The following is a 72,089-nucleotide window of genomic DNA, read 5'->3' as shown; positions in this document are numbered from 1 at the left end:
CAGGTCAGAATTTTTATCAACAGTTTTTAGTTCACGTCTGTAATCCTGCCCAACCATATATTTTCCAGAACAAATCAATTGTGAGGAAAAAGTTACCTTTCATATTTAGGAAAGAAAATTTCTTTGGAGGGAGAAAAATATATAATAATTTTTGACAAACACAATTAAGAATAGCTTTTATACAGCACTCTTCCATTTCCAGTGATATTTAAATTAAGATATATCTCGAAAAAAAATTCAGCTATGTGTTAAGTATCTTTAACAATACCATTTAATATCTGACCTTTAGGTCAGGGCAGCTTATAGGATTTGTCAATTCAAGCACAATGGATTTTCTGAAAGCATGTCAAATAGTAATAGAGTTTATCTAGTTTATAAATCAGCTATCAGTTTTAAAAGCTATATTTAAACCTAAATAGTAGTCAATAAAAATCTAAGAATCGGTTGATAAATGATTTTCTGTGGATGCCATATCTGTATGACAATATTAAAAAAAAATGATAGTTAATATATCCTGAAATCCTATTGTCTCATCTCTGCCTCAGTTATATTAACATTTCCATCAGAATTATTCTTACATATTTCATTTCTCTTGCATCTCTAAGTAAAAAAATCTGCCTCTTTCCTCTGCTGGTAAATGATTTTAACAGTCTGTGACTTGACCCTTAGCATTCCTTTTGACATAATTAAGGATTCATAATTTCAAGTTAGCTCAATATACTATTTTTCATTCTAAGAAAACTGTAGTTTAGACTGGTTACTAACATGTTAGCCTTTTCTGTGATAATCTCTCTTTAAATCTTCCTTCGATTGACTCAGAAATAGAGAAGTGTTTTATACACACAGAAAGCGTGGGGTAGAGCGTGTAGTTTCACGTCAGGACGCCTGCGTAGAATCCTTGCTAAGCGTCGGTGCAGGACCTACTATCCTGTAGACTCATTTGTTACCTTTTTCCCTGTACTACTTTCACTCTGGGCTTCCTAGGTGACTCAGTGATAAAGAATCTGTCTGCCAGTGAAGGAGACAGGAGAGACGTGGATTCGATCCCTGGCTTGGGAAGATCGGCTGGAGGTGGAAACCGCAACCCACTCCAGCATTCTTGCCTGGGAAATCCCATGGACAGAGGAGCCTGGCAGTCTGCAGTCCACGGGATTGCTGAGTGGAACGCTTCTGAGCGACGGAGCACGTGCATCCACTTATCCCCTTTCATTATTTGCAGGGTTAGGACAGCCTTAAGGAAGTCAGCATATTCTAAACAACCCCTTAGGGCGCTGTGATTTCACCACCATCAAAATAAAAAACTGAAAGACATAGCAGATGGCAGATTTAATTTTTACTGTACCGTTAATACAAGCAATACAAAGTATCAGTCTGCAATTCCAGTTTTTCTTTGTAACCCTAAAAATGTGGTCATTGTGTGAGGCTTTAGCCATACCTCTAACAAGGTCATAACAATAACCTACTTCTTAAGGTTATTATGGTGTTGACTTTCAGAGTTCTCTCTGAGACTACTAAGTGAGCAATTTTCATATGCATTATTATGCTTTGTGTCCAGGGACCAGATGCCCTATGGGGTACCCTCTTCTTAATCTAGGGAGATTAAGATAGTGACAATCACATTGCTTGTTGCCCGTCTAGAATCCCTTAGACCCATCAATTATTTACAGCCAACAAATGTACAGAAAACACCCTGTGTGAGATCCTAAAACAAGTGCTTATCAACTTGAGTTAGCTTGCACAACCCTGTATGCGAGACAGCAAAAGAGACACAGATGTATAGAACAGTCTTTTGGACTCTGTGGGAGAGGGAGCCGGGGGATGATTTGGGAGAATGGCATTAAAACATGTATAATATCATATAAGAAACGAATCGCCAGTCCAGGTTTATGCAGGATACACGAAGCTTGGGGCTGGTGCACTGGGATGACCCAGAGGGATGGTATGGAGAGGGAGGAGGGAGAGGGGTTCAGGATGGGGAACAACTGTACCCCCGTGGCGGATGCATGTTGATGTATGGCAAAACCAATACAATATTGTAAAAAAAAAAAAAAAAATACTCCCTAAAGCTGAGATGGGAGAGCATGCACAGGGAAGGGAGAGCACGTTAGGCCTCTGGGAGGCGATGATAGCAGTTGTGAGGACATTTTAATTTAATTAGTTTTTAATACTTTCACAGTAATGTTTAAAAACCCAAGTTTTAAAAATAACCTCTAAGTCAAATTTCACAGCAAATAATCCTACCTCTAACACAACTGGCTGTCCAAAGAAAAGTGGGAATGCAAATTAAATTAAACATGCGTGCTCTTTTGCTCAGTCGTGTCCGACTCTTTGTGACGCCGTGGACTGTAGCTGCCAGGCTCCTCTGTCCATGGGATTCTCCAGGCAAGAACACTGGAGTGGGCTGCCATTTCCTTCTCCAAAATTAAACATATAGACTAGAATAATTGCCGTTGCAGTTGTACTTTAAACTAGGGTTAACTAACTGATAAATTATTTTTAATGCCTGCACTTGCTATTGGGGAATAATAACTCTGGTTTTAAATTTATAGAACATTCTCTGTTTCTTTATATAGATTCTTTTAAAACAAAATTGTTATGGTGTATAGTTCTTGATATTGCATTTTCCTTTTCAATAAATTGTTTCATGTTTGCCTATCATGAAAAAATACATATAATCATTACTTGTACCTTCATTATCTCCTTTAAGCAATAAAGTCAAAATACACCTGGAAATCTTAGCTACCAGAAAGAGATATAGTCAGTTTTTGGAATCAGTCCCACATTTTATGGCAGGAACATGTTGCTCACTGCAGACACATTGTATTCCTTAATTTATCTGATTATATCTTCCTGAATAATTAATATCCCCACACTATTTTGGGTATTTAAGTCTCTCTTAACTAATTATACTCTGTATATGTAGTTACACATTATTTTTGGAATTTTCTTCTGACTTGGAAAATATTATGATATCTGGTGCATAAATGTTCTATGAGCAGTCTGGGCTGATCTTCACATCTCTTGGGGCAATAGTGTTTGTTAAGTCAAAATCTCACATTTTCTTTAACCAATCTAAATCTGTATAAATGTGACTAGCCTTATTCAAAATATAAATCTCAAGCACTCTAAGCCATGTGATTTATTTGTTGTTTGGTCTACAGTGAACAAAGCGTCTCACAAAAGCTACATAATTAAATATTTTCAACCAATTTGTTGATATGGGTCTTATCTGTTTTTAAAACACAGACTTTACTTTGTAAAACTGTTACATTTCTGAAAACAGTGGTCATGCAAAAGGTGGGATGCACCACTATCAAAAATTGGTTATCTGACCACCTAGTGATTTTATCTAATCATTTATAAACCTATAATGTTTAATAATATTTAATATCTTTTGTTATTAAATAAAGCCACACTCTGGTAAGCATTCTGACAAAGAAAAAAATATACTTTCCATTTTAGAGAGCATAAGAGAGAAAAATTCTAAGATACAATTACATTTCCTTTTTTCTGTTGCTCAGTATCAAAGCATTAGACTAAGATCAGGAAAGTATAGAGTTACCTTTTTATCAGAATGTGTCTGTGTATAGTCTGAGCACAAATCACCTATAAAGCTAGTCTTTTTCTGTAGAAAAATGTATTTATTTGTTTCTCTGTTTCTTACACTATTTCATAAGTGTTAAATGTTAAATTTAAGGGCCCCCCAAAAGTGTTTTTCCTCATTTGGCCTGTTTTAATAAATCCGTTTGGGCCTTTCTAATTGAGAGGGAAAGAGAGTAAGCATGAGACTGGGAGCTAAAGTGAAAGTCAGAGGAAAAGAGAGAATAAGTAACTGTGCAGTTCATTTCTATTGAAACTGGGTATCATTATTTTTTGTGTGTAATAGAATATAAAAATTATTGTGGTGATATAATTACATATTCTTTATGGAAATATTTTTATGAGTAATACAGTTAAAATTATTTGTGGGCAAAAGACCAAGAATAACCAACACAATATTGAAGTAGAACAAAGTTGAGAGACTGCTGTGATGCAGCTCGCAGACTCACTATAAAGCTACAGTAATTAAGACGTGATGGTTGTGGTGAAGGAGTAGGCAGCTAGACCAGTGGGATAGAATAGAGAGCCCACATTTAGACCTCTATAAATACAATCCGCTGGTCTTTGTCAAAGAAGCAAAAACAGTGCAGTGGAGCAAAGATAGTCTCTTCAACAAATGATGCTGGGATAACTGAATTTCCATGTACAAGAAAAAAAAGAATCTAGACACTGACTTTACATCCTTCACAAAAATTAACTGAAAAGGAATTAGAGATCTAAATGGAAAACAAAAGTATAAACCTCCTACAAGATAGAGTGAAGTTGCTCAGTCGCGTCCAACTCTTTGTGACCCCATGTACTGTAGCCTACCAGGCTCCTCCGTCCATGGGATTTTTCAGGCAAGAGTACTGGAGTGGGTTGCCATTTCCTTCTCCAGGGGATCTTCCCAATGCAGGGATCGAACCCAGGTCTCCCACATTGCAGACAGGTGCTTTTACCGTCTGAGCCACCAGGGAAGTGTACAAGATAAGCCTACAAGATAAGAGAAAACCTAGATGACATTGAACACGCTGACAGATTTTTAGAAATAATGCCAAAGGCAGGATCTATGAAAGAAAGAAGTGATAGCTTGAATTTTACTAGAATTTTTAAAAACTTCTCTGAAAAAGGGAATGTCATTAGAATGAAATGACAAGCTACAAACTGGAAGAAATATTTGCAAAACACTTACCTGATAAAGCTCTGTTATCCAAAATACACAGAAAACTGTTAAAACTCAATGATGAGGAAAAAACATAATTGAAAAATGGGTCAAAGACCCAAAAACCACTACTATAGACTGGAGGGCTTCCTAGGTGGCTCAGTGATGAAGAATCTGCCTGCCAGTGCCGGAGCCTTGAGTTTAATCCCTGAGTGGGGAAGATGCCCTGGAGGAGGAAATGGCAACCCACTCCAGTATTCTTGGCACAGAGGATGGACAGAGGAGTCTGGCGGGCTGCGGTTCATGCGGTCACAAAGAGTCGGACTCAGTTTAGCAACTGAGCACGTGCGATAGGCTGAACGTGTCCTTTCCAGAATGATGTGTTGAAAGCTAACCCTCAATGTGGTGGTATTAGAAGGCGAGGCTTTTGGAAGCTGATTAGGCTTTGAGGGTGGAGTATTTATGAATGGAATTAGTGCCCTGTCAAGGGTCCCCAGAGAGCTCCCTCTCCCATTCCACCGTGTGAGGAGACAGTAAGAGAGGTATGAGCCAGCACATGGGCCCTCATTTGACACTGGGTTGTCCAGAACCTTGTTCTTAGACTTTCCAGTCTCCAGAATTATGAAAAATACATGCTGGTCATTTACACAACCTGTATTTTTTTCCCAGTAGCAGCCTGAACAGACTGAGAAACTTCCCCCCAAAAGATACACAGATGGCAGATGAACATATGAAAAGATGCCTCACACCATACTCATCAGGGAGATACACGTTAACAGAATGAAATGCCACTATGCAACAGTTAGAATCACCAAACCAGAGTCCCGGGAACACCCAAGGCTGATTTTGATGTGAACCAACAGGAACTCTCATCCACTATTACCAGGACGTATCAAGGGGTATAGCAACCTTGGAAGAGTTTTGTTGTTTCTTGAAAAACTAAAGGTACTGTTACTATAAGATACAATAATCACTCTCCTTTATATTTACCTAGTTTAAAACTTATGTCCATATAAAAATTTGCAGGTGAATATTTGTAGTAGCTTGATTCATAATGGCCAAATCCTCAGTTCAGTTCAGTTGCTCAGTCGTGTCCGACTCTTTGCGACCCCATGGAATGCAGCACACCAGGTTTCCCTGTCCATCATCAACTCCTGGAGTTTACTCAAACTTACATCCATCCCGTCAGTGAAAACATCCAACCATCTCATCCTCTGTCATCCCCTTCTTGTCCTGCAAGCCACCAAAATGTACTTCAGCATGTGAATAGATAAACTGTGGTACATCTAGATGGTGGAATATTAAATCCAAAAAATTAAGCTGTGAAACCATGAAAAGACATGGAAGAACCTTAAATATGTATTACTAAGTGAAAGAAACTAATCTCTTGAAAAGACTGCATACTGCATGACTCCAAATATATGGCATTCTGGAAAAGGCAAATTGTAGAGACTGACAAAAAAAAAAAGTCAGAGGTTGCTAGAGATTGTATAGGGGCAAAGAAGATAAATAGGCAGAATACAGAGGCAGGATTTTAAACTGTGAAAATACTCCTGTGGTGGTGGTTTAGCCCCTCAGTTGTGTCCGACTCTGCAACCCCATGGACTGCAGCCCACCAGGCTCCTCTGTCCATGGGGATTTTCCAGGCAAGAATACTGGAGTGGGTTGCCATGCCCTCCTCCAGGGGATCTTCCTGACCCAGAGATCGAAACTGCGTCTCTTGCATCTTTTGCATTGCAGGCAGATTCTTTACCACTGAGCCAGTGGGGGAGCTCCTAAAAAAAGTAATATAAATAGCTCCTATTTTGAAGATGAGAAAACTGAGTCACAGAAAGAATGTCACCCAGCTAGTACATGGCAAAACTTGGATTTGACCCTAAATATTGTGAACAGTCCATTCTCTTTACAAAAATGCCACACTGCTGCTCAGTGTCAATATGAGTGCCTCACTTGAGACATGTTTGGAATCATTTCTAAAATCCAACATATGTTTAGAGTCTCATGGTTTTTTTCTTGGGATAAAAGGCATGAGCAGCATCAAACATTATCTAACACTGCTTTTGTATTTACATCTGTGAATTCACAGTTACCTTAGTTCTTTAAGGAAACATTTTTCAGTCATCTAAGTGTTACAAAGGGGCTTCCCTAATAGCTCAGTTGGTAAAGAATCCTCCTGCAATGCAGGAGACCTTGGTTCAATTCCTATGTTGGGAAGATCTGTTGGAGAAGGGTTAGGCTACCCACTCCTGTATTCTTGGGCTTTCCTTGTGGCTCAGCTGGTAAAGAATCCTTCTGTAATGCAGGAGACCTGTTTTGATCCTGAGTTAGGCAGATCCCCTGGAGAATGGAAAAGCTACCCACTCCAGTATTCTGGCCTGGAGAATTCCATGGACTGTATAGTCCATAAGGTCGCAAAGAGTTGGATATGACTGAATGACTTCACTTCCTTCACTTTCATTTAGTCATACAAAAAGGTACTTCTAATCATTATTTGAGCATATATGTAAAAAGAGATTTGTAGTCATTAATTTTAACTAATTATACTAGAGTAGGATATACTACATATTTTCAAGTGAAAGTAATATCAAAATTATCACAATTTTATGATTATAATCCTCCTGAGTCATACTTATTTACATGTAGCATATTAATCATATTTTTTCTAGTTGCTATTAAATATTTTTTCTACATTTTCATTTCAAAGTAATTATGTAAACACTTTTCTAAAATGGTATCAAGACCATAAATACTATATAATGATATAGGAAAATATATACTGTTAATGGAAACATAAAGCACATACTGTATAAAATTTATACCCATTGAAAATAGATAATATTATGAATAGATGTCCAAAGTAAAAGTATAAAAATAAAATTTATGAGGTCCCACTTGTCAATATTTTTTGCCATGGATTGTGTTTTTGGTATTATATCTAAAACTCATCATCAAACCCAAGGTTAGGAAGACTTTTCTTTCAGAAGTTTTTGTTTTGGACTTTATGTACAAGTCTATAATCTATTCTGATTTAATTTTTGTGAAAAGTGTAAAATCATTGTGTCTTTTTGCATGCAGAAATTCAATTATTGCTTCACCATTTCTTGTAAAGATGATCATTTCTTCTTTGCACCTTTGTTGAAAATCTATTGACTTCATTTGTGTGTATCTTTTTTTGGGTTTTTGGTTATGCTCCATTGATCTGTATGTCTTTTCTTTAGACATATCACACCATCTTGATTACCTTAACAGTTACTCTTGAAATCAGATCAAGAACTCCAATTTTTTCTTCTTTTTCAGCGTTGTGTTGGCTATGTAAGCATGTCGCCTTTCCATATAGGCTTTAAATTTAATTGGTCATAGCTATAAAATAGCTTAATGAGACTTTGGAATTACATTGACTCAATAGATCAAGATTGAACATCCTAACAATACTGAGTCTTCCAATTCATGAACTGGTATCTTGAAGAATATATATTTGTATTTCATTAAATTTTGACATCAAAATGTGCATATACATGATAAAAATCAACATTTGTTGAAGAACTTTAATTTAAAAATAAACTATTGTTTGTATTTTTAAGGTAATAACTGAGTAGCTTAAATGTTACCAAAATTTTTCCCTTTTATTAATTTATTGATATTCATATAATTTTCAAGTTGATTTTTAGAGCTTTAAGATATTTTTATTCCTGACTCTTGCCTATTACCCAATAAATATTTAGAGTTAAAATGAAATTTTTTAAAAATAGATTTAGGTGGTTAGTTGTAAGATACTGTGTATCATGGAATATCTAATTGAAGTGTTATTCTAGAAAAGTGACATGAAAATCAGTCTGTTTCAGCCAGTGACTATTTTAGATCACACTTTGCTGATTCAAACCAATTGAATCAGAGTGAGACCATTGAATAAATTACTTCTATTAATAGCATCCATTACATGATTCAGGCCAAAAAGTGATTAAAGTATCTCCAGTAACACCATAATTTTCATATATAATTCTTGCTAAATGTCAAAATTATTTTTCTTCCTTAAACTAAGCAAAGCATGAGGCATCCTTAATCTTTAGAAACTAACATTACCAAAGAAACCTCTTTTCATAAAGAATCTCACTTTTAATATTCTCCAGATTATGATCTTAACCCATGGCTACAGTTAAACTTTCTTTTTCCATAATCAGAGTATTTGAAAATTCATTTTTAACTTAAATAGATCAATCTTAATGATTAGAACTTTGATCAATGATCTATGAAGTCTGTACCAGCTTGTAAAGTACAATTTATCTTAAATTAAAATGCTCCCTTATTTGACAAGACAATACAGTGTTCTGTGTCATGCCATGAATTATATGGGTATACTTGTCAGTATAAATTTTCTGGCAACGGTAATAAAGAATGCTATCATTCATTTTATTGCTGGAGAGAATCATCGTTTCTTATTCATACTAATGCAGCATTTCCATTACTTCTTACAAAAGCCTTGGCAGTACTTCAAAATGAGTATTATTACAAAATATTCTATTACAGCATGGTAAATATATGACTTTCTCTTCTATTATGTTCACAACTGTCCAAAGAGGACTTTACTCTGATTATACTGCTCTACCGTCAAGTGAGAAAAACTGGCTTTCAGATCTTTGCCTTACTGAAAGGATGGATAGCTTTATTCCTGGAAGTCCTCTGGTACGCCAGGGTACGTTGTCCCCTTGCAGGCTTCGTTACTGACTTCCTTTGCCTTACTGAAAGGATGGATAGCTTTATTCCTGGAAGTCCTCTGGTACGCCAGGGTACGTTGTCCCCTTGCAGGCTTCGTTACTGACTTCCTTTGCCTTACTGAAAGGATGGATAGCTTTATTCCTGGAAGTCCTCTGGTACGCCAGGGTACGTTGTCCCCTTGCAGGCTTCGTTACTGACTTCCTTTGCCTTACTGAAAGGATGGATAGCTTTATTCCTGGAAGTCCTCTGGTACGCCAGGGTACGTTGTCCCCTTGCAGGCTTCGTTACCGACTTCCTTGCTTTCACTCTAGCTCTTGAAGGTAAAACTTTTTTGGGGAAGGTATCCAAAGGAGACCTTGGCATACTGTGATACACTTAGAAATTTAAAGTAATGATTAACATAAGTATCACACATTTTAGTGAAAATAAGAATCTGAAGCTCATTAACTTTTACTGATTGTGGTGGATGTACAGTGTCATTTTGTCCGGTGTGTGCAGCGTAGTGAATCACTTAGTTTGCTTATTTTCCATACTACAGTAGCATGTGAGGATGTAGCTCTTAACCCATGCACCTATCTTGCCTACCCCTCTCACGCTCTCTCCACTGGTAATCACTAGTTTGTTCTCTGCCTGTGAGTCTGTTTTTTACCCTATTTATTATTTATATTGGAAGTATAGTAGATTTACAGTGTTGTGTTAGTTCCAGGTGTACAACAAAGTCGTTCAGTTAAATATACACAGATATCTGGTTTTTCCAGATTCTTTTTTCCATAGGTTATTATAAAATATTGAGTAGAGTTCCCTGTGCTATATAGTAGGTCCTTGTTGATTATTTAGCTTGTATGTAGTAGTGTGTGTATGGTAATCCCAAACACCTACTGTTTTCCCTCCCACTTTGCCTTTTGGTAACTATGTTTCTTCTCTATGTCTGTGGGTCTATTTCTGTTTTGTGTATTCATTCATTTTTTAAAATAATTCCCATAAAAGCAGGATCATATGTTTCTTGTGTTTCTCTGTTTGGCTTACTTCATTTAGTATGAGAATCTCTAGGTTCATCTACGTTGCTACGAAGAGCATTATTCCACTTTTTTATGGCTGAACAAGATTCCATTATTTTAAATGCCACATCTTTATCCATTCATCGGTTGATGCACACTTAGTTTGTTTTCATATCTTGACTATTATAAACAGTGTTGCTATGAACATTGGGGTGTATCTTTTCAATCAGTGTTTTCAAGTTCTTTTACATTCAAGAATGGAATTGCTGGATGATATGATAGTTCTGTTTTTAGCATTTTGAAAAGCCTCCATATGGTTTTCCATAGTGGTTGCAAAAATTTACAGTACCATCAACAGTAGTTCACTGTCTCCACATTCTTGCCATCATTTGTTAAGAACTTATTACTTTTTAATTACCAACAAGAATGAGTAATAAAAGTAGCTTTACTTATTGAAGTGTTTATGTTTTCTTGCTAACAGTAACGAGTATTGCTCAGCACATGCTTGACAGTGCTCACAAACGTATGCTATTCTATGAATGTTAGAATAATAGGTTCAAAGTTTTTCTTAAATCTCATTAAAACATTACTAATTATGAAAAATAAAGATCACAAAAAGGTCTCCGCTTATAGTAGCGTTACATATAACTGCTCTAAAGTACATATTTTTTGATAGACTAAAACTTTAAGATACTAATATATAATTTTTATCCATACTGAGTTTTTAAAGGATCTCTCAAAACTTTTATAACAGAAAACACAATTGTTTTGTGTATGTGTGTTAGAATATACAGTGACAAAGTGTAAACAGGGGTTAAGAAAGTATTTGAATATGTTTACTTTAAAAAATATTCCATTATATTGATCATCTACTTTGTAACATGCAGAAGGATAAAATGATAACTAAAAGATTCAATAGGGTCTTAGAGATCGTGATTTAGTTTTCTTATTTTAAGTTTTCATACTCAACCTTTCTTATTTCCAAGTTGTCCTGTTTATCACTCTGATAACATTTTCTTGATTTTTAAGAAAATAGTTATCTGACTCACCTCCCCCAGTAATTAATCCTTTAAAACTCTGTACACACTGCAGAATGTTTGCTTTCATTTTCTGAATGGGAGACATGAGTAGATATTCTTGGGGTTCCATTCAAATAACTCCAAAATTGTACAGTCCTTGCCAGTTTTACAATCCCCAATCTTGAGTTATTTCCATCATCAACTTTCTCCATTCTTCCTTTTAAATTATTAAATTTATACTTCTTTGCAAATGACTTTTTCCTCTTCCTTTTTTTTTTTTAATGGAATTAACAGTTTTGTTACATATACAGAAAAACAAGATCAGCATTTCTTCAGCTCCTCGCATCCCTAGTCCCACAGAATGAAACCAAACCGGATGGTCCAGAAGACAGGAGACATGAGCAGTGGGTCATTTTAACATTGACCAGTCAGTGTTAGATTATAGCCAAGCAACTTTACATCCAAAAGAGAGATGGGACATAAAGGGAAGCGAAGACACTGTGGCAGCTGTCTGCAAGACAGAGAACGTCTGCAAGATAGGGAGGTGGTCGGTACATTACTCCCACCATGTTCCAAGGACGATCCTGAAACCGTATGTCAAGACTTGGACCAATCTGTAATAAGAGTTGCCTATGTCTGGCTTATGTGGAAACGTGCAGATTGCCAGGGCTCCCCAGTGGATCTATTCTGCTATATTCACACAGACCGTCTACTCTTCATTTTTCATTTCAGTCCAAAGTTGGGCTTTCATTGTTTCCTGCTTATGCCCAGTACTGTTTCTCCAGCGATTCCTGTAACTAAAAGCACCCTCCAATCTCAAACCACTATTTATTTTGTTCCTAAAGATACACAGTGATCAAATCTAAGGATAAGATAAATTAATCTAACAAAAGTTTATTTAATGGCAGCCTACTCCCGTACTCTTGCCTGGAAAATCCCATGGACAGAGGAGCCTCGTAGGCTACAGTCCATGGGGTCACAAAGAGTCGGACACGACTGAGTGACTTCAATTCTTCACTTACTGTTTTTGGATTAAAGTAATGCAGCATCCATGTTTTTTGAGGATTTCACAATCTATCTCCAAATCTTTTCTAATCACTTCCAAACAACTGTGTTATTCCAGTTAATTTGATTTGAGTCACCAGTTCCTGAGGATTTGTTATAATTTGGCACTTCTATTTATACCATTCCCCCTGCATACAGCAATTTTGCATGTCAGTATTCTTTCCAGCAACAAAAATTTTTACAAATGATTCCTTCTTTACCATATTTTCTTTGAACATTAACTGAACTTTCCCAGTTTTGACTTCCAAGTGTCTAGTTATATCCTTTATGATATATTACTGCTAACTTGTCTTATTGATATTTTCACATACAGAATTTGTATCTCTACTGCATGAAATATAGGGATTATGTTACTTTTTATTTCTTTCTATTTCTTATAACAAAGGTTATACTTGATAAAAATATTTTCAGAGAATTCCAAATGATTTTCCATTGTTTCAAATTCAGGCAGTATTAGCTACATTTGCTATTTAAGCATATGATCATGATTAAGAGAACAGTTAATATTAGATAACTAACTTACAGAAAAATATTATATATGAACGCAATTGTATATTTTAACCATCCTTGCTTTATAATTGCTTATTTACCCTTAATTACATCTCTTTTCTTCATTCAAAATTGGTAAGAGATGAAGTATTAGCTTTATTACTTATTTGGATTCCTCATTTGTTATGGTTTTAAAGTAAAACATTCACAAACCAAGGACATCCTTATATGTGAAACTAGTATGTTACTGACTCTTTACCCCTAATGAGGAATTCTAACCCTCTTTTAGGTTCTCTGGAGCCTATATCATTTGTTACAGGATAATCTCAGAAAGTTTACATGAAGGAACATGGAGAGTTAGGTAGGGATCAAGGAATACATAGGGAATTAGATACACGATTGACTTATTACCCCTCTGGTGATTAGGAATCTGTTATGATGAGGAGCCTTTAGGAGCCACGTATACTGCACTTCAGAATGGTTCCTCTGAAAGCGGAGAGACTTGTACACTGAGGGGGTATTAACACTTTGAAAATTCTAGGAAGAGCTGGACAGGTTTTTACAAATTCCGTGGTCCAGAGGTAGAAAGTTGAGTGCACACAGGGTGTCTGCACTCACATAATTTATTCACGGTAGCTTTAGCTCAAATCGGTTGTGACCCAAGATAACGTGCAGTGGTTTCCGATCAGGGTACACCAACACAGCACTTCTGGGAGGTTTGGGAAGCTCCAAAACTGCCTTTAGCATGTGTTTCCAAGATGCATCAGTTATCTGGTAGTATCCGACTTCATGAAACTTCTACTTTATCTTCGCAGTCTGTTACCCATTCTGATTGATGGGCACTGCTGGGTTTATGAAACAAAAAGTCATTGCAATTCTGCTCTGTGGTGAAAATTCTCTTTGATAGGCACCTCTTCTGTAGTTTATTGCTAAATTCATGAAGAACATTTTCCTGGCATTCTCCATATTTTCACTAAGTGTAATAAGGTGAATGTGAAGTCGCTCAGTCGTGTCCGACTCTTTGCGACCCCATGGACTGTAGCCTATCAGGCTCCTCAGTTCATGGAATTTTCCAGGCAAGAGTACTGGAGTGGGGTGCCATTTACTTCTCCATGGGATCTTCCCGGCCCAGGGATCGAACCCAGGTCTCCCACGTTGTGGGCAGACACTTTACCGTCTGAGCCACCAAGGGAAGTGTAATAAAACTTGCAACAAATCACTGTGTCCAACAACAAGAGCAAAGGACATGTGCTTCCTGGTGTCTGCCAAAACACTGAACCGTGATGTGTCCCTATAGAGCTGAAAAAGCCCTGCCTTGTCTTCCTTAGTGTTGCTTTTTCATGTGGCTATCAAAAATGACTGTTTTTATGACGTTATGAATGTCAGCTCCAAGAGAGAAAGAATTCTTTTTGTTCACTGCTACATGAAAAACCCTAGGCTGGAAGAAGCACAAGCTGGAATCAAGATTGCCGGGAGAAATATCAATAACCTCAGATATGCGGATGATACCACCCTTATGGCAGAAAGTGAAGAACTAAAGAGCCTCTTGATGAAAGTGAAAGAGGAGAGTGAAAAAGTTGGCTTAAAGCTCAACATTCAGAAAACCAAGATCATGGCATCTGGTCCCATCACTTCATGGCAAATAGATGGGGAAACAGTGGAAACAGTGTCAGACTTTATTTTTCGGGGCTCCAAAATCACTGCAGATGGTGACTGCAGCCATGAAATTAAAAGACGCTTCCTCCTTGGAAGGAAAGTTATGACCAACCTAGATAGCATATTCAAAAGCAGAGACGTTACTTTGCCAACAAAGGCCCATCTAGTCAAGGCTATGGTTTTTCCAGTGTTCATTTATGGATGTGAGAGTTGGACTGTGGAGAAAGCTGAGCGCCAAAGAATTTATGCTTTTGAACTGTGGTGCTGGAGAAGACTCTTGAGAGTCCATTAGACTGCAAGGAGATCCAACCAATCCATTCTAAAGGAGATCAGTCATTGGAAGGACTAATGCTAAAGCTGAAACTCCAATACTTTGGCCACCTCACTCAAAGAGTTGACTCATTGGAAAAGACCATGATGCTGGGAGGGATTGGGGGCAGGAGGAGAAGGGGACGACAGAGGATGAGATGGCTGGATGGCATCACCGACTTGATGGACATGAGTTTGAGTGAACTCCAGGAGTTGGTGATGGACAGGGAGGCCTGGCGTGCTGGGATTCATGGGATTGCAAAGAGTCACACATGATTGAGCGACTGAACTGAACATTACCAACATGTAGAGAAGTACATGGTGTATATTAGGCACTATTTTTGAATGAATGAATAATTGTCTTACATAATTTTTAGTTAAATAGCTCCTTTATATTTTTTCCTTACAAGTGTATTTATCCTCTGAGATTCATATGGACAAGAATGAGGAGGCATGAAAGAAGGGTTATACCAAGACACAAGTATAAGTAATACATATCATAATATTTAAGCCCTGAAATTTACCATCTCTGGCATTAAAATGTAGAGATCCTTGCATAATAAAATTAATCATACATGGCTGTGACAATAATTGGCCAGATATGCCATGTCTGTTCAAATTCCAGTAGGCATGAACCAATTCTGCTGCATTTAAAACATGTTTATTTTTTGCCATGTTTGTGGTTCTGCTGCTGCTGCTGCTAAGTCACTTCAGTTCTGCTACTTTATATTTTAAAAAAAAAAAGAAAAGTAAACTACCTTTGAAGAGAAGATTCAAGTCCTTTCTGTGAAAATCATTTTATTATAAATGGAATCATACATTTTGTGAGTTTTAAGGATGATTGCAACCTCTGAAATTTTTAAATTAAAATACATACGGCACCAAAATTCTGTCTTCCAAAGACATATCACTAAGAAGTAACGTGATCCAGTACCTAAATTCCAATTTAATGTTTTGTACTTCATATTTTCACTTAAATTCTCATTGTTGTTGTCTCTAAGTCATGTCCAACGCCTTGTGATGCCATGAGTTGCAGCATGCCAGCATTTGCTGTGCTTAACTATCTCCCAGCATTTTCTCAAATTCATGTTCATTGAGTTGGTGATGCCATCCAGTCAGATTCTCTGATGCCATCCAATTGGATCCTCTGCCACTGGCTTATCTCCCTGCCTTCAATCTTTCCCAACATTAGGGTCTTTTCCATTGAGTAGGCCCTTCACAACATGTGGCCAAAGTATTGGAGCTTCAGCTTCCTCATCAGTCCTTCCAATGAATATTCAGGGTTGATTTCCTTTGGGATTAACCGCTTTGATTCCCTTGCTGCCCAAGGAACTCTAAGGAGTATTCTCTGCACCACAATTTGACAGCATCAATTCTTCAGCATTCATCCTTTTATGGTCCAACTCTTACATCTCTGCATGACTACTGGAAAAACTATACTTTGACTATACAGATCTTTGTTTGCAAAGTGATGTCTCTGCTTTTTAATATGCTAAGTTTGTCATAGTTTTTTTTTTTTTTCTCCCCCAAAGAGCAGGAATCTTAATTTTGTGACTGCAGTCACCATCCTCAGTGATTTTAGAGCCCAAGAAAATAAAATCTGTCAGTGTTTCCATTGTTTCCTCATCAATTTGCCAGGAAATGATGGGACCAGATGCCACAATCTTAATTTTTTGAATGTTGAGTGTTAAGCCAGCTTTTTCACTCTCCTCTTTGATCTTTCATCAACAGGCTCTTTAGTTCCCCTTCACTTTCTGCCATAAGGGTGGTGTCATCTGAAGTTGTTTATATTTCTCCCAGCAGTCATGATTCCAGCTTGTGCTTCATCCAGCCCAGTGTTTCTCATGATATACTTGGCATATAAGTTAACGGGATAAAAATGTACAGCCTTGATGTGCTCTCTTCCCTATTTGGAACCAGTCTGCTCTTCCATGTTCAGTACTAATTGTTGCTTCTTGACCCGAATACAGGTTTCTCAGGAAACAGGTAAGGTGGTCTGGTATTTCCATATCTTCAAGAATTTTCCCCAGCTTATTGTAATCCACACAGTCAAAAGCTTTAGCATAGTCAATAAAGCAGAAGTAGACTTAAAAAAAAAAAAATTCCTTACTCGTTTTATGATCCAACAGCTGTTGGCAGTTTGATCTCTAGTTCTCCTTTTCTAAACCCAGTTTGTACATCTAGAAGTTATTGGTTCACATACTGTTGAAGCCTAGTTTGAAGGATTTTGAGCATTATGATGGTAGGATGTGAAATAAGCACAATCGTATGGTAGTTTGAACATTCTTCATCATTGCCTTTCTTGGGGATTGGAATGAAAACTGACCTTTTCCAAAATGTAAACAATGGGGAAGTTTTATTAAATAAGGAATATCAGTTGATAAATCTATAGTGATAGATAATGTAAAAACTAACTTAACAATAAAATTTAGGAGAAAATGAATTCCATATACTGAAAGAACAATGATATAAAATACTATTGCTGATTTAAAAGCTTAGCTTTTCTTTCAAATATTTCTATCCTTAGGAAGTTTGTAAAAATTGATGTTAAAATTGTAGAAATGAAGAACAGATTAGTGCTTTCCAGAGAGTAGAGACAAGGTAGAAAAGTATATTGGTGTGGCTGTAAAAGGACAATAGGAAAAATCTAGGTAGCGATGGAAATTCTGTGTCTTGACTGTAATGTAGAAATCCCAGTTCTAAGAATGTATATATTTTGTAAGACACTGCCGTTGCTGGAACTGAGCCAAGGATACATGGGGCTTCTCAGGAGATTCAGCCACAAAGAATCTGCCTGCCAGTGCTGGATACTCAGGTTCGACCTTGGATGGGGAAGATCCCCTGGAGAAGGAAATGGCAACCCACTCCAGTATTTTCGCCTGGGAAATCCCATGGAGAGTGGAGCCTAGTGGGCTACAGTCCATAGGGTCACCAAGAGTCAGGTCCAACTCAGTGACTGAACAACAGCAACGAAGGATAAATAGGATCTTTATTATTTTGTACAGTTTCATGTGAATTCTGCAACTTCATGTGAATTGCAGTTAGCTCAATTGATTTAAATTGTGAACCTATTAAATACAGTGACAACTTAGGGTTTTGTCATTTTGAGAATATGCTATAATATAAATAAAAATAAAATTGGTATTCAGAGTGTTAAGTTTCTGTGTGTGTAACATGTTTGGGGGAAAATATTGAATTTATTTATGGAGTTAAGATAGTTTATAGTGACAGTATACTTTGACTTGTTGGGATAATGTGTTATAATAGGAAGCCTGATATTTTTATTGCTAGTTTGGTGTTTCCTGTTTTTTCAATTATCTATAGATTTAAGGTAAATTTTGTAATCTTCATGTTAGTCTTCCTATATCATTTCTTAGGCCATTGTATATTTCAGTGATTTTAATGTGCATATTAATAACAGTATCATTTCATTACATTCTTTTCTTGTTCTACTATAAAGCCAGGGTAAATAAAACCAGAAAAATTATGATAATATATCTGTGATATACCTATGTTGTATATTAACTAATAATATTAAAATGTTACTCCTGGCATTTTTGTAACATGATTTGACCATTAGACCATCCTCCTGGCCTAACTGACCTGTTCGTAAAATGTGGGTGTGGGGTTGGATGACATCTATCACCTCTTTTTAATCTAAATGCATTGACTTTCTAAGTTAGCTTCTTGTATAAATTCTCAAATGCATAAGGCTTCTGGAATAGAGTGGAAGCTTTCAAAGTGCATGAGACATGTCAGACTCTAGTGGGTAAGGAATGCTCTTGGAGGAGATTTAGTTAGAGAGACTAAGAGTCACATGTTTAAAACCCCTTGCATACCATCATACTGTAATTATCTGAATTGTAGGTTATCAGTGATATCTTGGCAGCAATTACTGTGGGCTATGACATGATATTTATATTCACGGAGAATTAGGAGGCATATCCTAGCATTGCATAGCTAACCCTTTTATTTGTGTATTTATCTATTTAATTTTTGTGTCCAAATATAAAGGTGGAAATGTTACTTAACATTTGACTATGTTTTGTTTTAAAGAATGAAGATTTTCATCATTGTGTGCAGAGGGAGAAAAGAACATAGAGAACAAATTCTTTATTCAGGATCTAGAAATACATTCTGAAGGGGAAAGAAAGAGGCGTGTTTTGAAGCAAAGAGATGTACAAGAAATTTTGACAAAAAGAATTCTCATTCATATGCCTAAAGGGTAAAGTGTAAAGTCCCTTTGCCACTTTGTTCATTAAAAATGATTCTGAAGGTCTACTCAGTCTCCAGCCACTTCAGATTAGCTCTTTTTCATGTCAAGGACTCACCTGCTGAAATGACTTTTTGTTTACTCATTTATTTTTTTCTCTTTTCAGTGTCTCTCCTATCCAGAGTACTTTTAGCTCTTAGAAAAGAAAGCTTCATACACTATTACTACAGTATTCATGCTCTCCCCAGTTTAACAATTTTAAGACTCACAAGATCAAACCTTCTTCCTCAGGTTTAGATATTGCCTTTTTTTTTTTTTCCTGTCAAGAATGCTACTTATTCCAGATATACTACCGTTAGAATAACTTCCTCCCTAGACAATGATAATCTACAAGGCATAGAGATCAATATCAATTATCTCAATTCAGATGTGAATAATAAATCAGTAAGCCTTAAAACAAACAAAATCTGTCTAAGCTTTTAAAGGTAACAAAAAGATAGAAGAAACTGAATGCAAAATGTAAGGGAATTACCTCTTGCTTACTCAGAATACCCTTTTTCTCTTGATTCTTTGTGTATCTGTGTGTTCGGATGTGCAGATAATCAGAAATGTCTCAAAAGGCAAGACAGCTACAATCACAGAAATACTAGATTACTGGTGGGAAAGTAAATGATTGATATCTTTTAAATAGCTTAAAATGGTAGAGATGGTAATATAATTAAGCATTTTAAACAAAGAGTGATGGTAAGTGTCTGCATGTTCAGTCATGTCTGATTATTTGCAGCCCTTTGGACTGCAGCCCACCAGGCTCCTCTGTCCATGGGGCTCTCCAGGCAAGAATACTGCAGTGGGTTGCCATTTTCTCCTCCAGGGGATCTTCCCAATCCAGGGATTGAACCTATGTATTTTGCAGCTCCTGTATTACAGGTAGACTCTTTACCCACTTAGCGATCGTGGAAGCCCTTGACAAAGAGGGTGGCTTCTTGTTTCGTTTTATTTATAAACAACCACATTTTTAGAGAAAGCCTGACTCTGTGAGGTAAGATTGTCCAAAGTGTGAGCAATTACCTTGTTTTGTCCAAATGTATTGTATTTAAAAGTATTTAGTATTCTGTCATTAAACGTATTTCCAAGTTTATAGACATCACTTTATTAGTCTGGTGGAAGTTAAATTTGAAACAGTAAAACACAAAACCACAAAGCGACAGTGACATGAAAAATTTTCTTGAATTAAAAAAAAATAGTTACTTGTATTTACAACACTAAAATAGGGCACACTTGCAAAACCAGCTTGATTCAAGGTCTTATGCAATTAAATCTGGGTTGTATTTGATGTCAAATATTACAAATTCAGTTTGCCTAGAAATGCAGCCCTATTTACCAACTGTTTATTGAGTTAAACATAAAAATATTAAACACTTTTCCTCTAAGCCTATTAAAAGTGGTAATAAAATCTGAGAAAGCATCCTGTTATCATGAACTTTGAGAGCACCTACTTATGGAGCAGATTAATTATAGAAGACAAGAGGCAACATTTTCCGGATGTGAAGCTGCAGGTAGTCTAACCATATTCACAGCTGAAAATTAATATTATCTAGAACTCATACTGATGTAATCATATTGAACTTGCTACTTCAAGTATGGGGTAAATAATTTGAATGGATAGAGGAAGCAAGAAATCATCAGTCATTGCAGAATTTAGGATCTTAAAAAAAACAAGACATTCGCTGAGTTGAAAAAAAGTTTGACTGTTTTATATTCTTTGAACAAAGGTAAACTTTAACATAGCTTCTTAAGTCTTTTGAACCACTATCAGAATTCTTCAGTTTAATCAAATTTTCCACCACCTGACAAAGGGCCATGGTAGCTGATCTGACCAAGCATATCTGCTATGAACATCCTCAGTACAAGCAAGAGGTACTGCCAGTGATCAGCTACTGATTTTATTTTTTTCCCCTCATATGCTTTCTTTAATCTCCCTTCCTTCTTATGCAGCCCTTTAAATAAATGTGTTGTTATGACTAAGAATGTCTATGGCACACAGCACTCTATATTTTCATGCATGCTTCTTTGAACTATGAATGGAAACTTACTTTGCAACAATCACCTAACTAGCCAACTAATCAGGTGCTCCTCAGACTTACTTTCAAGTTATTTGATGTTGAAATAGAAACACTCATCCAGTAGTCAATGGAATAATAAGCATAGAGAGGTTGTACTTCAATGTTTCTTGGTCCAAAAGCTATTTTTCCAGACTCGCTATTGAATTCATAATCTCTCATGAATGTCATGAAAGAGAACCTAAATAAATAAATGATACAAAAATAGAATTGGTGCTTCCCTGGATCTGCCTGCCGAAGCTTGTCTGCCTAACTCAGGTTAGGAAGATCCCCTGGAGAAGGAAATGGAAACACACTCAAGTATTGTTGCCTGGGAAATCCCACGGACAGAGGAGCCTGGCAGGCTATATAGTCCATGGGGTCACAAAGAGTCAGACATGACTTAGCGACTAAATAACAACAAAAATAGAATTATTTGTCCTGCAAATACAAAATGAAAAGTTCGTGTGCTTCTGACAAGCCCTAGGTTGTATTCTGCTAATATGACCCTGACTGTAGATCTGAGGATGGATGCATTCCGTAAGCTACCTAGCACGTCCTCACTCACTCTCCCTTGATTTTTCACAGATGCTATCTCCTACACCTGGGCATTTTCCTGTGGTTCAGGAAGAGTCAGGGAGAATGACTACCAAATGGGGACTTGAAAATAAAATTGCCTTTAAACTACTACCTGTGTTCTTTCAAGTTTAATGTCTTCTTTCATGTCCTAATGTTACCATTGCCACAGAGGAAAAAGCAAAGTACCTGTGTGCACATCCAAAACATGACTTCAAGGCAAATAACTAAGAATTAAATAGATCAATGAAAGAAAAGACACCTTGGACAAGGTCACTTAGATTTGATTAAATATATTAAATTGCTTAATGCTGTTTTGTGAATTTAACTTATCAAAGTCATTCCTTTGATCATCACACTTAAAAAGTAAAAAATATGCCATGAATACTTCTAACAAAATAACATTAAATCAGAAGGCATAAAAACTTTTAAGTCTAATTGGTCACTAGTAAACTTTGTTCTCTCCTGTAAATAATGCATATTCTCCAAACTCCCACCTAGCTCCTACGTGCAAGACACTTTTGTCCTCTTTAATTGCAATACAAGGGAATGTAATGATCATATTAGAAAACTAGAAACAGCCATTCCCTACTTTCCAAATGCTACAATTCAACTCACCATTATGAATATTTCTTGATATTTTCCCTTTTCTTTCCATTCGCAAGTTAATGACTTAGTTTCCACCCCAGTGATGTAGCACCTATATACATTTCTAACATATAACAATATCTTTGTTTCTACTCAACTTTAGTTAGGTCTCTATGCCATTGTCATCATGGTCTTTCATAGATATAAGTGCTATCTAGTTTAAAAATCTTAATGGCTTACTTTAACTTCAAAATAAAACCCTTTGAGTGGCTGAGGAGATTTTCATGGTTGATTCCTGCTTACATGAATCAGTTATGCATCAGTCAATGCTCTTCTGGAAATTTCAGGAGTCATTTATATTAAACATTTTAACATTGCCCTGTAAAAGTTTGCTTAAAACTCAAACTTAAAACATTCAAAAAACTAAAGTCATGGCACCTGGTCCCATCACTTCATGGTAAATAGATGGGAAAACAGTGGAAACAGGGGCAGACTTTATTTTTTGGGGCTCCAGAATCGCTGCAGATGATGACTGCAGCCAGGAAATTAATAGATGCTTGCTCCTTGGAAGAGAAGTTATGACCAACCTAGACAGCACATTAAAAAGCAGAGACATTATCCGCCAACAAAGGTCCATCTAGTCACAGCACATTAAAAAGCAGAGACATTATCCGCCAACAAAGGTCCATCTAGTCAAAGCTATGGTTTTTCCAGTAGTCATGTATGGATGTGAAGTTGGACTATAAAGAAAGCTGAGCACCAAAGAATTGTTGCTTTTGAACCATGGTGTTGGAGAAGACTCTTGAGAGTCCCTTGGACTGCAAGGAGATCCAACCAGTTCATCCTGAAGGAAATCAGTCCTGAATATTTATTGGAAGGACTGGTGCTGAAGCTGAAACTCCAATCATTTGGCCACCTCATGAGAAGAACTGATTCATTGGAAATTACCGTGATACTGGGAAAGATTGAAGGCGGGAGGAGAAGGGGAGGACAGAGGATGAGATGGTTGGATGGCATCACCGACTCAATGGACATGAGTTTGAGTAAACTCTGGGAGTTGATGATGGACAGGGAGACCTGGTACGCTGCTGTCCATGGGGTCACAAAGAGTCGGACATGACTGAGCAACTGAACTGAACTGAGCTAGTATTGTGAGTTAATGTTTGGCTCCTTCTCCTTGAGCAATTATCTCTAGTACCTTGAACAATTCATCCTTTTTCATATATTAGAGAAATTTTATTCATTTTTAATTGAAATATAAATGATGTACACTATTACATAAGTTAAAGTATATGATATAGTGATTCAAAAGTTTTAAAGATTAAACTCCATTTATAGTTATAAAATATGGGCTATATTACCATGTTGTACAATATATCCTTGTAGCTTATCTTACACATAATATTTTGTATCTGTTTATCTCCTACCCTTACATTTACCTTCCCCACTTTCCCCACTGATAATCACTAGTTTGTTCTCTGTCTCTGTGAGTCTGCTTCTCTTTCTTATATTCAGTAGTTTGTTATATATTTTTTAGATTCCACATGTAAGTGATATATTACAGTATTAATCTCTCTCAGTTTGACTTATTGCACTTAGCATAATATCCTCCAGGTCCATCGATGTTTAAAATGGGAAATTTTCCTTCCTTTTTATGACTAAATAATATTCCATTGTGTATATGTGTGTGTGCATGTCTATACGTGTGTGTGTATGTGTCTGTGTGTGTGTGTGTACATCACATATCTTTCATTTATTCATCTTTTGATGGATACTTAGGTTGCTTCCATATCTTGGCAACATTAAATAGTGCTGCTATGAACATTGGAGTGTATGTATCTTTTCGAATTAGTGTTTTGTTTTTTTGATATATATTTGAAAATGTAATTTCTGGATCATATGGTAGTTCTATTTGTGGTTTTTGAGAAACCTCCATAGTGTTTCCGCAGTGGTTGAACCAATTTGCATTCCTACCCACAGTCATACGAGGGCTTCCATTCTTCATGACTCAGTTTTTTCAGGAAATGATTTCATCATTCTGTTCTTCAAGTCCTTCTCTTACTAGTTCCAGGAGGACTCTACGCAAACTTTTTTCTTGTCATTTGTTCATACTAAAAAAAATTGTCTATTTATTGTCAGTTGCTTCCAAGTATTCACTGTGTCTCCAGGTTTAGCATAATGTTTAGCATACAGCAAGCACTCACTGAAAAGTAACAGCCCGCTAGGAAATCAACTTCACAGTTGCCACTATGCATGTCTCATTCTCAATGAATTCCTCGTATATGATGAGTGCTGGTGTAAAGGGTGCTTAGTAATCTACTAAGTGAGCACATGAATGAATGAATGAATGAGGGAACTTTATTCCATTTGTTTTATATTATCTTGGATTCCTGTGTTAGGAATACCTCTGATCACATTTTCTACAATTTATCTAAAATTTTAACACATACCAGCATAGATTATGTAACCTAAATATTTTAATTTTGAAATATTAACAGGTATTTATGCATATATAATATTAATAATAGCAACAAAAGTATTTATAACTCAAAATGTATTATGTTAGAACTTTTTCTCACATAATTGTTATACACTAATACCTTTTATATGTATTGCTTTGATCAGACTAATACATATATATATACACTTACACACTGATGTGAAGCATCTCTTGAATTTCTAATTTTTCCTGTCTGTCTCTGTATCACATTTATTTGAAACAGTAAAGCAAAACTTAACATCACTACATGATTTTACGTGAGTGTGCTCAGTCAAGTCCAGCTGTTTTTGACCCCAGGGACTGCAGCCCACTAGGCTCCTCTGTCCATGGAATTTTCCAGGCAAGAATACTGGAGTGGGTAGCCATTCCCTCCTCCAGGGGATCTTCCTGACTCAGGGATCAAACCTGCATCTCTTAACGTCTCCTGCATTGTCAAGTGGGTTCTTTACCACTGTGCCACCTGGGAAGCCCATGTCACTACATGTTCTGATAGAAAAGCCAGACTCCATAGTTAATATCCATGTATCATTGAAAGATTAATTAGTAATTTGAGACTTATTCAATAACACTTTTATACTAACATAGAGTTTACTTAATATCACATAATTCTATGCTTCCTCCTCATTACTAGTTGAGTTTAGAACTTCAAGGTAATTAAAATTTTAAGCAGAATAAAAGTGATACAGGAAAATAATCATGCAAAAATATGAATTAAATGTTCTGAGGACAAATTGCAATGGTTGAATTATAAAAAAAAAAAAAAAAAGCAGTTGGGAAAATATATAGTAACCATAGGCTGTTGAAGAAAGTCAGGGAAACCATTAGACCATTCAGGTTTGACCTAAATCAAGTCCCTTATGATTATACAGTTGAAGTGACAAATAAATTCAAGGGATTAGATCTGATAGACAGATTGCCTGAAGAATATTGTACAGGAGGCAGGGATCAAGACCCCAAGAAAAAGAAATGCAAAAAGGCAAATTGGTTGTACAAGGAGGCCTTAAAAATAGCTGAGGAAAGAAGAGAAGCAAAAGGCAAAGGAGAAAAGGAAAGATATACCCATTTGAATGCAGAGTTCCAAAGAATAGCAAGGAGAGATAAGAAAGGCTTCCTCAGTGATCAGTGCAAAAAAATAGAGGAAAGCAATAGAATGGGAAAGACTAGAGATCTCTTCAAGAAAATGAGAGATACCAAGGGAACACTTCATGCAAAGATAGGCTCAATAAAGGACAGAAGTGGTATGGACCTAACAGAAGCAGAAGATGTTAAGAAGAGGTGGCAAGAATACACAGAAGAACTATACAAAAACATATCTTCACGACCCAGATAATCACGATGGTTTGATCACTCACCTAGAGCCAGACATCCTGAAATGTGAAGTCAAGTGGGCCTTAGGAAGCATCACTATGAACAGAGCTAGTGAAGGTGACGGAATTCCAGTTGAGCTATTTCAAATCCTAAGAGACAATGCTGTGAAAGTACTGCACTCAATATTTGGAAAACTCAGCCGTGGCCACTGGAAAAGGTCTGGGAAGGACTGGAAAAGTTCGGTTTTCATTCTGATCCCAAAGAAAGGCAATGCTAAAGAATGCACAAACTACCGCACAATTGCACTCATCCCACATGCTAGCAAGGTAATGCTCAAAATTCTCCAAGTGAGGCTTCAATGGTACGTGAACCATGATCTTGCAAATATTCAAGCTGGATTTAGAAAAGGCAGAGGAACCAGAAATCAAATTGCCAACATCCGTTGGATCATTGAAAAAGCAAGAGAGTTTCAGAAAAATATCTATGTATGCTTTATTGACTATGCCAAAGCCTTTGTGTGTGTGTTGATCACGACAAACTGTAGAAAATGCTTCAAGAGGTGGGAATAGCAGACCATCTGACCTGCCTGTTGAGAAAGCTGTATGAAGATTTCAGGAAGCAACATTAGAACTGGATATGGAACAACAGACTGGTTTCAAATAGGGAAAAGAGTACGTCAAGGCTGTATATTGTCACCCTGCTTATTTAACTTCTATGCAGAGTACATCATGAGAAACGCTGGGCTGGATGAAGCACAATCTGGAATCAAGATTGCCGGGAGAAATGTCAATAAGCTCAGATATGCAGATGACACCACCCTTATGGCGGGAAGCAAGGAAGAACTAAAGAGCCTCTTGATGAAACTGAAAGAGAGAGTGAAAAAGTTGGCTTATAACTCAACTTTCAGAAAACTAAGATCACGGCATCTGGTCCCATTACTTCATGGCAAATAGATGGGGAAACAGTGGAAACATTGACAGACTGTTTTTTGGGGCTCCAAAATCACTGCAGATGGTGACTGGAGACGTGAAATTAAAAGACGCTTGTCCTTGGAAGAAAAGTTATGACCAACCTGGATAGCATATTAAAAAGAAGAGACATTACTTTGCCAACAAAGGTCCAACCAGTCAAAGCTATGGTTTTTCCAGTGGTCATGTATGGATGTGAGAGTTGGACTGTAAAGAAAGCTGAGCGCCTAAGATTTGATGCTTTTGAACTATGGTTTGGAGGAGACTCTTGAGAGTCCCTTGGACAGCAAGGAGATCCAACCAGTCCATCCTAAAGGAAATCAGTCCTAAATATTCATTGCAAGGACTGATGCTGAAGCTGAAACTCCAATACTTTGACCACCTGATGCTAAGAACTGATTCATTTGAAAAGACCCTGTTGCTGGGAAGGATTGAAGGTGGGAGAGGAAGGGGACGACAGAGGATGAGATGGTTGGATGGCATCACTGACTCAATGGACATGAGTTTGAGTAAACTCTGGGAGTTGGTGATGGACAGAGAGGCCTGGTGTGCTGCAGTCCATGGGGTTGCAGAGTCAGACTCGACTGAGCAACTGAACTGAACTGAACTGGAGTTGATTTAATTAGCCATAAAGTACTTTTAAAAGTTTTTTTTTTTTTTTTTACTTAAGCTCTTTCAAATTGGGTTTTATTTTGCTGACTATATCTTGCTCTTTTTAACACTGAAATAATATGTAATTGGTAGCCAAATTTCTGAAAGGAGTTTTCTTTCTTTTTTGTTCTATTATTTCTAAGTGTTTTAGCATGTATTATTATATCTGCAGATATTCTTTAGCCTCAATATATAGAAGGACTGTTGTGGTAATTTTTTGTTTTATCTATCTCATCTTTTCTATTGGAAATCACCCTATCTAGTTCACAGATGAGGAAATTGATGTTAGATTAATTTGTCTACCACCAGCTCTTAAGTGATGGAACTAAGATTCTAAGACTGTGTAAACCCAGGGAATATAAGTGCAGTGAAATATTTTTAATACAAGCTTACATATGATAATCCACATGGGTAAGTAGGGTAGACCTCAGATGGGTGCTGCAGAAATATAAGGAAGAGAGAGATGACTCTCCATTGATGGTATTGCTTGGTCATTTCCATCCAAAAGCACCAAGAAGCCAGGTCAAGTTTAGTTTGGATCTGAAAGCTCAAATTTGCTTTAGAGAAATAAGCAGGCAGGTTAGAAAGACAAAGCTTAAAACTACTTTCTTTATCTCAGAATGGAATCTAATATCCAGTCCATCCTTTTCTAGTTGAAGTTTAGATTTCTTGATATTCTGAAAACAATCCAACATGCCTTGGCTCCTCTGGGCAGAGTTTTTCAAGACTCTCCGTCAGTCCAGTTTCTGAGCTGCAGCCAGGCTTGGCTTTGGAGGGCCACCCTTTGATGCAAATATGAAATGTATGTTATCACAGTATTTCCTGAGAATACTATCTACCAAAGATTGTTCTGTAGAAAAAGATCTTTGGAGGAAAAGGTTTGAGGAATTTGAGAAACACTGCATACAGTATCTTCATTTTGGAAAGTATAGTGTGCATTAAACAATTAAAGATGCTTCAAAATTATTCATTTAATGTATTTTTTTCTAAATGAATTTAACAATAATATTTTCCTCTGAAATATCTTAGTTTATGCCAAAAAACTTTGATTCAAAAATCAATATGAAATTTTAAATCATACCACTTTTGTCATTTCTTGATATTTATTTCTTAATAAAATCACAAGCCCAAAGTTGTGATAAGCAAAAGCATTAAAGTACAAATATGAAATTAACATTTAACATTCTTATTGTTAGTACTATGAAGTGTTATTGATTGCATTTGACAAAATTTGCATATTCTGTCATTGAAAGTCTAATTTGATCAATGCATACCTGTATAAAATTTCTATGTTTGCTCTAAAGGTCACATAGTTGTCCTTCCCAATAACACACACACAGTCGTTTATCATATGTATATCTGAGAAGTATCCATCTTTCTGTCAAAATAGCCTTGATTCGGAGTTCCAAGTTTTCCAAGCAGCATGAACACTGATTACATACAATTAGAACAGTGGGAAAAGCTAAGCTCAATTATACTCCTCAGTGTGAGTTATATGCAGACCTTCCCAGGTTTCATTTTCATGAGCTCCATTCTGTTCAGCTACTGTATCAAAAGAGGATTAAAACCTGAAAGACACTATGAGTGGAACAGAACAGTGCTCAGGGAGCTCTCTATACACTTAACATTTGAGAATATTTGGCCATGATAAAAGTGATTGTCAGATTTTCTAGAAACCTTGAGCCTTGAAGTGATAGAAACCTGAGTTTACTTCTAATTGGAAGAAGGAAGAAATCACAAAAATGGGCTTTTCTGTTTGAATTTGCTCTAACTTTGGTCAGTTAAATTGTACTACCCTGTGCCTTGCCAGTCATTGTTTTACATACAAAGAAATGAGATGTTAAAGATGCTATGAGAATCCTATAATTTCTAATAATTATTTGTAAAGCCAATATATAAATGCATTTTATTGCATTTATAAACACATTTCTAAAAATGCAAATATTTCATAATATGCTTTGAATAAAATTATGTCATATCTTCCCTTGCTTATGGAGTCAATTTTAATCCTTAAGGGTACACAAGGGCATGCTGCCTCTACTATGAAAATAAAACCTATATTTACAGATGTTTAATGCTGGTTGCCTGGTGAATCCCATGGATGGAGGAGCCTGGTAGGCTGCAGTCCGTGGGGTCCCTAAAAGTTGGACACGACAGAGCGACTTCACTTTGATGCATTGGAGAAGGAAATGGCAACCCACTCCAGTGTTCTTGCCTGGAGAATCCCGGGGACAGGGGAGCCTGGTGGGCTAGTGTGTATGAGGTCGCACAGAGTCGGACACGACTGAAGTGACTTAGCAGCAGCAGCAACAATGCTGGATGAGTATTTCTAGAGATGAAGTGACAGGAACAAGCGGCATTACCCCTGTCACTCTGAATTTTATTTTCCCTTGAGGTCATTTCATTTGCTTTCTCTGCCATTAACAAGCACACTATATGGGAACCACAGCTAGGCCTTTAACCATCTGCCCCAGGAGTACCTCAAAACTACTTTGTTTAGTAGGAGATACCTGAAACTTCCAAAGGACTTCATTAAAGACAACAAAGAAAAAATTAGGCACAATGATATATTTGTAAAATAGAGGAATTCCAAAAATTACCATATCAAGCTTGCTCCCTAGATATATAAGAGCCACCCAAATTCAACTAACTGTCTAAATCACTCATTTCTATGATCACAAGCTTTCAGTTGTGACATGAACTTAGAGTCCTCTTGCCCAGATTTGTCCAAATCTAAGCCTGTCTTCCAACAAAGGTCCATCTAGTCAAAGCTATGGTTTTTCCAGTAGTCTTGTATGGATGTGAGATTTGGACTATAAAGAAAGCTGAGCGCCAAAGAATTGATGCTTTTGAACTGTGGTGTTGGAGAAGATTCTTGAGAGTCCCTTTGACTGCAAGGAGATCCAACCAGTCAATCCTAATAATCCTGAATATTCATTGGGAGGATGGATGCCAAAGATGAAACTCCAATACTTTGGCCACCTGATGCAAAGAACTGACTCATTTGAAAAGATCCTGATTCTGGGAAGGATTGAAGGTGGGAGGAGAAGGGGATGACAGAGAATGAGACGGTTGGATGGCATCACCGACTCAATGGACATGAGTTTGACTCCGGATGTTGGTGATGGACAGGGAGGCCTGGCGTGCTGCTGTCCATGGGTCACAAAGAGTCGGACACGACTGAGCGACTGAACTGAACTGAACTGAAGCCTATCTTCATGTATAGGATGTGTTCCTGTTGTGTACTAATCAGGATTTACTTCCTAGATACCTTGGCACCTTCAAGATTTTGGAAGACTGTATTATTCCCCTCGAATATCTCTGTCCTTCCTGTGAAAGAATTTCACTCCCCCACCCTGTTGATGTCAAGTTTGGTCTTGCTACCGTTTATACTGCCTTTCCCTGCGAGGTTAATACTTGGCCACACCAGTGATACCAGTTTTGTCCATGTGACTTATTTAGGCCAGTGAAGTATGCAATATAGAAGGGATATTTGCCACTTCTGAACAGGGTGTTTACGAGTTTTCAATTCCTTTTATCACTTTTTGTTTTACAATGATATAGATAAGATTATTTCAAAGCTCTTGGTTCCAGAGTGGAGAACATGCAGCTGATCAATGAGAAATATGCAACATGAGAGAGAAAAACAAAACTATGTATTATTCAATTCCACTAAAAATTTTTGGGCCATTTGTTCCCACAACATAACATCTCACCAGAACCATGGTCAGGAAAAAGGGAAGACGTTTCTACTCTGGAGGCTGTCAGTTCAGACTTTTCCAATGTGTTTTGTGTTTCTGTTAGAAGAAGTTTCTGTGTTATTTTCTTCATGATAGGAGAACACTGATGACTTTCTTTTATTATACATCAGACTGGTATAATGAGATATAAGATACTACTCTTCCCATGCTCTTCACATTCCACAAAGCTGAAAAAAAAGATTTTAATAGAATTGTTATGGGTCAAATATTATTTTTTACATGAGAACAGATTGATTTCACAATTGAATCGTTAGATTTTGTTTGTAGAAGGCAAAGGCATCCAATGAAAGGCTAACAGATCATTTTGAGGATGCTCAGCTTAGGAACAGAACTAGAAAGCCTCCTGGCTCTTCTGAGCATCCTAGCCTGGCAAGACATCCTAGGAAGCGTCCTGCTTGAACTGGTCAGTCTATTCACAGGGAGGCCAGGCTTCCTGCTGATACATCTGATTGCTCTCTGATAGCTGATGCAGATGCAAAGGGGAATTGATACAGCTTTCTGCTTGCAGTCAAAGGCTGCCTGCGGTTATTGGACATGCCCAGCTCTGACAGCGTTTTTAATCTTCTGCACATGATAACAGAGCGGCAATGGCAGCAGTAAGGAGAGAGTGGTTTCACCACAGGGACTGAACTGAAAAGTCAGAAGACTTAGGACAAATGTAATACAAGTTGGGTTTACTTCCACCATCAGCCCCTGTCACCAGTACGAATCAGGCTTGCTCTGGTCTCCTAACACCTTTCACCTCCACTCCCTCTGATGAGTGGCAGGGTCTTCCTTCATGATGACATGTTCCACTCTGAGGACTTCCACACGACTTTTTTCCAGCCCTGCTCAGTATACTAACTCTTCAAGATGGATACACAGACAGACACATACATAGACATACACACTTTTCTTGTAAGCTGCTGTATTTGTTTTCAGTATGGAATTATAAAGAAATCATTTTAAAGATATTTCTGCTTCAGTAAAAATATGAATCATGATTTATTTGTGATAGAATTAGGTAGATAACAACAGAAATGACAGGAGATTTTTTTTTGCAGACTTGAGTTGCAATAGTCTTTATGCTTAAATCTTGCAATAAAAAATAAAGCAAGCATTTATACAACAGTCCTCAACATATGGTTATAGATTTCTAATAAGTATTTATTAAATTGATTAACATTGAATCTATACACGTGAATCAGAAAAATATTTAAAAAGGAATATTGATGGGTCATTGAATACTCACATTAAATCAATGGGTTAAAATCTTAAAGGCAAGGATGAGACTAAAGTGGTTTCTGGTTTTTAACCAGCATAATAATATATTGCAGAGTTTGGAAAATTTCAGTATCTCTTATGAGTGTTTATAGATTGCCTCTCTTCAAAACTGCTTCATGCTTCTGATAAATTCAAGTATGGATTATAGCAACTCAGTGTTGAGTATAATGCTTTGCTCAATGCTTATTTATTGACTAAAATGTGTTGATTTCTTTTAAATAAAACAAATATTTCTCATTCAAAAGTAACACACACTCCAGAAAAAAAACTAGTTTAAAGGATAAATTGTATTCAGGTTTATTCTGTCTGTTTTATTAGAAATAAAGCCGGTAGCAAACATCACATTATAATCTATCTTTCAAAATTTATGAGTTTACATTATTGTATTTTTAACTTGGCATTTATTACTTCATGCATCATTTTAAGTATGATGTTTCCTTTCCATATGTAATACTTATAAAACCACCTATGAGCCATATACTTTTATTTAGATGGCTATGGCTTGAAAATTAAGGTCTTGAGTTCAGTTTTATAATTAAGACATAAAAAATGAAAAAGTGTTTTTTTCCTCAATGACCTACTTCAAGAAAAATCATAAAAATGTACAGACAAACATAGGTGCTCAATCTCAGACTTTATAAAATTTCAAATATACATGATTTTCTCAGACCATTTAAAGAAATTAATATTTTCATTGATTATGGAGCAGTGTCAAACGTAACATTGATTGTCTAATAATCTTTAACCAATCAGTCTCTTCATTCTGATTATTCTGTGTGTGGGGTGTGTGTGTGTGTGTTTCTCCACTTAAGGACTATAAGAACACATTTCTGAACAAACCAAATGAAAAGTTTGGTGCTCTCTAGACTTTTATTTATGTTTACTTGTCTTAAGGGGGCAGCAGAGGCACACAAACCATCGGATAGTATACCATCCATCTGCTGTGCCCTAGACTAAAATGCAAACGTTCGTGTGATAATAGAAGTTAAGGACAATGTAGTGATGTTTCTCATTTCAGATCTTTATGGAAACAAAGTCTAGTATTTTCATAGGCTGTATGACACCTTGCAAGGGACATTTATTAAAGAGGCACAGTTTACCCATTCATTGAAGTATTTCCTTCATTCACTTGTAGCTTAGCTGGGCAGGTATAAGACAATTGTTGCCACTGTGAACTATGATTACTTAAGACTTTACATAAGCATAATTCATGTGAGGGCTTCCTTGGTGGCTCAGAAGGTAAAAAATCTGCCTGCAATGCAGGCGGCCTGGGCTCAATGCCTGGGTCAGGAAAATCCCCTGCAGAAGGGAATGGCTAACTTACTCCAGCCTGTTTGCCTGGAGAATCCCATGGGCAGAGGAGCCTGGCAGGCTGCAGTCCCTGGGGTCTTTTGTGACCCCAACTTTTGGGGTCACAAAAAGTTGGGCACAACTGAGTGACTAACACTTTCACAGCACACACAACTCACCTGAGGTTTCTTTCTTCAGTCATTAGCTAAGCCCAGGGATGTTAGATATTAAAAATAGATGCAAATTTCATACCTGATTTGCTAAGAAGTACAGAGTTCTATGGTGGCTCAGAAGGTAAAGGGTCCCCCTGCAATGCAGGAGACGTAGCTTCAATCCCTGGGTCAGGAAGATCCCCAGAAGAAGGGCATGGCAACCCACTCCAGTATTCTTGCCTGGAGAATCTCATGAATGTTGGAACCTGGAGAGCTACTGTTTGTGGGGTGGCAAAGAGTTGGACATGACTGAGCGACTCACACACACACACACACACACACACACACACACACACACACAGGGTTCTACGGGGATTCCCAGGTGACTAGGTTGTAAAGAATCTGCCTGCCAATGCAGGAAATGCAGGAGACGCTGGTTCAATCCCTGGATTGAGAAGATTCCCTGGAGTAGGACATGGCAACCCACTCCAGTGTTCTTGCCTGGAAATCCCATGAACAGAGGAGCCTGGCGGGCTACAGTTCATAGGGTCGCAAAGAGTCGGACACGACTGAGCAGGAGCATAGGGTTCTATACCGACATGTTGATTCATTAAATGACTTAAATACAGTTCAGTTGATCTAACACAGTTTAACTTTTTAATAACTTTCATATTTTACTCAATGTCAAATGTGTTTTGAGGATTAGATAGCATCAGTCATGAAGTAATCCATACCATTTCAAAAACAAGAACTTACCTTTGGGAAATTACTCAGTTTTCTTGAAATAGCTATTATTTATTTGTTTTATTTACTGGATAGCTATTTATAGTAGCCTATACGGTAGTTCTAAACATGCATTATAATGAATTCACATTTAAATGGAGGTTGTAAACTTTTCTAGTCAACTCAAATGCAGTGCTTCAAAGTGTACAAAATTGATGCAAATGCCCTGAGAATGCATGTAATGTATGTATATGTGTATATCTGTGTTTATATGTGCAAAGTATTGAGTAAAAGCTTGAGGGTCATACCAGTACTTCAATCAGATAATTCATTTATGTTTCTATGTATTTCTAGCAAGCCTAGTGCTCTGGCTTCTAAACGTTCAGTGATTTAGAAGTAATGAATTAAAAATTGTAGACAAGTACACAGGGAAACATGAAGTGATCTGATTTATATTTTGTGTGGAGTCAAAAAAACTATAAAAAAAAAGTCACAGTAGAGACTTGAACCAATTTTTGACCAAAAAGTGTAAGAAAAAATTTTTAAAGCTAAAAAAATATTAACTAAAAGCATAATGCAGTACAGTCTTGTGTTTAATTGAAGTTAAACATGATGTCATTATCTAGAAAAGCTAAGATTATCTTCAAGTTATTGCTTAATAAAGCAATAAATAAATATCCAGACACTTTTTAATAGTTCAAAATTATAAATGACTAAAATTTTAATAACAGATAAAAAAGAGTGTTTGTAATATCTACATGTTAGTATATTGCTGCTGCTGCTGCTGCTGCGTCACTTCAGTCGTGTCTGACTCTGAGCGACCCCATAGACGGCAGCCCACCAGGCTACCCCCTCCCTGGGATTCTCCAGGCAAGAGTACTGGAGTGGGGTGCCATTGCCTTCTCCGGTTAGTATATTATGTACCCATTAATTATTTTATTTTTCTATACTGCTGCTGCTAAGTTGCTTCAGTCATGTCCGACTCTGTGCGACCCCATAGATGGCAGCCCACCAGGCTTCCCCGTCCCTGGGATTCTCCAGGCAAGAACACTGGAGTGGGTTGCCATTTCCTTCTCCAGTGCATGAAAGTGAAAAGTAAAAGTGAAGTCGCTCAGTTGTGTCCGACCCTAGCGACCCCATGGACTGCAGCCCACCAGGCTCCTCCATCCATGGGATTTTCTAGGCAAAAGTACTGGACTGGGGTGCCATTGCCTTCTCCTGTTAGTATATTATGTACCCATTAATTATGTTATTTTTCTATACTAGCTTAAAATAAAAGTATCCATTAGATTACAGTACAGATTATATTCAATATGATACCACTTTTGGTAAAGTCGGAGAAGGCAATGGCACCCCACTCCAGTACTCTTGCCTGGAAAATCCCATGGATGGAGGAGCCTGGTGGGCCGCAGTCCATGGGGTCGCTAAGAGTTGGACACAACTGAGCGACTTCACTTTCATTTTGGTAAAATATATTTTATATTTAACAACTCATTAGAACAAAAATATTTTATTGATTATAGAAATATCTGTCCTGAGATTGTATACAGATGCTTTAAAGAACAGAATTTGAGCTGCAATTTCATAAAATGGTATTAATTTAAAAAGATAATAGAACTTAAGATCCATTGATACATTTTGACTTATCAAATACATGTTGCTCATTCATTATTTTGTGTTTTCAACAAACATCTGTTGAATACCCACTATGTACTTATGTACTGTAATAGGTCATGGGGATATTCTACTGAGAAACACAGTCCTCTGTTGTTCAGTGGCTAAGTTGTGTCTGATTCTCAGCAACTCCATGGACTGCTGCACGCCAGGCTCCCCTGTCTTTGACTCTCTCCTGGAGTTTGCTCAGATTCATGTTCATTGAGTCGATGATGCTAACATCTCATCCTCCGCTGCCTCCTTCTCCTTTTGCTTTCAGGCTTTCCCAGTATTAGAGTCTTTTCCAATGAGTTGGCTCTTTGCAACAAGTGGCCAAAGTATCAGAGCTTCAGCTGCGACATCAGTCCTCTAAGTGCTTATAATTATCGATAAAGACAAATATGCTGACTTATCATTGCATCAGGGTGGGAATGTACCTTCCAACAGGGATTGCATGAAGTAGTAGCCCTGCATAGAAGAAGCATGGAGAACCACATGAATCATGAAAAAATAGTTTCCCATATTTAGTCTCAGGTGAGAAGATGAGAACAATGACTAGGAGTTACAGATATGAAAGAGAACAGGACAGAGAAAGGGTAGCTCCCATGAGAGTCCACAGAGGGACATGGTGTGAATGGAGAAGAAGGAAAAGTGCATCTCTTAATCAAACAGGGTAAGAGGGAAGAGGGAAGAGAAACTGGACATGACAAGAGCCCTGCAAACCTTAATAATACCTTTGGGTTTTAACTAAGGGCAAATCAGTGGCCATAAATCTTTAAGCAGTCAAATGACATGATTTAATTTGGAATGCAGATTTCTGAATCTGATCGTGGTGTATAAAAGAGATGGGAAGGGGACATGCATGGAAGAAGGGCACTCGTTGCAGTGATGGAAGTGTTGGCATTATTTGGGTCAGAATACAAGTGCCTATAGCATTCCCACTCGACTCTTCTTGCCTGAAGAATTCCATGGACAGAGGAGGCTGGTGGGCTACAGTTCATGGGCCACAGAGTCAGACAGAAGTAAATGACTAACACACACACACACACACACACACACGTCTAGACTGGAGTTACCACAGTGCAGGATTTCCAAAACTCAGGACATACATGTAATAAAAGAATTGAGATGTTGAATATTCCTTGGGGAAAATGACTAGACTGAGCTTCAGTACTGGTAAAGGCAGGTATGGACAATGGGATTCGCTGACCCCAGCCTGTTGGATACTAGCTGAATAGCCTCCTAGGTTTCTTTCCTTCTTTACTTTTTAAAAGCCAGCTCTGGCTCTTTTTAATGCTACAGAACAGAGGTTAGGTCAGGGGTGCTTTTTTCTAGCTGATGTTGCCCTCACAGGGCGATTCAGGGAAGCCAGCTGGCCAGGTGCAGGCCTCTTTGCACTCCTTCACCTCTAGTAACAGAAAGCTGCAGAATTCTCAGCTGAGCACATAGAGTGAACTTGCTCAAAAGGTGTCACTGGTCACGTGCACACACTTTGTGGCAAGCTTCCCATTCTTCAGCTAGAGATGATGGATAGTCTTCCTAAATGGCTTCGTATAGATGGCGGCAGCCTGGCAGGAAGACCTGGGGAAGAGTACATAGAGTATTAGAACTTCTTGAGTTTCAGTTTTAAGGTTTGTAAAATGTACTAACTGACCCTAAACTAATAGGGTTTATATAGGATTTCTGCTTTATAGAAACATGGGGGCTGGGGGAATGTCTTTCAAATATTGCTGCAGGTCCATTAAACTGGCTTAGCTGCACATTACCCATTTCTGTATATTTGAAAGAGTAGAGGACCATTTATTTGAACATGAGTTGTTTCATTATGTTATTGCTGTGACATAATTTTTTTTGTAGGTGTCTGATATCTTTTAAACCCATACTGAGAATGGATGCTTAAAGTTTGAAGAAATATCACTTTATTTTCCATTAAGTTAAAGAAATAGGAATAATAAGAATGAAGAATTCTTACTGAGGAAAACAAATTAATAGATAAATGGGTCAATTTTAAAATGTACTTTGCAGTCACCATTAACAGAATAAATCGTTTCTTAGATGTTTTTATTCAGCAATATATAAACATTGCCTCTCACCTTATACTGTACATAACTGGTGGCAAATGGATAATAATAGAGTGTTACTTCACTTGTTAATAATCCAACAAAGAGAATGTGACTTAGTGATCAATGGCAATTACATAAGAATTGCAACATATGGTAAATTGAATCTTTTTGTACAGTGGCATTTAGTTGTTTGGGACCACGTACCAAATTAATGGGAACATCAGGTAAATTTAACATCTTTACTGCTTTAATTGATCCTAAAGTCGGTAATTATGTTATCTATAAAGTCAATTTGTCCTTTTTCCATTATTTATGATATGCACTTGTACATCAGGCATACACCAGGCACAATGCAATTGCAACAGATATGGTTGGAGCCTGCTCCAAATGCAGTGCATAGCACGAAAGAGGAATGACCTAGAAGTTTTGATATTACACTGAAAGATGATCTTATTACTTTTGCTTTAGTTGTCATAGAGATGAAATAAACATATAGCATTGCATTAATCTTTTAAAATTTCTAATAACTAGAGAATTTTCTAAAGAAAGAACTAAAGAGTTTTTCTTTTGGATTGGTTTGTTTTAAAGTCGTTCAGAATGTCCTGAGTCTTCGGTATCCCAAGGTCTATCTCGGTAAACTCAAAGCTGTTGAATAATTAACCATGGCTGAAGTTTCTTGATTACGCCTTGGAAGGAAAAGCAGTCTTTTCAATTGTCCTTTCATCAGCAGTTCTCAACTCTGGCAGTGTGTTTGGATTAACTCTGGAGATAAAAACAAGTAACAACTTCCAGATTCTCCCCCTCTAATTGATCAGGGAGAGGTATTCTTATAATCTCCCCAGATGATTCTGATACACAGTGAGAGTTGGGAACCATAACTCTAAATAAGGCGTTACTATAATACAGTAGGAAAAGATGAAATAAATTCAATGTATAATGTTGTGTATGACCATATTGACAGTAAAGTAGGCTTACCAGGGTGGGGGGAAAAGGCATACGATTTGCCGACATTTGGAAACACAGATTCAAATTGAACAAGATGAGCAGTTAGCAAAATACAGTTGAATTGTATTATGAGTTTTGACAAAGTTTCAATTTTACAACAGAAAAAACAAAAGAAAGCAAAATGATGGCATTTGGATCACTGTAGAGGCAGCTGAGACAAGGAAGTAAAAAAAGCAAACCCACCCACATTCTAGTACTTGGTGTTTACATACTCAGATGCCCAAGAGAAATATTCTCTGCTTGGAACTGGCAAATAATACTGATACTCAGTGAGTGCTTTTCTTGGTGGTCATATTCCACAGATTTATGTTTTTACTTCTTAGAACAATTTTAAGAAATGAGTAATAGGAATGAGAGTTGGACTATAAAGAAAGCTGAGTGCTGAAGAATTGATGCTTTTGAACTGTGGTGTTGGAGAAGATTCTTGAGAGTCCTTTGGATTGCAAGGAAATCCAACCAGTCCATCTTAAAGGAGATCAGTCCTGAATATTCATTGGAAGGACTGATGCTGAAGCTGAAACTCTTAAGACTTTGACCACCTGATGCGAAGAGCTGACTCATTTGAAAAGATCCTGATGCTGGGAAAGATTGAAGGTGGGAGGAGAAGGGGGCAACAGAGGATGAGATGGTTGGATGGCATCACCGACTCAATGGATATGAGTTTGAACAAGCTTCGGGAGTTGGTGATGGACAGGAAGCCCTGGCGTGCTGCTGTCCATGGGGTTGGACAAAGAGTTGGACATGACTGAGCAACTGAACTGAACTGAACTGAATATGAATATTCTCGTTCTGTAGAGCAGAATGGAAACTAAAGCCCAGAGAGATTCAATGATGTTGACAAGTTGGCGAAGCTGCTGAGGGTAAGTAAGTCCATCCAGCCCAGTTAGATTCCAGAGCCCAAATTCCAGACCCCTGCAGCAGCCTCTGAGTTATATGATGGGTGATCCAGATAAATTACACTATGATCAGATAGCCAAGGCCGGGATATGACATGATCTAGGAGAAGGAACTGACTCCCCTCTCTGTCTTTCAAATCTGTCTCAGCTTTTCTGTGTACATCTTGCACTCTTACCTTATATCAAACCCTTAGAGAGCCTCCAAGGCCGCGTGCCCTTGCAGAGAACTCTGGTGGTCCCTGGAAGGAATAAAGACAGATGATCAAAAGATAGCCACTGAAAAACCTGTGGCCTTGTGTTTCCACTTTGTGGAAAACAGAAAGTTTTATTTGCTATTTGCCTAATTAGACTAGATGATAATATATTTTCCTATGAGAATAATTGGTATTGCAAGAATTCAGAATCACAGTGAAATTAAGTTTTCATAATTGTGGGCTTCCCAGATGGTGCTAGTGGTAAAGAATCCACCTGTCAATGCAGGAGACACAGTTTGATCACTGGGTTAGGGAGATCTCCTGGGGTAGGAAATGGCATCTACTGCAGTATTCTTGCCTGGAAAATTCCATGGGCAGAGGAGCCTGGCGGGCTACAGTGCTACAGTCCACAGGGCCACAAAGAGTCGGACATGACTGAGTGCCTGAACACAAGTCTTACATAATTGTAGTTACGAAGGGTGAAATAATAGTGACAAGGAAACCAAAATTTTTTTTTTAAACATAGCTTTTTTCTGTCCTTTAGTTTATGTATGCCAAAATTTAAAGATTTAATCTCTGAATTCTATCCATTTGAAATTAGGGGAAGAGTTCAAAGTCATACATGCGTTCGGGCCAAAGAATATGTAAAGCATTCATTAGACTTTGTCGCAACAATTATAATGTGAATAGTAAACTTAGTTATGTAACAAAAGGAGACTTGATGCAGGCATTCTTTCTATTTTGTGTTTTTATAAAGATACATAATAAAGAAGTGTGGACTTAGATCCTGAGTGAAGTTGGGTTCTGGTAAGGACATCTAGTTTGAGTGTTCCATGGGTCTAAAGGAAGTTGAACTTAACGGTAACTGGTTAGAAGCACTAAAGAAGACCGTTTCCCCTGTGACTCAAGTAAAGCGGAGAAGAGAGACATGGATAGAAAAGAGACAAATAGAAAGAGAAGCAGAGAGAGCAAAAGACCACAGAGAAGTGAACCAGAGTCTGGCCATGCAGTTAACTTCCAAGGGAAGTGCTGAAGAGGACAGTGCGGGGAATAGCCAGAAGCGGTAAACCAGGCCAGCCTGTGACTCCGGAAACTGCAGAGAGTGGCAGGGATGTCATCACTGCTGACAGGTCTCCTGACTTGCACAGCAGGATTAGGAGAACCCATGGGAAAAAGCAAGCGAATACTTTCATTGGACTCTGAGATTCTTGGATGAAAAGTGTGATAGCTTTGAATGGAAGAGTTGTTTGAGTTTCTCAGGATATCAGATGGTGTTATAATCAAGAAAATCTATTTAAAGCAGATGTATATACTTTAGGGAGGATATCAGATTCCGTTCCTATGGACGCAGTAAATAAAAACAGGCTGATTTTTTGTTTCCCTTTTCTTCTGTGTTTTTTTGAATTAAGCATGCTATTTTCCACTTACAAAACTTGTTTTATTTCTCTAAGCTCTTTACCACATTATATCAAAAGAGGATTATACAGTATAATGAAAAGTAAATTTCCTAAGTGCTTGTAAGGTTTGATCTTTTTTAATATTTGTTAAATCAACCACTATAATATGTTGATGAATAAATAGAAATAGCAGTATTAAAATATACCTGCTTCATTTATTATCATTTCTCTGTAACATCTTCTTATGGATTAACTTCAAAGACAATAAGTTGTGTTCAAAAGTTTAAATAAAGTTAAATGGATCATTAAAGCTGCTTTGTTACTTGTTGTTCAGTCACTAAGTCATGTCTGACTCTTTGCGACCCATGAACTGCAGCATGCCAGGCTTCCCCGCACTTCATTATCTCCTGGAGTTTACTCGAGTTCATGTCCATTGAGTCAGTGATGCCATCCAACCATCTCATCCTCTGTCACCCCCTTCTCCTCCCGCCTTCAATCTTTCCCAGCATCAGGGTCTTTTCCAGTGAGTCAGCTGTTCACATCAGGTGGCCAAAGTATTGGAGTTTCAGCTTCAATATCAGTCTTTCCAGTGAATATTCAGGGTTGATTTACAAAGCTGCTTTACCCAGTACATTAAAATCCTACAATTGAAATTGTAAAATAATATCTGACATGGAACAATATTCATGATGTATTTTGTTTAAAATTATAAGGTTGGAAGCAATTTTCTTTAAAAATACACATATATAATTGATGAGAGAGATCTCTCAAAAACTATACTATAATGTTAATGTTATATATCTCTGAATGGTAAAGTTAGGATTTTATGGGAGATTTTTCTTTTTATGTATCAGCAATGTCTAAATTATATACGGTAAAGGTTTAACATGACAAAAAGTTTTAGGTTTTAAATGATGTCGGATGGATGATTAAATTCCTTTAGAGGAGGAATATAAAGTTAGCGATGGATACAAGGAACTTTGTAAATGATGTGGGTTGGTGTGTTTATCTCCTTTGAGGATTAAATTACCACATTACTCCAAAGTTTATATATTTGGAAATGGATACATAAAAAAATACAAAATATGCTGTTAAAAGCAGAACTATTTTTTTAATAGTCATACTTTAATCTCTTCACTGTGATTTTCAGCCAGAATGATGAAAGCAGATCACTGTCCTTGGGTCTATGCACAATAGAGCATTTTCCAGACTGTAGAGATGGATTTCAAGCCACCTCTGACCAGTACTTATCTTAAATGTGAGTTGCATTATTCTTAGCTCCCAAAATCCTTTGATCTTTTTTAACAATGGGATGAGGAAGCTAACAATGTCTCCATTCAGAATCTTTTTTGGAAAAAGTACCTTGACTAATATTGTCCTTTTCATTTACCTGCAAAAGTAAACCTAAACGTATCTTGGTAAGCAGACATCTTTTAAAAATTAGTTAACATTTATTTATCACAAAGTAAATTCTCATAAGGAGTTACATTTATTTTCTTTTATTAAGAAAAGTCAAAATCATCTATTAAATCAAAAATTGATTTATTTGGATGAAGTATTAGGATGAAGTATTTATTAGGATGAGGTAATTGTAAATAAAATCTGTCTTCAAAAAAGGTGGCAACAACAAAAAACTGTTTCAACATGGGAAACCTTGATGTTTTCTGACAATGTCTATAGAGCATTAAAAAGTAAAAAGAGTAATTCTGGCCAATCTTGTCTGTCCATGGAAACTCAACTAAGTTTTAAAAAAATTGGTGCAAAAATCACCAATTTAGTCCAAACAGTCAATCCTCTAGCCCCATGAGGATGCAACCTAAGTGTGCCTATTTGAAGATCAAAGGTAGGCTAAGACAGTTTGGAACTTTGATCTTCCCATGACTGTGGAGTTTCAAGTAGCACCAGAGGGTCTAGTTTTTTCATCACCACTCTACTTTCCCCACGAACCTGTGTTATCTGTTGAACTGCAAGAGACGAGGTACATGGTTGGAAAGAGGACGAAAATTATGTGAGAAGCCCAGGGCAAGGACAGCTCTGGGGGAAACACATGCTTTACTATATACAGAAGTGATTTTCGAACATAGAGGTGGGATATTCTAAAATGCTTGTGTTCAGTTGAAGAGCATTCAAAATACAGATTTTCACTTTGAAAGTAAGTTTTCAGATGCATCAAATAAATTCAAAAAGAAAACATTAATCGGAATGTTATTATAGTGCAAAGTTGTTCTACATTAATAATCACAGATATCTAGATATCAATCAAAGTCTTTTTCAGCACATTAGTTCAGTTCAGTTCAGTTGCTCAGTCCTGTCTGACTCTTTGCGACCCCATGAATTGCAGCATGCCACGCCTCCCTGTCCATCACCAACTCCAGAAGTTTACTCAAACTCATGTCCATTGAGTCGGTGACGCCATCCAGCCATCTCATCCTCTGTTGTCCCCTTCTCCTCCTGCCTCCAATCCCTCCCAGCATCAGAGTCTTTTCCAATGAGTCAACTCTTCGCATGAGGTGGCCAAAGTACTGGAGTTTCAGCTTTAGCATCATTCCTTCCAATGAACACCAAGGACTGATCTCCTTTAGAATAGATTGGTTGGATCTCCTTGCAGTCCAAGACACTCTCAAGAGTCTTCTCCAACACCACAGTTCAAAATCAAGGATTCTTCAGCGCTTAGCTTTCTTCACAGTCCAACTCTCACATCCATATATGACCACTGGAAAAACCATAGCCTTGACTAGACGGGCCTTTGTTGGCAAAGTAATGTCTCTGCTTTTGAATATGCTATCTAGGTCGGTCATAACTTTCCTTCCAAGGAGTAAGTGTCTTTTAATTTCATGGCTGCAGTCACCATCTGCAGTGATTTTGGAGCCCAGAAAAATAAAGTCTGATACTGTTTCCACTGTTTCCCCATCTACTTGCCATGAAGTGATGGGACCGGATGCCATGATCTTTGTTTTCTGAATGTTGAGCTTAAAGCCAACTTTTTCACTTTCATCAAGAGGCTTTTTAGTTCCTCTTCACTTTCTGCCATAAGGGTAGTGTCATCTGCATATCTGAAGTTATTGATATTTCTCCTGGCAATCTTGATTCCAGCTTGTGCTTCTTCCAGCCCAGCGTTTCTCATGATGTACTCTGCATAGAAGTTAAATAAGCAGGGTGACAATATACAGCCTTGACGTACTTCTTTTCCTATTTGGAACCAGTCTGTTGTTTCATGTCCAGTTCTAACTGTTGTTTCCTGACCTGCATATAGGTTTCTCAAGAGGCAGGTCAGGTGGTCTGGTATTGCCATCTCTTTCAGAATTTTCCACAGTTTATTGTGATCCACACATAATACATACCAATTAGTGATTAAATAATTGTTATCCCACAAAATGTAAAGAAAGCAATTATTTTGTAAATCCTGTTTTGCCAGCAAAATAGGGAATCTCTCTTATCAGACATTTTGTAGGCATTTTCTTCCTGCACTGAGATGGACTGTTGTTCATAACTTGGTAGGTCGCGCTCACTTGCTTCCCACAGTCTGCTACATCACGGTGCAGAGTAGCATAGTCCAGAGCACAGGCAGTCCTTCTGGAAGAGTTTTGTAATTGAAATGACCTCAGTTTATCCTTTCACATCCACGATGATCTACTGTCTTTGTTATTGCTAAACCTTTTACATTTTAGTCTTATCCATTTTATGTTTCCTTCTATTTTCTTTCAAAATGATTTTCAGACTGAAAAAAGGCAAAACTAGTGAGGTCACTATGGAAATGATGACCAAGTCAAGGAAGCAAGCTTTTAAGTTAGCTTTTCACGGCTTCAAATAAGTATTAGATAAATTCCACCTTGTTTTTATGATGCAATTTTATAGAGGAGGCTGATAAATCACCCAGTCACGTTTACTAAGTCTTAGAAAAATGAGGAAGATAAATTCAGGGGAGGAAAGAGCTGATATACTCTTGATTTATTAAAATATAGGCCATTCTCTTGGTCCCAGTGCTAAGAAGTGTTTGGATATATATTGTTTTGGAACATTTAAAAGAAAAAGAATCACTGTTCTGTGGGAGGCATCATAGATTCAATGTGAATAGTGTTTTCGGGATTTCCTCATCAAAAGCATATTCAGAACTCAATAACTCATTTGGAAAAGTCTTCCATACTCCTCTTGTGATTAGCAAGGGAAAATGAGTTGAATGGCATTCATAATAATTTGAAGTAGTTTACTAGTGTTCTGATAATTAGTTTTATTTCACTCTGAAAGTGAGTTTTGAGGGAAATGTATCTTCTGGCTATGTATATAATTTGATCTATTCAAAATTGCATTAACTATTAGGGAGAAAAAAGATAGATTTCATGTTACTAAATTTGCATAGGATATGAAAAAAAAAAGAATTTTTTTTGATAATTTGGATGATGGGACCAGAATCAAAAGAATTTGATCAGCTGAAGTTACATGCTTTTCATCTTGCCAGATGAAGTTTAATTGAGATAAGTATAAAATGCTATATTCAACAAATAAGCATATAAATCAAAACATGTAAAAAAATAGGTGATCATGGATAATAGCAGGTATGCAGAAGTCTGTGATAGATCTGCCAAAATTTGCTTTCAGGCAATCAGTATGTAGCTGAAATAAAGCTGGGCCAAGTTGTGGCCATCTAAAGTTTCTCCCAGATATGTTGTGCACCTTCCAAATCCCTGATTATAGCAGCTCCATTTTAAGTGGATCTTTTCTGTTCTCCCTCAAAATTCACTTTTCTAATACTTTATTATTCAACCCTTGGTTTTCTACATGAGAGTCTCTTACCTCCTTTATTTCAGCTTGAGTATCACTATATATCACCATATGAGAATATATTTCCTAACAAGTATATGACCCAGTCCTAGACCCATATCTCCTATTTTTTAAAAAGTAAAGCCTGCCATTTTCTATTCATGGCATTTATCATTTCTAACATATTTATCTATCCACTCTAGAGGCTGACTTCCATAACTATTTGTTAAAAGAATGCTGGTTAAGTCCTCAGAGCTGAAATTCTCATATATATTTTTCAGAAAACTCATTTTGCCATTGTAAGATCTAAATAGACTAGACTACTTATGGGGTTTCTTTTTTTATATGTTCACTTCTGACTGTACTTGGGCCTCAGAGTCATAGCTTCCTGTAAATGGGAGAGAAGAAAATTTCAGGGAAGGACATTTTATCCATTGCTTTCCCAATAATAATTTCCTCCTCTGATTCTTGATTTTCCTAAAATTTATGTTTTAAACCCAGAGTTCCATTTTTTCCATTGATGCTTGCTTGAAAGAGTTCCCTTGAGTTTACACTTAAACAAGAAAAGGAGTTTAGGACCAATCCATTGCAACATACTGGGAAATTTGTTAAAGTTGCTTAGTCCTGTCCAACTCTTTGTGACCCCATGGACTTGTACAGTCCATGGAATTCCCAAGGCCAAAATACTGGAGTGGGTAGCTTTTCCCTTCTCCAGGGGATCTTCCCAACCCAGGAATAGAACTCAGGTCTCCTGCATTGTAGGCAGATTCTTTACCAACTGAGCTATCAGGGAAGCTTGGAAAATTTGTTAAGTGTTATGTATTTTATATTATTCAAAACTTATGTGAGAATTGCTTTAAGTTCAGGGCATCATGTTGGAAGAGTTATATCTACACTGCTAATTATTATAATAATTATTTTTATAATTCTAATGTTAACAGCAATAATTTATTAGCAAGAGAAGTCTTTATGTCCATATCCGAGTATGCATTGGATCCATTTCCTTGAAATTTAAGTAATGAATCATATAGGTTCATGAATTATGAAATAAATATTGATGTAAGATAGAACTGGAATGTTTTCATATTCATGTAGCAATTTTACTTCTTTACATGAAGTGGTGGGGCTGTAGAATATTCAAAATACTTCAGGTATATGTCCTTTTAAATAGGCATTGCATTTATATATGGCTGAAGAAAGTAGTTGATAAAATCTAGGAGCAAAATTGAGAACCAGCTTCATAGAGAATGAGAACCATATTGTCTTTTTCTTCATGTTGGATTTTATAAGTTTTTTTCATACTTTCTTATTAGATTTAATCTAATCTAATCTTATTAGATTTATTCATATTTTCTTATTAGGTTAATTAGCTTCTCTACTACTTGTCCCACATGGAGGCATAGAATTTGGGCAACCACTTCTCCTTTCATGCATTACAGATGTAGTAACTGTGAAACCCATCCATGGTCTTTCAATTCCAAATTTCAGAGAAGAAACTGATTAGTTCACTTGGGTTTGATTAATCACTTTGAAGAATATAGAGAATCATCAAATAAATGTGGATATCAACTCAAGGGTTTATTCTGAACCAAGTTAGATATCCTAAATGCCCAAATGCTCCAAACCCTAAACTCTGTGCTTCAAAGGCATAGTGATATTAATGTCTCAACTGCATTATCTTTAAAGTAGTGTCTTAAAAGGAATCCCATTGTTTGTTTCATTTCTCCAGCTTCTCTGAAAAATGAATAAATCTGTCCTTAAATAGCAGTCTTGTTAACAGGATAAAATCAAGATAAACAGTGAAGATCAAATATGCCAGAATGATCTCTTCACCCATCCTAATCCTAATACCTCTCTAGGGGCTAGAAAGTCCAAAAACAGAATCAGCATGCTTCAGTGCCAAGATGTATCAACTCATAAAAGGTGCCTTCACCTTATACTCCAGGGTATATTTTATTCAGTGGTGCCACGGGGCAGTAATGGTGAGCTAATGTGGTTTCATGAACTATAGCAATCGAGGAAATGATAGATGTGTGCATTGCTCCATTTGTGTGGGGGGCTTCCCTGGTGGCTCAGCTGGTAAAGAATCCGCCCGCAATGCAGGAGACCTGGGTTTGATCCCTGGGTTGGGAAGATCCCCTGGAGAAGGGAAAGGCAACCCACTCCAGTATTCTTGCCTGGAGAATTCCATGGACTATATAGTCCCTGGGGTCACAAAGAGTCAGACACACCTGAGTGACTTTCACTTTCACTTTATTTCCATGTGGATGTGAGCTCTTGGAAATAATACAGTTCTGTTATCCAGAGCTCAAATCCTTTTGACAATGGCCTCAGTTCTGGATCTTTGCTCAACTTAACTCAAAAGCTACCCCAGTTAAACCTTTTCCTGCATCGTGCAACCAGCAAGAAGGGGAAGAGCGTGGCAATGACTGAGACTGAATCTGCTGGTGGCTGTGATGGGTCAAGTGAATGACAGATTTGATTTGATTCTTTAAAATTCACGTAACTCTTGTTTTGGCAAATAGGTTGGACTCGGTTAGATATAAGAGCTAGTTCTTTCTGTGTGATATTCTGGGCCTTCTGGGTGATATCTCAGGTAACTCCTAGGGTTCTCCTCAGTCATTTCCATGGTTTATACAAACCACCAGGCACTGTCATCCCTTAGTTTCCAGACAGCTATGGACACATGCAGCAGTATGCTGGAATTGGTTCCTACTGGATCTAAAGCACGTTGGTAAATGTTTAGGGAGTTTGTGAGCCTGTTGTTAAGCTGTTGGGTTCCTGAAATTGTTTATGGTGGGTATATGTGTATCACTATTATCAAATCAGGGCCTAATTATCTATTTTCCAGAGAGCTGGTTTACCAAAAGCACAAAAGTACATGGAGAGCTTCCAAAAACTAACTGGATGCAGCTTGACTGAGTTTAAAGAGACGGTGACTCTCCTTTCCTCCCCTCCCTGAGGGGGGTGCGTAGTACTCTGACCACTTTACTTTCTGCTACTGCTGCTGCTAAGTCACTTCAGTTGTGTCCGACTCTGTGTGACCCCATAGACGGCAGCCCACCAGGCTCCTCCGTCCCTAGGATTCTCCAGGCAAGAACACTGGAGTGGGTTGCCATTTCCTTCTCCAATGCATGAAAGTGAAAAGTCAAAGTGAGTCGCTCAGTCGTGTCCGACCCTCAGCAATCCCATGGACTGCAGCCTACCAGGCTCCTCCATCCATGGGGTTTTCCAGGCAAGAGTACTGGAGTGGGGTGCCATTGCCTTCTCCACTTTACTTAGGGTAGTCCCTTTTCTTCAGTCTCCGTATTTCTTTTTTTCTTTCTCTTGCTTTCTGTGCCCTTTCTTCCTTGCTGCCTCCTTCCTTCCCCTTATCTCCCCTCCCCTCCCCTCTCCTCTCCACCTCATCACTTCCTTTCTCTTCTCTCTTCTCTTTTATTAACTTCACTTGGTTATTTTTAGTGGTGTTGGATGGACTAATGCTACCAAGATAATATTTTTATCACTTTTTCCAAGGTCTCCCTGGTTTGTCTCTAGGGTTTGGGACTGCCTGGTGATAAATTATTCCCCTGCCCTTAAGACAATAGAAAGTGTCACATTTAACATCCTTAGATATAAAAATCATCGAGACTACTTTGTATTGCAGTTGTTACATTTTGTATACGCCATATACCCACATAGCAGATGAGAAATTCTCAGATTACCAAATTTACCTAGGCGCTCTAATAATTCAGATATCTTAATAAAATGACTTAGTCATTTTGATCCCCTATTCTGTGCCACACAGATTCTAAATTTCCACTTTTCTCAATTTGATTATACCATATATCAGAGGAACAGGCACTATATGGTGGCAATTTCTTTTCCTATCTGTGCTTTGCCCCTCAACCCATACCAACATATACATTTATTCTTTCTTCTAATACTCCTGTTATGGTAAAGGATATGTCTTCTAACCTAAAGCCAGTTCTTTTGTTTATATTTTTATAGGTGCCTCTGTTGTAATCACCTAAATTTCTGTGAGTTTTACAAAGAGGGAGCCCCTTCTTATCTCTTCTCATATTAAGGATTCTTTTAGTCCTGATTCTGTAATCACATTGGCTTTTTCCAAAAATATCATAATGTTATATTTCATTGATAGTACTTTTTCCAAAAGTATATTTTCAGATTCTAAAATCAACACAGATTTCATAATAGGAGTGTATCACAAGTGAATTGTGGTATTTTATCTTTCTTAATGTTTCATAAACGAGTGGGAGATCTTAAAATTTAAGGCAGTGCAACATGGATGAAAATGCTATTTCTGGCAAAAGCCCTTGCTCGTGTTCACTTTTCTCCTCACTTTCATTTCCTATTTATCCTTCATATTACAGCTTAACTATCTTTCTCCCAAGCAACTTAAATACCTAGATAGTAACTATGAATTAAAGTAAACTAATTAAAGATGCAAAGCAGATTGTAACATGTAAATAAGAGCATGGCATTCTGGAGAGGACTGAAAAGCACACAGCAGAACTGAATTTAGTCTGGACTGTAAGACTTGCCGACTGTGCCAACCTGAATGAATCCCATCACCCTGGAGAAGCTGGCTAGTTCAACCTTCTCATTTTTTAAAGGGCAAGAAAGACTAGATGACTCACCAAGGACATCCAGCTACTTTGGGATCAGGAGCAGAACCTTATATCAGAAATAGCCAAACTTTCTATGAAGGATCAGACAGTAAATGTTTTTAGGCTTTATGGGTCACCCAGTCTCTGTTGCATGTACTCAACAGATGAAAAGTAGATTTAAGGCAATCAGACAATGTGTAAATGAATGGACCTGGCTCTATTCCAATAACACTTCCTCTACTAAAATTAGAGGCATGCTGAATTTGAACCACAGAGTATAGTTTGCCAACCCCTGCCGAACAGCGCAGGGCAGAGAGCCAGTTTGTACAGACAATAGCGAGTTTTGTAGATGACAGTAAAGAGGACTGGGGATGTAGTAACCAAAAGGCAAGGAAGGAGTAAAGTAAGATAAGAAAGTATGGCACATGTGGTTCGATATTGTGTGGCCATCCTAAAAAGCATACTTTACTTTTTCAGATTAGAGTACAATACATAAATTCACAATCTTACCTAAGTCAGTAATAAAAAGGGCTTCGTGTTTGTGATTTAATACCTTGCATACTGAAACTTCCTGACATGAATAGAACCTCCTCTGATTTTAAGAGAAAAAAACAAAACAAACAACAAACAAAACATTTTCCCCAATCATTTCAAAGTGCAGAAAGCCAGGCCAAGTAAATAAAAAAGAAAAAAAGAAAAAGAAAAAGGTGCTTCAAAAATAGCTAGAACTGCTTCATAGGGGAAAACTAAGATAAATTCTTATTTTACAGAGGCTAACTTTACACATCAGTGTCACACAGGGAAACTTCTCTGCTCCCACATGCCAGTTGAGTGGGACAGATAGGATTAAGTTATTCAGTTTGAATAACAGTCACAGTAATGGGATCAGAGTTGTTCCATTGTCTGTGAAGATAACAAATGTAGTAACAACCCTTAGTTTTCTTTTTCCATAAATGGCTTCTAGAAACTTGGCCCTGGGCCTTGACCCCCTTGAGAAGTAAAGTGACAGAATAAAAGTTAAGCCAGCGAAAAAATCCTTGATGAAGTTTTCAGGCATACATGACCAACAAACACTAAAGCCTAAGAAATCATCTCGGAGAACACAAGGCACCTGAACTCCACAGCGAGCAGCCGTTGTTTCACAGCAAAATGAGTACAGATCACACTGGCTAGGCTGGTGTTGATGTTCTGTGTTATAGGTTGTGTCAAAGACACTCTACGGGGGGGGCTGTCTACCTGCGGAAGGTCGTGGAGTTAAACTGTCCACCATGCTGACTCCGCGCACTGGCATTCATCACGGCGCTCAGGCTTCTTCTGCCGCAGACGGAACCTTCTCAGGCGTGAGAAGGAACCTGGCGTTTTCTGCTACCTGCGGGCTTGTGCTTTTTGAAGCCAGGAAGGGCATCTGTAAAAGTTGGCTGCCTGCATGGCAGACCATGCAAAATGCCAAGGAGAGTGATTTATGTCCCGTTCGCTGAGACTAAAGAGGAAATGCAACCAGATCTTAGTAATGAAAGGTCAGGGCAGTGAAACATTTTTATTACAATCTTTTAAAAATAACCGAGGGCAAGAGACAAGCAGCTCTTTCCACAATTTACAAATTTCCACTTCATGTGGCACTTGTATCTCTAAGTCCTAAATTTGATAGCTATTTCAATGCAATACCCTTTCCCCCTCTTAAAACATTTATATCATTGTTTTGGTTTGTTTCTCCAGGGTAAAAGAGTAGACTACCTTTCTTTTCTTCAACCTTTTCCTATTTTGTTAAGTGATAGAGTGTTTTTAATTAGGTGACTGGAATACATATAGTATGAATAATCACTGAAATTAAGAATTAAAAGTTTTGAAGTTGGAAAGAAACATGAAGATAATTCAATAATTAAGTCCCTTTTTGACAGAGGTGTGAACTTGTTTCTTGAATGTTTCTTCTAATTTTTATAACGTTTGCTCATATACAAGTTGGAAACACATAGGGGATGGCTACTAATGAGCACACTTTTACCTCATTTTGAGTCTGAAGGACAATCTAATTTCTTCACTGTCCTTGTGCTCTGAAATTATTTCTTGACACCAACTTTCAATAGCACTGTGTGAGGCTCTACGGAAGACAGGATGAGTGAAACATAGACCCTGTCCTTTTAAGAAAAAAAGGAACTCTAAAGTATTGCTAATTCTCTCAAAAGTCACCCATCAAATGTAGCCATTTGAGTAATTTATGCATTTATCATTATTCTACTTTCCCAGTTTCTGAACACATTTACAAAAGAAAAGGATAAAGGGAAGTTCTGTCACTGTGGCATACAGTCTAAGGGACGAGATCACGTATATAATTATACACATGAATGCCTTGTAATTCTTAAGTGGGTAATCTTCTCTAGCTGGGATAACAGAGGAAGAAAGGAAACAATGATATCTAAATATTTTCAATGATTCAAGTAGACTCACTATATATATATAGTGTATATATATATATATGTATATACACACACACACACACACATAAATATATAAATATATTTGCCCTGAATAGGTGGAATAAAAAAACAGAATTGTCATGATTTGATCTAACCGTAAACAATGGAATGATCAAAATCTAGTTTAATTTCAATTTAGGTATAACATGCCCATTTAAAATCATTAGATAAAAACAGAAGGTTTTGTTGCATTAATTATGTTTGATTATTAAGCTTGCTACACGTCTCATTACTTCGGTTAGAGTACAGCCAACACATATGCTCTTACAAGCGTCTTCTTCTTTATTTTTTCCAGGAAAAGAGATACAAAGAAAACAAATATTGAGGTGAAAATAACAACAAAATAGCTCACATGTGTTTTACAATTCCAATCTTGCTTATCTTATTTGACAGTTTTATAATTAAATTTTTGCAAGCACAATTACAAAAGCAAGCAAACACACCCACCAGATTCTTGCAAACTATCCTATAAGCAGAATAGTTTTAAAGCCGTTAAGTATTACATGTTTTTTTTTTTTTTTTTTCTTATTCTGGATGCAGAAAAGCTATTGTTTTTCACTGAAAAACATTTTTGAGATATATGCAAATTCACAGGAAGAGAATGAATGTACAGTTATAAATCAAAGCAGTATTTTTATATAATGATGGAAACAGCAAGTCACTTACTCTTCCTGGGCTCATATTTAAGCTGAGAGGACTGGATTCTCCTAAGGTTTCACGCAGCTCAAGCATTATGTGTTTTATGATTTACTGCACTAGCCTGTCTTGCTTTTGCTTCGTTTTTTTCCTGTTAACTCACTCAACGTTTACTGAGATGGAGGTTGTACCTCTGAACTAAAAACATTTCCCTTGTTAATAGCAACAGTGGGTCTAAAAATGCCCGTAGATTGCTGGCAGAGCTCTAAGCTAAAAATTAGAAAGAAATAATTACAAGTTGGAGAAAAAATATATTGATACATAAGAGAAGAGAAGAAGGGATGATTAGGAGAGCCACGATGAACACTTTATGAACCTCAAGAAACACCTTAGAGTAGGAAAAAGGAGGATAGACTAGACGGACAAGACAGAGAGAAAAAGAAATCTGTTTACATCTTAACCCAAAACATCTTTTTTTTTTTTCCAAAATTGGAAAAGGAAAGAAAAAATGGTTTTTAAATCCCCAAAGCAATATAATATTCATGTTTTCTCTGTGTGTATGCTTCTTTTAGCACATTTGGGCAGATAAATATCTACCTGATTTAAAAAAAAAATCAATTTTATATTGGAAAAATATTTAAGTTTTATAGGGAAACCCTAAGCTAACTCTTGAATAAAAAAATAGAAATAAATGGATTGCCTGTTTCAGCTCCAATGAAAGATATCATTCCTATCCTTCAAATAAGGAAGACTGGACAAAGTTAAAGTTGTTAACTTTTCATTAGAGTATTGAAGTCACAAGTCAAACTACCACCCTGAATTCTAGAGGGACAAGTGAATCCAGACAGTCAGATCTGTAATACACTTATCTGGAGCAGAGGCAGAATGAGCTGTAAACCAGTAGGAACACTTAGATGATAATTTTGATGAATTGCTGGACGCTTCATGAGGACACCCTGAGAGTGACAAATTCCAGGCATCAATTCTGACACCACAATACATTTAACTGGATTTCAGTAAATACATAAACGGACGGCATATGATGCCAGACAGCACTTTGTAGTCAAAGGTTGCAGGCCAGCAAATGGAGAAGGTACAGTATTGCATTCAGTATCCTACAGTTAAGACTTATATCAGTGTTTGCGTAAATCAATATTTAAGCTCTGAGAGAATTTAAATTTTGTTTCTTTTAGATAAACCAAAGGTATCATTAACCTTTTTTTCCCCTCAACATTCCTTTGTTCATTTTAGGTTCTCCTTTTCATTGCACCATATTTTGATCAATTTTTCCTTCTATTAGTTTTGAAGCTATGCATCTTTCTTATTAGTCCTTTTCTCCTTCTCCGCTTATCCTCCTCCCTTGTCTTACCCTTCCCCTCTTCTTCTCCGACTCATCCTTATCTCCCCCTTCTCAGCATCCTCTTTCTTTTACTTAATATTTTTACAAGTTTCTTTGATGTTTTCCACACGTTTACACTTTTCTTAAATTAAGACTTCAGGTTTTAGAGATGTTTTAAGTTCACAGCACAATTAAGAGTAAGGCAGAGCTATTTTTCATATACTCCATACCCCTATATATGCATAATCTCCCCCGTTACCAACATCCCCTCCCAAAGTAGCATTTTTGCTACAGTTGTTGAACCTACAAACATCATAATCATCTAGAGTCCATAGTTAATAATAAGATTTATGTTTTTGTCACAGATTCTACGAGTTTGGACAAATGAACAGATGTGTATCCATCATTATGGTATCATAAAATCTGTTTTTACCACCCTAAAAATCCTCTGTCCTCCACAGAGTATTCCTTACTTCCTCAAACCCTGATAGCCACATATCTTTAATACTATCTGTATAGTTTTGCTTCTCTGTACTTTACATTTTTTTTTTTAAAGTCGCTCAGTCGTGTCTGACTCTTTATAACCCCATGGACTATTCAGTCCATGGAATTCTCCAGGCCAGAATACTGGAGTGGGTAGCCTTTTCCTTCTCCAGGGAATCTTCCCAACCTAGGAATCGAACTGAGGTCTCCTGCATTGCAAGGGGATTGTTTACCGACTGAGCCACAGGGAAGCCAAAAATCTGACACTCATAGTTTGTGTCCTCCTGCCTCTTAAGAGAGAGAGAAAAGATGTCTGACACTTGCAGCCTATTTCCTCCATTTGGAGATCTCTAGCCTTCCTGCCTGTTACCCTCTTATTCCCCCCTTTTCTTTTAGGAGAACTGTGTTGCCTAGGGAAAGGGGCATAAATTGGCGAGGCAGCATATTCTCCTAACCCTCATATTGAGGGTTTCTGATCCAAGGGCCCCAAGTAGTGGTTGGAGGAAGTAGCTGGAGGAGCAGTTGGAGGAAGCCGCTGCAGTGGCAGGAGTTTAAGCAACCACTTGTAACTTAAAAGCCTTCATAAGGCTAGAAACAAATCCAGCTACACAGTTACAGATGCAGGGAAGATTCACACGGTATGTAGCCTTTTCAGATTAGTTTCTTTTATTTAGTAAAGTAATATGCATTTAAGCTCCCTCCATTTCTTTCCATGGCTTGACATTCTTTTTAGCACTGAATAATGTTCCATTGTCTGAATGGACCGTCAATTTATTTATCCATCCACCTACAAAAGTAAATCCTGATTACCTCCAAGTTTTGGCAACTATGAATAAGACTATTATAAACACCCACATACAGGTTTTTATGTGGCCACACTTTTCAAGTACTTTGGGTAAATACCAAGAGGAATGATTACTGGATCATATCATAAAAATGTTTAGTTTTGCAAGAAACCACCAAACTTTCTCCAGTGTAGTTGTACCATTTTGCATTTATACCAGCAATGAATGAGATTTCTTTTTGATCTAAAATGTCACCAGAATTTGGTCTTGTATATGTTCTGGGCTGTTCAGGTATGTAGTAGTATCTCAATGTATTTGCATTTCTCTGATGACATATGATGTGTGACATCTTTTCATACGCTTAATTGCCATCTGTACATCTTCTTTGGTGAGGTATGTATTAAGGCTTTTAAACCAATTTTTTTTTTTTGCTTTAAATCTTTTTTTTTTTCCTTTGGTTAATTTAAATTTATTTATTTTAAATCAATTCTTAGCTGGATTGTTTGCTTACTAATTGTTCCCACTGAGAGCTTTTTCCTTGGGAGTTCTACGCTTCAAATGTTCTGTTGTCTTTCATCTCATTTAATGTGCAGTTTTATATTTTTTCAGTATTTGCAGAATCTGAATAAATATGGGGAGACTTTGTTCAGTTCAGTTCAGTCTCTCAGTCATGTCTGACTCTTTGTGACCCCATGGACTGCAGCATGCCGGCCTACCTGTCCATCAACAAATCCCGGAGCTTGCTCAAACTCATCTCCATCGTGATGCCATCCAACAATCTCATCCTCTGCCGTCCCCTTCTCCTCCTGTCTTCAATCTTTCCCAGCATCAGGGTCTTTTCCAATGAGTCAGTTCTTCGCATCAGGTGGCCAAAGTATTGGAGCTTCAGCTTCAGCATCAGTCCTTCCAATGAATATTCAGGACTAATATCCTTTAGGATGGACTGGTTTGATCTCCTTGAAGTCCAAGGGACTCTCAAGAGTCTTCTCCAGCACCACAGTTCAAAAGCATCAATTCTTTGGTGCTCAGCTTTCTTAATGGTCCACCTCTCACATCCTTACATGACCACTGGAAAAACAATAGCTTTGACTAGACAGACCTTTTTTGGCAAAATAATGTCTCTGCTTTTTAATATGCTGTCTCAGTTGGTCATAACTTTTCTTCTAAGGAGCAAGAGTCTTTTAATTTCATGGCTGCAGTCACCATCTACAGTGTTGTTGAAGACCAAGAAACTAAAGTCTGTCACTGTTTCTATTGTTTCCCCATCTATGTACCATGAAGTGATGGGATCAAATGTCATAATCTTTGTTTTGGAATGCTGAGTTTTAAGCCAGATTTTTTACTCCCTTCTTTCAGTTTCATCAAGGTGCTCTTTAGTTCTTCTTCACTTTCTGCTGTAAGGTTGGTGTCATCTGCATATCTGAGGTTATTGATATTTCTCCTGGCAATCTTGATTCCAGCTTGTGCTTCATTCAGCCCAGCATTTTGCATGATGTAGGAAAACATAGGTAGTCAAGAGATACTGGAGTAGCATGCAAGTCTGACCTTGAAGGACTTTGCTAACTGTTACCAAATGATCAAGAATCCATCATCAGGGCTTAATAAATAATACCACTTTAAATCTGAAACACTTCTATACTAGTACAGTATAAAACAGGCAGTGATGATTTAACTTAAATTGATAATGTTTCCAACCTCAAAATAAGCCTTTAATTCTAAGATAGGGAACAAGGGAGACACATGGGTATCAGTAAAGTGAATGAGGGGAAGAATGGAAAGGAAAAATTTATGAGGTAGAAAAAAGGAGAAATGGATGAATCAAACCTTTGAAAGATGTTTATTTGGAAATAATTGTTCTTGTGACACTTTGTTCTTTTCTAGATTGTTTGCTGAATGTCATTCCTTAATTTTGAAATGGTAATTGTTTGAATAGTCACTATTTATAGTTATCCAATACCTCTTAATCTTTAAATCCTCAAAACTTTAATCTGAAATGTATGGTCTACTATTCCTAGCTAAGGATAAATTTTTTAAAAGTATAACATGAAAGGTTAGAGAAATATTGCTCTTAATGTAGGAAAGTTAAAATTTGAGTATGTAGTAGGGATTTCTTCTTCCTACAGTAAATACTTCATTAATACCAATGAGGAAGCATTGTTACTGTTCAAGAAGATAAAACAATTATTTTATGTTTATTCTTCATATAATCTCATTCTTCATATGCAAAGAACTTCCTTATAGAGTTCCATTTAAATCTATTTGTCAATTCTTTAGGGAAATAGCTCTATTCCAGTGGAAAGGCATTTAATAACATGTTAAGTATTTAAGTCAAATTTTACTTTAGTCTTTATATACATGGCCACAACTTATCAATTATGTACATGAACTGATGAAATAATTTATGATGTGTAATCCTTTTTGCATATAAAAATGGCATGTGTTTTTCTGTATTTGTTTCTTTCACCTCTAGTAAGATTACAGTCTTCTCTCAATCCATTTAGTATGGAACATGTAGGGCAATTAAAAAGAATTAAGGTGGTATCTAAATTATCACTTCATATTGATGGAAACACAGTTGCCTCTATCATATTAATTAACTTTTTTTCTTAATAACAACTACTTCCACTTAAAAGGCTGTTTTTTCAATAAGATGCTTTAACGTGGGATGTCAATATTGCTTAGTGGAACATATTTAAACTTTGGTCTCCAAACCAAAATTTCAAGAAGTATTTTTTTATATTTTTGAGATGAGATTTTGGAAGAGAACCAGGAAAGGAAATAATGTGTCATATCTTCTTTAGTCATGTGAGTAAATTCTCTCAGAGAAACCAGAATAATATTTAAATTTAAGAATTCAGCATGGGAAATGACATGAAAGACATTTTAGTACATGGAACATCATTTGGGTGTTAGATTAACCAGTTATTTATTCGTATGTCATCCTGGTCATGTTACCCGTGCTCTCTGGGGCTCTGTTTTTTCAACCTACAACGTGGTAATAATAACGACTGCTTGATGGAGTCCTCTGAAATTTGCTGCAAGATAATGTAGGTGAAGTACTGATGCCGATAGCTCCTGATGTAATCAATAAATGTAGTTGTCTTCTCTGCAGTGATTAAAATGCAGAAGTTTCTTTCTTGTAAGGCAAGATAAGGAGCCTCAAATGACTCTGAATCAATCTATTCAATTTACTATTCCCATGTAATCGTGAACAAGCCTTTATTTTAATAATGGAGCTTGTACAAATGTAACCAGTTCTGAGCAGGTTCAAAATACTACACAATTGCACACACACATTCACATAACAAACACAGTTGTTCCAGTCATTGCTTTTCATCGTGTTTCATGGAATCTCCGTTTTAATAGGTTTCATATGTTTACAGGTTCAGTTATAATAATCACTATGCTTTAAAATGCTAAAGTCAAAGTAGACTTAAATCTCATCTCCTCTCTCACCTATGTATCTGCCAGGTGTTGCAATATCTACTCTTTCCTCTTTTTCCCATTGCAGAATCTTTTTTTTTTTTTTTAACTTGACGTTGATTGTTTTACAGTGTTGTGGTGGTCTCTGCCATCAGTTCAGTTCAGTCACTCAGTCTGTCTGACTCTTTGCAACCCCATGAATCGCAGCATGCCAGGCCTCCCTGTCCATCACCAACTCCCGGAGTTCACCCAAACTCATGTGCATTGAGTCAGTGATGCCATCCAGCCATCTCATCCTCTGTCGTCCCCTTCTCCTCCTGCCCCCAATCCCTCCCAGCATCAGAGTCTTTTCCAATAAGTCAACTCTTTGCATGAGGTGACCAAAATACTGGAGTTTCAGCCTCAGCACCAGTCCTTCCAGTGAACACCCAGGACTGGTCCCTTGTAGAATGGACTGGTTGGATCTCCTTGCAGTCCAAGGGACTCTCAAGAGTCTTCTCCAACAGCACAGTTCAAAAGCATCAAGTCTTCGGCTCTCAGCTTTCTTCACAGTCCAACTCTCACATCCATACATGACCACTGGTCTCTGCCGTACATCAGTGCAAATCCGTCATAATTATATTCCTTCCCCTTGAGCCTCCCTGCCATTCCACCACTTGAGGTTGTCACAGAGTGCCAGGCTGGGTTCCCTGCATTATACAACAGCTTCTGCTAGTTCTCTGGTTTACACATGATCGTTTATATATGTCAGTGCTACTTCCTCAGTTTGTCCTAGCCTCTCCTTTACTGCTGTGTCCACCAGACTGTCTGCGTCTGCATCCCCATTTCTTCTCTGGAAATAAGTTCATCAGTACTGTGGAATTTTCCAGGCAAGAGTACCGGAGTGTGTTGCCATTTCCTTCTCCAGGGGATCTTCCAGACCCAGGAATCAAACCCAGGTCTCCCACATTGCAGGCAGACGCTTTACCCTCTGAGGACCAGGGAAGCCCTCATCAGTCCTACTTTCCTAGCTTTCATATATGTGCGTTAATATACCATATTTATTTTTCTCCTTCTGACTCATTGCACTCTGTATGACAGCTCTAGGTTCATCCACCTCACAACAAGTGACTCACATCTGTTCCTTTTTAGTACTGAGTAATATTCCATTGTATATATGTATCAAAATTTATTTATCCACCCATCTGTCCATGTACATCTAGGCTGCTTCTATGTGATTGCAGAATCTTGATATGAAAAGATGTGTGCGATTCAGTGGATAGAGTCTCTCTGGGATTCCTGTACTCCTCCCCATATAGGTTCTAGCTCAGCCCCTCTCAAAGGGTGGCCAACATCTTCTAGTAAGTGTTATAATGTATGGGCACTTCTTAAAAATTTTTCTATCACAAATGACTATAGGATACCACTGGTAGTTGCCAGAGAAATGCATGATATACAGTAAAATTTTCCTGTGTAACTGTTATAATAACACAAATACATATTGGTAGTACTTTAACACAAAATGACTTGAAAAACATTAAAAGAAGGTGAATAAAAGTCCTTATAATTTAGGAAGTTATTATACAATGGGAAATTTAAATGTTAGAAAAATATTACTTACTGATACATTATTTTGTGTATTTTTCCCCCTCAATGTATAATTTTATATCTTGATATATTGGTATTGACTCAGTAATTTCACCTTTGTTTAATATGTATTCACTGTTATTAATGATACATTTTAGGTATAGACCACAGCATCCCTTAAAATTTTGCCCATAATATTCACTAAACAAACTAGAATGATGAGTATTTGAAGGTTTAAGAGTGAAAGGAAAACAAATAACCTGTATGGCTGTAGGCAATCTCTCTTCATTATCATTCATATGCTAGCACTCTCTTGTCTTTTTGGATATTTCTGAGTCCAGAAACAAAACAAAAAATATAAAAAATAAACCCCAACTCAAAATTTCGTCCTTAAAACAGTAATTTACATGGTCTGCAGTTATTTTGACCAGGAGTTTGAGTAGAAAACACTGAGATGACTCATATCTAATCCATGGTATATACTGGCTGAGACTATAATGGCTCAAATGACCAGAAAACAGTCAAATGACTGATTCAGTCGGGGCCACTATCAGGAATATGACTCTGGTCTTTGCTGAGTATCTTGTTTCTTCCCCATATAGCATCTACTGGGGGGCGGGGTTAAAATTCAAGGCGGATTCTTTATTCATCTGTCTGACACCTTTACTGGGATGACTTGAACAACTCTGGCAAGCCATCTGTATATTGCTGTGCATTCTCTCCGATGTGTCTAGCTTAGTCTTTCTTATAGCAAGTCTGACCTGTGATCGTTAACCTTATTATGTTGGATTTGACATCCCCAGAGCCATTCCAAGAAGCCAAGGGAGGACTTAGATTTTTCAGTGTCACTTCTGCTGTATTCTATGGGTTATAGAGGACTAACCCCATTGAGTGGAGAAGGGAACTACACAGGGCATGAGAAACAGAAGAAATCATTCACTTAGGCTGAAGGCAAGGTGGGGCAGGGCATCTTTGAAATCAGCTTCCACACTATATATATATATACCCTCTGTTAGCCTCTCTCATGGGGTCAGTGAGTCAGTTCTTTGGAGAACCTTGCCCAGCCTCCTTCCTATACAGTTCACAGATTTGGAAGACTTGGCTTCCAAACATGTTCCACTACTTACCGAACTCTATCAACAGTATGCTTTTTAGCATCTTGCTTTTTATAAATTCCCACTTTCTGGTAGGTGTCATCTCAGGAAGGATGCCAATGGAATTGTCCCTAGGTATTCTCTGAGAATTACTTCTTGGAAGGAAAGTTATGACCAACCTAGACAGCATATTAAAAAGCAGAAACATTACTTTGTCAACAAAGGTCCGTCTAGTCAAGGCTATGATTTTTCCAGTTGTCATGTGTGGATGTGAGAGTCGGACTATAAAGAAAGCTGAGCACAGAAGAACTGATGCTTTTGAACTGTGGTGTTGGAGAAGACTCTTGAGAGGGACTGCAAGGAGATCCAACCTGTCCATCCTAAAGGAGATCAGGGTGGGTGTTCATTGGAAGGACTGATGCTGAGGCTGAAACTCCAACACTTTGGCCACCTCGAGCAAAGAGTTGGCTCATTAGAAAAGACTCTGATGCTGGGAAAGATTGAGGGCAAGGGGAGAAGGGGTCGACAGAGGATGAAATGGTTGGATGGCATCACCGACTCGATGGACATGAGTTTGAGTAAACTCTGGGAGTTGGTGATGGATAGGGAGGCCTGGCATGCTGCAGTTCATGGGGTCGCAAAGAGTTGAACATGACTGAGCGACTGAACTGAACTGAACTGATTCTCTGAGATGCCTACTGAACCAGAGGAAACTCAAGCATTTTTTTCTCACGAAATTGTGAAGTATGTCAGTGTAAGAGCTGTTCCCTCATTCTCTCTCCCTCTATGATCTCTCTTGAGTTTTGTCTTGTTTTTTCCCCCTTTACACCCAGTATCCACTCCAGCTAGACCCAAAGGCAGAAGTGAAGTGAAGTCGCTCAGTCGTGTCCGACTCTTTGCAACCCCATGGACTGTAGCCTATCAGACTCCTCCATCCATGGGATTTTCCAGGCAATAGTGCTGGAGTGGATTGCCATTTCCTTCTCCAGGGGATCTTCCCGACCCAGGAATCGAACCCAGGTCTCCCACACTGAAGGCAGACGCTTTACCATCTGAGCCACCAGGGACATGTATCTATTTAAGGCAACATTTAATCTCTGGAAATTATTCTCATAACCTCTCCTCATTTCCCTTCTAGAACATAAACACCCCTCTACTTTTCTTATTTACAAAGAAAGGAATTTTCATTCCTAAAACACATAGTACTTACCAGCAGATTCTAGAAGACCTCTTCTCTTCATCTTCTGACTGTAGTATTTTAGTCGGCAATGGTGAGCAGGAGGAGGTTGTGACAGGGCCAGTTCTTCTGCCTCTTAGTAAGACTTGAAAGAGAGTGTATGTCTCTTTACAAGTTACAAGTGCCTTTCTTTGCAATGTACATAATTGATGTCCCTGGTTTTCTTTTATCTGAATGCTCTAGTAGCAATTCCAGGAAACAAAAAATTCCCAATCAATATTGCCTTAGACAAACCACATGACCTTTTGTATGCAAGTTCCTGATTTATGAAAGTGTTCTGATTGATTATTCATTCTTGGGGAAAGGTATAAAAAGTTTGTTCCAACTTTATGATTATATAGATAGAGAAGATGATACAAATCAATTTTGAAGGAATAGCAGCCACACATATCTAATTAGGTAAAAGACACACTGATGGAAAATTAGACTTAGTGTATGGGCCTCCAGCAAATGATTTTTTCCCCTTAAAGAAAAAGTGATTTAAGTAATTTGAACATACAAACAGAAAAAGATATAAAGGAAAACAAAATAATTGCTTATATTATACTTTCTTTAGGTAAATGTAATATTTTCTACTTCTAATTTTAACTTGTGTGTTTTTTTTAACTTGTGTTTTAATGTGCATATCTTGTGCTAAAACAGAGTCATTTTATCTCATGTAAAAGAATATTTCAAGGACTATCCCCTATTATACTGGGCTATATGCTTCCAGTGTTAAAATGGGAAGCTTCAATTGATATTAGCAGGAATCACTGTGTAGAGAATAAAGACACTCTATTCAGTGTATCCAAATTTAGTTTATAGCTGACAGAACAAAATGCATCACTACTGTCAGAAGCAATCAGTTTTAGGATGGGTCAATTTGGAATGAGGTAATGAATTTTGGCTTAAGTAAAATGGCAAATATTAACTAGCAGAAGGCAAAAATATTAGTCATTTCTATCACATCTACTTAAATAACAAGCAGAAACAGAAGACATTTGTGATTATAAATGAATAAGGTGATATATTAGTTACAACTGTTTTGTTTCCAAGTGACAGAAAGCCGATATACTATTGGTCAGGATTAAGCTTGTGGGATAGGGAAAAGGCAAAATAACAACTGTCTAAAAGAAAGAAGTTATTTATCTTTCATAGAAACATAAGCGTTCAGGAATTGGTATAGATATTGAAGAACCAGCTTCCATTTAATGTTTTACACAGTCAGGTTCAATGTATGACTGTTACGTTGTGTGTCCACAAGGTGACTGCTCATTGTGTCCATATTATATCCACAAAAGGCAGGAAAAAAGAATGGTATGGTCACACCCAGCTTCAAGGAAACCTGGGAAATTTATCTTTTTGTTTGATGGTGGTTCTGTATACCCGCTCTACTGCTGAGAAGGCAGGCAGAATAGCTGTTGGGGATTAACTAGCAGTATCTGCCGTGCCTAACAGTATAGATTAGTAACAGTGACATTGGTAAAAATTGGGATGGTTTAAAAGAACCAGGAACAACTGAGCGGAAATAGACCTTCCCAAGCCATCCGGATTCTCTGAGTCTTGTCTCCTCTTGTGCATATTTTTCATGTTTTCTTCTCAGGCTTTCTACTCCATATTGCACCAAATATTACCGACGCTGCTGCTGGAGCTTTATGACTTTCCAGTTTATTCCCTGGGATATCTAATTCTGTTCCTCACTTTGAAAATTCCCTGACAGTAGTTTTAGTTCAGCTTGGGTCAGCCACTGGTTCTTGGACTGATTAACTGTGATCAGTGGAGTAGAGTCAAAGTGTATAAAGTAGCCATTCCTTTGTTAACCATTGGTGAAGATAGGTTGTTTCCCATTATGAAGAGGAGGTTAGATACAAGGAATGAACACACAGTGAATTCTGGACATCTGTAGTTTAATTGGGCTTCCCAGGTGGCTCAGGGGTAAAGAATCCTCCTACCAGTGCAAGAGATGCAGGAGATGTGGGCTTGATCCCTGGATCAGGAAGATCCCGTGGAGGAGGAAACGGCAACTCACTCTAGCCTTCTTGCCTAGAGAGTCCCATGGACAGAGGAACCTCGCAGGCTACAGTCCATTAGGTCGCAAAGAGTCAGACACGACTGAGCACGCACGCAGGTTAATTTACTTACGTATGTAATAATAATTATAATATTTTAAGTCTTCTGGCAAGTAAGCTCAGAAATATTATAGTCTCCAATAGCAAAGATCTTTTGCTATTTCTAATTCATAAATAACTTGGTGGTTGATTTTCCACTTTCATTCCTGATCATTTATGATTTTAAATGATTTAGTATTTTGAAGTACTTTTCATTGGGCCATTTGAGTATGAAACATCTGGTCTTCAGTCTGATTTGGAAAAAAAATACATGAATCTAAGTGATATAAACTAATTTAGTAACTTATAAATTTATCCTGATAAACTATTTTATTTATTGAAGGAGACTTTGTGTGTATATGTAATTGTTTCTGAATCAGCCAGTAGAAGTGGTTCGATAGATAGCCTGAGTGTGTTTTATTATATCATACCTAATCACAAGTCTTCTGAAACCTGTGTTTCTTCTGTTCTGTTCCTCTTATAGCTAAGAGTTCTGCTCATTAATTTCTGGGTCAAAAGTGAATCAGCCTCACACAGTAGGTCAATTTCTTAAGACTCTATCAACTTCAAATTAATTTAAGTTAATTGAAGCTGTCACTCTGGGATTTGGTTCTGAAGTTCATGCCAGGAAGAAAAAGAATAACTTCTCCCACATGAAAGAGGCATTTTGATTTGTATTGTTTTAATGCACTATCTAGGGTATAATAAAATCTCGTTGAGCAGGATGGAAAAAGAATCCCAGTAAATGTACCAGGAATTAACTTCTATAGCTCATCGTGGTCCATCTTTTCAATATTTTACCCTACTTACAAGAAGATGTTATGTCTGTAGCTGCAAATAGGTGGGCAAGCAAGGCTTTAAAGAGATTTCTTTATCACTGAAGCATACAACTATAATCATTCATGTTTGAAAGTATATCATCTTCTTCTTTTGACCATATATAATGCTTAATTTACTCCTCACAATATACCTGGAGAAGGGAATGGCAACCCACTCCAGTATTCTTGCCTGGAGAATCCCATGGACAGAGGAGCCTGGCGGGCTATAATCTGTCGGGTTGTAAAGAGCTGGCTGCAGCTGAGCGACTGAGCAGGCATGCACACACAGCACATTCCATACTACCCTGGTGGCTCAGATGGTAAAGAATCTGCCTGCAGGTTTGTGGAATAAAAGGATTCACCATCATTTGTGGAAGAAGGAGTCAATGAATTAATTAATGTGCTCAAGGTCAGAAATAGACACAGGGAGCAGAGCCACAATTTGACCATGGCTTGAGTAGTTTAAAACCTTGCACTCTAATTTACATTGTTTTTACCAAGTAAGAGTGCTTCTAAGCTATGTAAATTTATTACTAATATTATTCAAATTTGCTTCAAAAGTAAAGTGACCACATTGCTGGAACTTTTGTGACAATCCTGAATTCTGCCCTGAGTTTCCCCCTGCACATATTTAATATATTTATTTTCTTAGGACAATTTATTCGACAAGTGTTTGGGGCCTTAATATTCAAGAACTACCCAAGGGAGTGTGAATCGGGTGATAAAGAAACCATTTTAGTTGCTTTTAGACCTTGTTCTCATAGAACTGTTGAGAGATAAATAAGTGATTAGTATCACATTACTTGAACATGTAACTTATTAGACACTAGAAATACTGTGGTAAACAGGATAGAAAAATAATTCTTGACTTTATGGGGCTTGTAACCTATGAGATTATAGTGAGTATTTTAACAGACATCTGTGGCTAAGAGAATTTTAACACATAACTTCTGAAAAATGCAGGCTTGCGGCAAGACAAGCTCTCCATTTAGAGTGGGGTGAGCAAGAGAGGACACTGTTGGATGACAAGGTCAGAGAGACAGGCAAGGACGGATCGTACTGGCCTTGTGGAGGGAGACAGTTTGGTCATCAGTCTGAATGACATGGGAGGCACTGGAAGGTTTTGATCAGGAAAGGGGAGTAATCTGATTGATGTTCTTCAAATATCACTGGGCGTCTGGGTGAATGTGTTGTAGGAGGTCTAGAGTGGGGCAGGTGATCCAATGAGCAGACTTTTGAAATCCTATATGGTTAGTGCTGTACGGCAACTTACAGAGTGGAGTTATGAAGAAACCCGTAGAAGTCAGCTACTGTTTTTATAAATATAGAAAGCAAGCAGAAACCAAACTATTAACACTATGGAATTATTCAGTTCAGTTCAGTCGCTTAGTCATGTCCGACTCTTTGCGACCCCATGAATTGCAGCACGCCAGGCCTCCCTGACCATCACCAACTCCCGGAGTTTGCTCAGACTCATGTCCATCGAGTTGGTGATGCCATCCACCCATCTCATCCTCTGTCGTCCCCTTCTCCTCCTGTCCCCAATCCCTCACAGCATCAGAGTCTTTTCCAATGAGTCAACTCTTCGCATGAGGTGGCCAAAGTACTGGAGTTTCAGCTTTAGCATCATTCCTTCCAGTGAACACCCAGGACTGATCTCCTTTAGAATAGACTGGTTGGATTTCCTTGCAGTCCAAGGGACTCTCAAGAGTCTTCTCCAACACCACAGTTCAAAAGCATCAATTCTTCAGCGCTCAGCTTTCTTCACAGTCCAGCTCTCACATCCATACATGACCACTGGAAAAACCATAGTCTTGACTAGACGGACCTTTGCTGGCAAAGTAATGTCTCTGCTTTTTAACATGCTTTTTAACATGTTAACATGTAACAGGTTGGTCATATTTTTCTTCCAAGGAGTAAGTGTCTTTTAATTTCATGGCTGCAATCACCATCTGCAGTGATTTTGGAGCCCCCAAAAATAAAGTCTGACACTGTTTCCACTGTTTCCCCATCTATTTCCTATGAAGTGATGGGACCAGATGCCATGATCTTCGTTTTCTGAATGTTGAGCTTTCAGCCAACTTTTTCACTCTCCTCTTTCACTTTCATCAAGAGGCTTTTTAGTTCCTCTTCACTTTCTGCCATAAGGGTAGTGTCATCTGCATATCTGAGGTTCTTGATATTTCTCCCGGCAATCTTGATTCCAGCTTGTGCTTCTTCCAGCCCAGCATCCCCGAATTTCACTAAGTTAAGCGTATTAATCAGTCTTGGCTTTCCTCTTGCTCTCATCTATGTTTTCAGTAACGGATTCAGGAGCACTTTGCAGTTTCTATACATTCGTGTTCCACTTATTATAATTCACCAATATTGGAATTCTTTTAAAATGTAAAGCAGGCTGTGAAACAAACTTCAAACAATTAAGTATAAATCGATCATTTACCTGAAAGAACCAACTGGAGAAATACTAATCATTGTAGGCACGTTAGTCAGCTATAATATAAGAACTTTCTTCAAAGATGAAATATGCGGGGATTTATGAAACAGCCACATTAATTTTTCCCACTCTATCGAAATGCCTGATTTCTTTCAAGATTTTAACTCAGGGACTTAAAAACTTACACAGAAAATGGTACCTGATGCAGAAAATGTGTGCCCTTACCATTGCTTCACACTTCAGTATTTCATCTCAAAGGAGCCAGAGCTCTTAATTAAAGACAAAGATGGATAGGTCTTGGTGCAAAGTGGCTTTGATTTCTGAATGAGCACACTTGTAAAACTGATTTCCTCAGTAGCAGAGCCAGGTGGAGAGATGGAGGTCACCTCCGTGTAGCAGCAGGCTCCTCCCAGATCGTAGGAAGCCAGCAAAGCTGTCATCCTCAGTGACCAGATGGGTCATGTCCTGCAGAATAGTCCACGGCCATTACTCGGTGCATCAGGCTGTGCAATTGATTTCAAGATAACAGACAAGAGGGAAAGGGCTGTCAGGCTTGACTGCCTCCTGTCAAGGCAGGAGCCCTGGAACAGTATAATTCAGAAAATTTTTGTCAGTGGGGTAAGCTAGGATGGAATCCTGGAAGGGCGATTCTCTGCCATGCAGTCTGAAGGTGCAGTGGAAATCTGGTCTTTGGTGCCTGGGCAGGGACTGGCCCGGCTAGAATAGTCGGTCAAGATGCATGCCTCAATTTCATAGGCAAGCCCCATGGAGGATTCTGTTTTCTGGGTAGAAAAGAATTTAAAAAGGCAGAAAGGAAGGGTAGACTTTATTTTTTGAAGCCTAACTAAGATATTCCATGTCTCTCAGTAACTGCCTTGTCTTTATATTATAAACTTAATCTTCTGTCAGTATCTAAATTTCAAATCTCTTCCTAATATAAAATTCCTTCTCTGCTTATAGTCAAATTGGTAACTTGGGAAATGGAGAAACCAGTGTCTCAGGAACAAGGAAACATACTTTAAGCGTCGCTACAGTTATACTTCGACTTGGATTGGGCAAATCAGGTTGCAATAATTGTGTCATGTATGGATGGATTTAAAATCATGTATCAGGCTGTGCTAAATCATGTGAAAAGCGTTTGAATGAAAACATTAATTACATCTCATAGTAAACATCAAAGAGACTACACAAGTCATGCTTTTGTTTAACACTAGCTGCTAGACTCCAAATTCCCTAGGGCCCATTTGTGTGGCTGTATTTCATCTGTTGTACAACTTCGTGGACATTTAGGTTGTTACTCTGTGGTTTACAAAATAACAATAATGCCAATGGCTTCTTCCCAAGCTCTTACTAGAACTTTAAAATAGGAACATAGGGATCCATTGGAATGAAAGGTAACATTCTGTTCAATAAATATTAGAGTTCATATGCCTATTGGATAGATGTAAACTCCAGGAATAAAAGATAAGCCAGCCACAGTTTGTTAAGCAGTGGACAAATTAAGAGAGGTTTCTGAAATGACGTGTATTTTCTATTTGGAATATCAGAAAAATAAAGTGAAATTAAACCAAACAAAAATAAAATAAGTACAATGGAGTTTTGTAGTTTTAGTTTAAGATGCAGTTTTTAAACAGCTCTGTGCAATGTTGTTACCGTGCTCTAGATTAAAATATCTAAAAGACACGATCGATCTTTGTCTTCAAGGGGCTCATGTTCTACCGGAAATACTCATCCAACAAATATTTGAGCAATTATTAGGAGACGTTATGCTATATCTAGCAATACTCTAGTATTGCTGAAATGTATTTTTAAATCTGAGCTATTAAGTAAGAGTTTCATCTGAGATATTTGGTGATGTAGCATAAGAAGGTTAATTTTCTCGGTTTAAAAAAATCCATGTTCATAATTTATTTGGTTACAAAATTTAATGTTGTTTCGTAAATGGTTGCAACATAATCAGAAATGATTCATACTTTGTGATATTTAAAAGAACAATTATTAATGATTCATATTTTATCATTCATAAATAATATATTAAAGACCCAAGAGAAGTTT

The sequence above is a fragment of the Bos indicus x Bos taurus genome, chromosome 7, assembly GCF_003369695.1.
Source record: "Bos indicus x Bos taurus breed Angus x Brahman F1 hybrid chromosome 7, Bos_hybrid_MaternalHap_v2.0, whole genome shotgun sequence".
In the NCBI taxonomy this organism is placed as follows: domain Eukaryota; kingdom Metazoa; phylum Chordata; class Mammalia; order Artiodactyla; family Bovidae; genus Bos; species Bos indicus x Bos taurus.
The sequence above is the reverse complement of the archived record's forward strand: the minus strand, read 5'-3'. Positions refer to the sequence as shown.